At 43.0% G+C, this 72,089-nt stretch overlaps 1 long non-coding RNA gene across 1 annotated transcript; it reads left to right on the top strand.

Moving 5' to 3' along the window:
• Window positions 1-52,704: 52,704 nt before the first annotated feature.
• LOC118250946 (uncharacterized) lies at window positions 52,705-71,210 on the top strand. Its single transcript, XR_007707808.1, has 5 exons — window positions 52,705-53,379; window positions 58,201-58,281; window positions 59,197-59,426; window positions 70,421-70,534; window positions 71,084-71,210. It is a non-coding gene; the product is annotated as an uncharacterized LOC118250946 (long non-coding RNA).
• The last annotated feature ends 879 nt before the right edge of the window (window positions 71,211-72,089 follow it).

Raw genomic sequence — 72,089 nt, 5'->3', positions numbered from 1 at the left:
ACAGAATCACTTCAGTTTTTAAAAAATACAATTGCTTGTGTTGAGGCAAGGTGTTATTAACACAAACATGTAATAAACATTATTGTGATGGAGTCCTGAATTACTGGTGAATGATCTTGGTGGGATTGCAAATACATTTTGGGAGCAGATTATAAAAGAAAATCAGGTATTTAAAGAGGTATACTGTTCAGGAAAGATCAATAAAACTGAAGGTATTGGTAGTTCTATGTTCATGGTATGACAGGTGAAGCAAAAAAGTGTAACACTGGCCAAGTAGACTCACTTTGCATTAAATATTTATGAAAAGGATGGTTTAAAAAAAAATAAAAATCTACTGGTGTTGTGTTAGACTAGGCTAAGATTTAGAAATTGGTAGATTTCTATAATTAAATTTGAGCAGGAAGTATAGGTAGGGGAAAAACAGCAGCTAGAATTAGTTAGATCTAGGTGTTCTTGTGTCCTCTAAGTGGCAGATTTCTTTCCTCACTAGGCATTGGCCTACTAAGAGTCAGCAGTATTGCAGACTTATTCATGCTCAGCAGCAAGTATGTTGCCAAAGAACTGGTTATCAAAACTAAACCGAACTGTTGGGATTGATTGAATGCCAATAGTGTTCCTTTAGATAAAAGGGCAATTAAAGAAAGCTGATTTGTTTCATTTCAGGAAAGCAAACTTTGTGAGATGATGGGTAGTAACAAGTCAAGTAAGGGGGAGTACTGAGCTCAAGGACTTGGCTGTAGAGGAGTACTGAAACTTGACATCAGAAGTGCAGAACCTCTCTTGACTTTGAAGAAAAAAGCTTTATAGGGAAGTGTTGCAGAGACAGTTGGAACATGAAATGTCATGTCTGGCAGAGTGGATTTTACGGTGCTTTGAGAGAATTTATTGGTTTAGATGGATAAGATAGGGATGAATACAAAAGCTAGATAAAGAAGAGATAACAGGAAGTTTTGTTGACAGGGGGATTACAGGGCTGGAGACATGTTTTGAAACATAGCCTTGAGGAAAAAAATCATATTGAATAGTTCAATTCATGATCTTGCATAAAAACTAGCAGCGTCTTTAAGGACAGATTAACATGGGCAGTCAGAGGATAATGGGGTAACGTCTCCTTCCCTTTGGCTTTTCCAGTGCTTGGTTGTATGGTGTGGTTACAGTTGTCCTGGCCGGAATGCGTCTGTGGCTAGGCTTCAGTGCCAATGAAACTTGCTCCTGACATGATGTTATGAGGCATCAGCAACACGAAAAAGATGGTGATATTCTTCAGTGAGGACTGGGCTAGAGAATATGGGATGAAATGCAGCAATGCCAAGAGTTAAGTGAAGAACTGAGTGGATAATTTCAAGAATTGCTGTTATAAATTGAAAGCATATCAACTTGGAACCAGCAAAGAATGCTGGGCATGTTAGGTGATCAGAGGTTTGCAAGGAATCATAGGTGTGAAGTAACCATGAAAAAAGTATCTGTGGTCCTGATATCTTAGATACCTGAGATGAAATACTGGCAGAAGGGCAGAAATTATTAACACCACTATTATTTGATGTTAATTTGCAGTGCATACAGTTCCTGTAACCCACTTTCACCATAGGTGATCTCAAAGCTGGAATGAGCACTTAGGATGGGGCACTTGGATGACCAGGAGAATTTTGAGAACTAACCATGGGAGACTTCAGGAGTTTAAATCATCTAATATGATGTTATGAGAATGACACATTTGTTGCCTGTGAATACATCAAGGGAATAAACTCCAGCAGGGAAAACAGCCTGTAGTGTAAAGGGCAAACCTGTCATGAAGAGAAATGGATATAAGCTCAAAGATGAAAATTTGAGCCAGAAGATGATTCTTAACTATGAAAGTGGTGTCATCCCAAAAAGAGTGATGGGGATGAAGGTTACAGGTACATTTAGCATGATTCTTGAGAAATCCTGTGACAGAGCAGAAGTCCCTTTCAGTTCTCTGGTCTGGTGCCCTGTTACCAGTGTGTGCTTACAGAGTTTGCAGTTTGTGAGGAATCATACCAGTGATACCATATGAAATAAGTGACATATCAGTGGGATGTGAGAGGTGAAGCGTCAGACTTGGAATCTATCCTCAGTACCAAAAGTAAGAAAGACTTCTCTGGAAAATCCAATTAGAGTCCTGAAGAAGCTCAGTTATCTGTAATTTATTTTTATGCATCTTCCAAAAGACTAATAATAGTCGCTTTGGGGACTTCAGGGAGCTTTCATTCCTTAAACTATTGTCCCTGTCAAAAGAATATTTTGGACTGGTACTGGATTTTTCCAGACTGTTGAAGACTCAAGAAAAAAATTATTAGGTGCCAGCAGTTTAAGTTGGATTGTGTTTAGATTTTTTTTGCATGTAACAAAGTCTATTATTAAGGATACTGTGAATGACTGCTCTTACACTTTAAAACAGTTTTTCATTTCTGGATAAATGCAGCTCTGAGCGTCTTTGAAATCTTGTCTGCTGAAATGATGTTAGACAAATCAGTTCCTGTGTGTGGTAGATTTGACCCTCTATCCTTAACTCAGCTGTTATCCTTTTTACTCTGAGTACAATGCTGGCTTAAAAAAAAAAAGATACATGGTTATTAATATCAATATGGCAATGCTCTTTAACCTCTTATCACTTAAAACACAGAAAATTCTTTTAACAGAGATTTTGCACAAAACTTGAAATGTGCTCCTTAAACTATTCAAGGCAAGAGCTATTAGCAGAGGGTAAAGCTTGAGCTCTTGAACTCTGGAAAGCAGAGTGTCCAGTGAACTGCCTACCTCACTAGGCTGCCTGTAAGCTACAGTCACAATTGCTGTCCCAGTCCTGCCACTATGTGTCTGTGTTGGTTTGGAGGCTACTGAGGTGATGGAGTCCTGGGTCTCAGACACAAATAAGAAAAGGCACAGATAAAGAAAAACAAAGAAATGTAAGAGACAAGAAAGATGTAAAAATGCTATAATGAACTCGTGTGTCTTGAGAAAACCTCTAATCTAATGAGAATGGATTTTGTTTGAGAGATTGTACTAGTACAATTAATTATTCATGGCAACGACATCATTAAGATTTCATTTTATTTAAAGGCCTCTAAGTGACTTGGAAAATTGGGTTAAGCTGAAGAGGAGTTTCAGGAGAGAGAGCAAAGCTTTTCATTTTATTGGCTTTGTCTAACATTTTCTAGAGAGCTATTAGAAATACAAACAAATTATACTCGAGCTCTAAAATTCCTGCGTTAAATATGGGCATAAATTTGAACCACGTAAATGCAAGATTTGGGCCAAATTGGAAACTAGATGGCTTTTTGTGGAACCAGCTAGACACCCTTTAAGTGGCCTTCTGGTCACTAGGTGGGGAATTGCTGTATTTCAGCACTGCACATTAACATCAACCAGTGAGCAGTGGCTCTTTCTGTTTCTAAACTTTGATTCCTGATGTTTCCTATAGTGGAATATGGGACTGTAGAGCCTGTCTTCTTGTCCTGCAGTAGCTTAAGTTTGGGCACAAACAGAACCATGGGGCCGTTCCCCTAAAACCAGAACGGCTTTAGGTTAGGTACGTCCAGAACCAAGTTCATTGCATCTTTGCCTTAGTAGAAAGGAAGGGCAGAACTGTTTCTAGAAACCAGTAATGGATAGACCTCTCCTTCATGTACAGTAGCCCAAGCTGTTTGTATTTGACTAAACCACCATGTGTACTGCTCCTACTGACAGACAAAAGCTCTTTCCTAGATGTCTTCTCCCTTCCCTGGAGAGAACAAGCACTCTGCCAGCCCCAGCAGGAGGGCTTGCATGCCCACAGGGAGTAGTGTCCTGTCACCTGATAACACAAAGCACCCGGGATGGGGATGTGGCAAGGATTATCCTTCTCCGCTACCCTGCTAAATTTATACCTGATTCACAGACTGGACAGCTGACTAACATTTCAGTGCTGCTGGGTTTTATTTTTTTTGAACACATGGACACTAGCCTGGGAACTATCCAGGCCTCTGAGTGTTTAAAAAATCTGGTTTTCTTTTTCTTTTCATAATGTTTATTTGTTCCTTTCCTTGTAATTCTCCCTGTTAACTCATGGACATCATTCAGGGACAGATTTAAATCGAAGCAGACAGACTCCAGTTCTGCTCTGTCCTCTGAACAGTGGAGATTTGTTTAAAAGTGCTGTCAGGAGAGCACTTGGTATGACTGGAATGCACATGGCTTTATTTTTCATTTCATATCATGTGCGAAGTAACCCAGCTATAACTTGAGATGGCTCTTCACATGGCCGTGGTGGTACCCTCTCTGCTGTGTTTGGCTGAGGGTTGTGTAAATTATTTACAACAGCTTACTGGAGACATTCACAAACAATGGACTGGCCACTGAGAGGAACATGGGGGACGAAGCTCATATGAACCTAGACTTGAGGCCTTGAGAAATTACATTGGGCAATGGCTCTTAGACACGTTCTTTCATTTTTAACTACTGGTCTGGATCCAGTTTCAGGCCTTGCCTTGCCTGAAACTGAGAAACAATCACTCTTGCTTTGATGTCTGGAAGGGTTCATTTTGCAATGTTTATATCTAGCTGACACTAGGAGGGAAAAATCCTACTGAAATTTTCTAATTAAGAAGTTTCAGTAAGACAATTGCCGTTTGCCTTGTCTTACATGAAAATCTACAGCAGCCTGCAAGCTGCAAAGCTCATTCTCACCTGGATGATAAGCAGGGCCACTGCAAGGTTTTGCTGACATGATTGGTATCACCTGGGTCAGTCCTCAGTTAGAAGAAAAAACAGCAGTTGTTGCTGATTTGCTGAAGCTGGGACTTGCAAGTGGCATCTCACAGGTGATATCTTGGGCATCTTGCTGTAGCTGCAGCCCAGCCATGCTTTTAATGGTGTACATCACACAAGTGCAGGGGATGGATGTTCCTCTTCCTTCTGGTGGTGTACTTGAGACTGCTTATTTTTCTCTAGCTGCAGCCAGGGAGGTTTGGAAATGTCTTCCCACAGTGTCCCATGTTAATCAGTCTGAATAGGTGATTCTCTGGGGCTCTGAAGTCTCTCCTGGGGCCCTGCTCCTGGTCCATGCCAGAACGAAAACTTTGGTACTTTAAATATGTGGGCTTACAACCTCCCCTAGCTTCTAATAGATGGAATGTGGCTGCAGTCTTAGTGTTTATTTAGGTTTCAAGAAGAAAGAACCACAGAAAGAAAGAAAGAAAAAATCTATCCAAATAATAAAACATTTTCTCCTGATGACTTTTTGATGACATTATTTTGGTGGCTAGACACTTGACTTTACAATATGTAAATACTCATTTGTTTTCCCGTATGAGGAGAAAATTCAAGTCAAATAAATTTGAGTCCTAGTACTTCCATTTCTCACCTTTTCAAAATTCCCTATTATTTTTGCAACTAAGTAATGTTTGACTAACCATTCTTTTTTTTTTTTTCTTCACATGAATGACCTTGGGTAAACACAATAATTCAAGAAATATAGGTGAAAAGTAACTTCTCTGTACAGTGATCCTAGCACAGAACAATTCTTTTATCATTCGTGGTCTCTCATGGCAAATGTAAAGCTTAATCCTGTACATGAAAGTTGACTGGATGATCCTTAACTCATGAAAATGGTTTTCCTTTGGTCCTGGCTTACACAGAACTGAATTACTCTTCCTGGGAATGTAATGGCACTATTTTAGCTGTTGAAGTGCTGTGTTGTTTTTCTAATCATCCATTATAAAAACTCAGTCATCCAGACCCTTTCTAAGCAACACTTCTGAGGATTTCCTTCAGCTCCCACCCAATTTTTATCCAAGTGAATTTCAAAACCGTTCTTCATTTTGTTAGAGCAGTGTTTTAGTAGCCAGACAGCAGCCTGGCTGAAACAGGGCTGTACAAGTATGTAAACACAGGTCCAAATTCTGCCACTAGGTATGCAAAGGTTTGTGTTTGTGGGCTCAGTTCGCTCAACGCCCTGCTTCAGAGATACTCGCGCACTTTGATCCTGTTGACTTCAGTGAGAACGAGTATCTCCTTTGTTTAAGATGAACAGTTTTCCTCAGTTGGGGTGGATTTTGATATGTCCCCACCTTGGAGTATTTATTTAACAAGTCAACCCATCCTTTTGGGAAAGAGGAGAGACTTTTTTTTCACTGTTCTTTGTAAGGAGGAGCAATAGTTCCTCCCTCAGGGTAACACAGAGGAATGTGGTGTAGTCCTAGGACAGGAATTACTGCTTGCTTTGGTTCCTTTAAGGGTCCCAGACCAAAAATCCTGCAGTACAGGCTAGTAAACCAGGGAAAATCCTAAAGAAGGATGACACCATATGTTTTCTCTCATAAGAAGAAACATATTAGTCAGAAGTGCTAATGGCATCTCCTAAGCTCTGTTATCTCAGGATGAGATGACTTGAAAAAAGCATCAGCTGGGAGAAAGCTGATTCCCAGCTACAGCTGATATGAATTAGCACAGCCCTGGCAGGAGCCTATAGGAAGGCTAGGAGCCAGGGGGCTGTAGGTTTTGTGCAGCTGGCAGGAGAGGATTTAATGCTGCTGGGTTTGCAATGGGTGGTGGGAGTTGAGGTTGGTTGGGCTGGCTTGGCTTGAGTTAGTGCTGTGAGGGGCTGGGAAGCTTCTAGGCCTTGAGGGCTGTGCTGATAAGTACAGCTTTCAGGAGTGTTGGAGCTCCCTGGACTAACAGCAAAATGCTGTAGGTGGATGTGAGCAGAAAGGGTAGCTCTAGAAAGTTTGTAAAAGGAAATAAATAACAGGTGAGGAGAGTTAGATGCTATCTTCTGATGGATGCCATTCCTTTGATTAGGGCAGACTGGCGTGACTATGTGGGAAGCCACCTGGGGCTATGAGGTAAGTAGAAAACTGACTGGCTTTGGTGGAGTCTGGTAAGAGAGGGGTATGAATGCTTTCCTGAAAAGGAGGGGGGTAAAAATATTGTGCAACTAACAATTTTGAGACAGAGCAGGGAAATACAAAGCACAACGAAGTAAATCAGCAATATGAAGCCTGAAGTCACTTGCTAAGACTTTTCAAAGGCACTTGGATGCCTAGTTCCCATCCCACCATGATGCCTTCAGTAGCTAGGAAACGCTTCAGTAATTCAGACCTGAACAGAGCTGAAGTGGAAAGGGACAGCTGACAAAGCTGTGCTGGAGGCGATTCAGTTTGGTTCAGCAGAGCTGGCTGCTAAAAAAAAAACACGCCTCTAGCGAGCTCTGTCTTGGCTGTCTCCTCCCTGGGGAGTTGTGTTGCTTGTGCTGGACTTGTTGCGTGGTTCCTCCCTTGCTTCTTCCCCTTAGTGTTTGCAGGCTTGGGCTTTCCCCTAGAACTGGCTGGTGTTAGTTTGACATCACACCCCGGCAGTGATAAGCATGTGCCTGCTTTCTTTTTGAGCTGGAGGTTGTTTAAATACATTGGTGAGACACCGTGTACTGGGAAGTAGGAATAATAAACTTTTGAGGACTCTAGGCTCCTGGCTGGTGCCGGGAGAATGAGTGATGAAGGCTTTTGCCTGCAAATCCTAGTGTGAGCAGGGCCTCTCCTTTTGGTCCAGTGAACCTCTGTATGTGGGTGCTGGATAAGGTGGCAGCCATGTACTTATGTGAAATGACTTGTCCTGTTTCTCCTATCACGTCCCAGAACACTGGGAACAAAAATCTTTCCTATTTGAAGGTGAGGGGGGGGAAAAGTTGTGTAGATTTAATGAAAGTATGAGTTTTGTTATTTTTTGTCCAGCCCTTACTTTGTTTGCTTAGCTCAGTTAACACAAGGGGAAACTAAGAGGTGTTCAGTTTGGTGCCTGCTTCTCAAAAACTATAAATGTGAATTCCTCTTATTGGGAATAAGTGTTCCTTATTGATCTTTTAATGCTTTGCTAACAGATAGGTACCTAAGTTGTATGGTACTTCCTAACGTTGGATGTTATTCTCCTGATTTAGCGCATACAGCTGTCTGGATTGCTGTACAGTTTATTTTTTTAGCAGCTAAATGTTTAGTGCTGAGGAGTAATCCTCCCTCTTGGAGCCAGCTCCTCTCCCAGTTGGATCTCTAAGTTGGGCCTCAAAGCTTTATAGGAACTGGAAGTTGAGACCCATTTATAATGTTCTTTTAACTGCTGCTGCATTTCAAGCGTGCTATTGCTGTGCTTGAACTGTAAACTGCCTACCCAGGTACCTGCAGGAATTAGGTCTGAGCTCAGCAAAGACTGAGTGCTAAAATCATGTTACTGAGCTGAATTCTGAATTAGAGTACCGCTGCAATTATGGTAGTGACCATAGTATAGGCATAACACAATTAGACATTCCCGAATATCCCATTAGGCACCTAATACTCTTCAAGTTCTGGATTTAAGTTGTCTGGGTGCTCTTTGTGTTACAGCTGTGGCAGTTTAAATTCCCCAAAAAGTTTTAAAAGGTTGTAAGTCTTTAAATTCATTGTGTGTTCTGCTTCTAAATTGAAAAGCCTGTGTATCACAGAAAGGTTAAGGTGGGAAGGAGCCTCTGAAGGTCGTGTGGTCCAACTCTCTTTTTCTGGGGGTCCCATAACAGGACCCAGCACTCCAGGTGTGGCCTCCCGAGCCCTGAGTAGAGGCGAAGGATCACTTCTCTTGACCTGCTGCTAATGCTTTGTCTAATGCAGCCAACACTGGTGTTAGCTGTCTTAGCAGCGAGGGCACATTGCTGAGTCGTGTTCAACTTGGTGTCTTCTAGGGCTGCTAGGTCCTCTTCTGCAAAGCGGCTTTCCTGCTAGGTGGCACCCAAAGGTAGGAAGGTTGGGTACTTTGAGGGTGTCTTCTACGTTCTGGTGTTTTTTTCCCTGGTAACTGGGGCACGTGCAAAAATATTCTGTATGTGAAGGAAGAACACTAAATGCTCATCTTGCTGCTATGACTTTTGTCACGTTGGTCAGATGGGGTCGTGCAGCCATGGGTAGCCACAAGGTTATGTGAATGTGCCTCTGCGCTGCAATGACATGGAGGCGCCACATATTGCATGTGGGCGATCTAATCTGAGCACTGAATGCTATCTTTGTTTTGTAGTAAGGGCATTAAACCAGACCTCTTTGAATATGTCCCATATCTTGACAAAATCTGGTGCCTATTCTGTAATTCAGCACAGATTTGTGCGTGTCTGTTACACAGCAGAACTGCTATCCAGAGGATAGCTGCTTAGATAGATTTGAGTTGTGTACCAAGGCAAAAGTAAACAAATGCATATACACTTCATCAGATCTGAATTGCTCTGTTAAAATATGGGCCTCTTCTTTTTTTTTTTTTAATGCCACTAAATTGCTACTCTTCTTTAACTTTGTTAACAAAAGCAATTATAATATACTGAGGGAAATTGTGTTATTCATCTAGTTAAATACATCGTTCTGGTTAAATTCCTCTACACAGTTTTTACCCTAAACAGCTAAATGTTTAGTCCTTAAAAATAATCTTCCCTCTTGGAGCCAAATGCTTTCCTTTCAACACTGTTTCCTTCATACCAGGGCGAGGGTGGGATTCCCAGCCTTGGGCTGATCTGCAGCTCTAGACTGAAACTAAATACAATGCCCTGGGACCAAGTCCCATCATCTGCAAAAGTTGGGCAAGAGGAAATGTTTCTTGTGTTAGCTCAGCTTGTGGCCACACTGGGAGAATTTGTTTTCACACCAAACAGTTGGCTGACCCTGCTGTTTAGGGAGAGGAGAATGAAGGACTGGTCTCAGAGAAAAGCCCTTACCTTAGCAACAGCCCTTTCCAGAGAGACGCTGTTATTTTTTTGTTAGTTGTGTGCATGCAGCACAACTCACTTCTGAACTGCATGCATAAAAACTTCACCAATAGTGCGCTTCTGTGTAACAACACTGGAGTTCAGGAGTCTTACTTGTGTTTGCTTCTTGTTGTCTTTAAGCCATCAGACAAGTGGGGCAGGGCTTGTGCTACATGACTCTCGCCTGACGTTTATTCCCAGGGCTTTAATTTTGATGGATCAGTGACAGGGGTGGCTCATGTTATGGAGCCTGAGGCTATTTGCATAGTGTTGCTCAGCATGCACTTCTGTTTCAGGTTGACCTCCAAGTTCAAAGAACAGCATATTTAAAATGTTGGTTTGACAACACCAAGAACCCTCTCGGTATATATAATTTTTAACCTATTTCCCCAGTGTGGCTCAGTGGTATCTTGCCAGGGACATCTTTGGTTTGTTTTTTGACCTCCCATTGTGCAGGGAACTGAGAGCCCTCTTGGGGTCCTGGAGCTCAGCCTGGCACAAGTCTAAATGCTGAGCCTGTCTCCATGTGTGGTAAATAGGACGGTCACCCTGGGCTTGTAAATCACCACTGGTCAGGAACAGAAGGTGAATGCTCCTGTCATCGTTGTGGCAAAGATTGTGAGTGGAGTTTTCACATCCCTCTCTTGAGTGATGAGAGAGGACATCACAGAGATGTTTGGTTTACTTTTTTTTTGTGTGCTTGTTGGTAGACTGTATGCCTATGAATTTGCTGAGCATGTTCTTCAGCATTTATGTCCCAAACAATATTGCATCTACGCCAGCTACAAAGCAGTAGTTTGTGCAACTTTATACCCTTCATTCAGAACAGCAACAATTCCTGATTACTTATGTTCCAGGCAAAACATTGGGGTGGGAAAAGTAGCATCTGCAGGTGAATGGGTTACTTGCTAATATATGGCTCTTTGTGTGAGGATAGGGAAAAAGAAATAGGATGATTGGGGAAAAAGTGACAATACTTACAATACTTTCATTACAATGCATAACACCTCCCTCAAACTTCTGCATTTTTTTTTAACCTTTCGTATGGTAAAAAGATTAGCATTGCATCGAGAACATTGCATTAGAAGACAAGATGTATAGTGAGTAGAGATTTTTTTCAGATTATCTCAGAATTATCCCACCTTGTTAGAGATGAAAGAGGAGCTGCTGGGTCTAATTTTAGCAAATAACTTCCAGTAGCTACTTTTCACTTCTTAATAGCTATTTTAGAATATCTTGTTGATGACTGTTGGACAGCATAACCGTTTCCAAACTCTAGACAACATCCTTAAAGAAAATAATCCTGTCTTGTGAAACCCACTCTGAGTTGATCATGGTTCTTGAGGTCTGGCATACTGAACCACAGCTCAATGTCAAGGTACTGGCCTTCAGCATAGTGACTTAAAAGAAAAACCTACGTAATCAAGAGTAGCCAGGAGCCGTACATATGATAGCTGGCAAATAGTTACTGCTGTGCTGCTTCTTGCAGGCAGGTAAAATGCCTCTGAATGGCAAAACATCTCTCTTGAGATGCTTTGAGTTGAATGCAGGTTCTGCAGACTTGCCTAACTGTTTTTCCCTTTTTAGGGTTGTATTATTTTTTGCTAGTTGGTATGTGTTCAATTGCTTTTATTTCTCTTCTGAAGTCCCCTCAAGAAGACCGCAAAATACTGTGTTGAAAGAAAAGGGAGGTTAAGTTGGTTGTTAACATTAACTGCCTGCTGTTTGATAAAATTGAGCTTATTGCCTAATATGCATGTATGAAGATTTTAGAGGAGAAAAGGGTTTGTGAAGGCTGAGGGGAATAAAATGAAGGCCTCCCTGGAAATAAGACTTAGCTTTGTTCTGGCTGAGGAGAAAAAAATGTGGAAAATTTTCTGGTTCTCAATCATTGTCTTAGTTTATCTTGTCCACCAGTGTATGTTGTTTTCTATAATGTATATATATATATTTTTTCATTGCAAAGGTGTCACCCGAAGCAAGCATTTTCTGAGTAAATCCATGTTTTGCTAGTGGTCAACAGAATACAGCAGAACCTGGTGTGGCATGTGGCCAGTTCTTTGGTAGCATTGGTGGCTGAACACCTCCTGTCAGGCTTGGGTCTTGCTGCAGCACAGCAGAGTAGCTCCCTGAGAGAGCAGCGTGCTTTTGTAAAAACAATAGTCCTTTTAGAGATGTGTAGAAAGAGTCTATATTTAAGCCAGCATCTAACACTGGAATAGCTTTAGGCTTTCTGGGCACCTATTTACCTACTGTGTCCTGCAGGCTCAATAGCTTCGAAATCTAGCCTAGAGTATCCCGAACTCTGCCCTGGCTAAGAGAAGCCAAAGACAGCACTACAGTGTTCATTTTCTGTGTATTTCTAAACTTAACCAAATAAACTTCAAGCTAGATAGATCATCGGTTCACTGGCTTACAGCAAAATGTAATAAACTGAATAACTGTAGGCTTTAATATAATCTCACACAATTGTATTACCGCCCAATTACTTTTTTGACCTCTTTAAAGCTATGCTTTCCTTAAAAAAAATAAAATAAAAAAGCACACGGTCTGCAGTTCTGGCCATCCTCTCAGCATCTTCTGTGTTGAGCAAATCAATAGATAAACTAGAGTATCACTTCTCTTCCATCTCCTGTTTGTGGGAGCACGGCAATATGCAAGGCGCTGTGTGTGTTGGAGCTCCTCTAATTGATGGCTACTCATGCTCCCTCAGTTTCTCAGATCCTAGAGTACTCAGGACAACTATCTATTTTCTTGAAATCGTTAAACAAATAAGGCAATTATCCTACTGTCAGTGGCTGAGCTTCTTGAAGTCAGTAGGCTTTGCCTCCTGATAATAAAAGCTACTTATCTAACTGTATCACCTCCTTTAATAGTAAATCCAGTCAACGGTGCTGCAGGTACCTTCACTGGCTTTAAACAAGTGTAGTGGGATGTTCTTTGGCTATGATTTAGGAAATGACTTCAGCATTCTCCTAGTTGTTTTCCTTCATAAAAATGTTTTGGGTGAATCAATACTTGGAAGGGAGAGACTTTGAGGCAGCAACTGATGCTGGAGAACCTGGAAAGGACATTGAAGAGTTTTAGTCTCCAACTGGTATGAAATATGTTGTAGCATCTTAGATGGTCCTGCATCCTCTGCAGGCTAACAATCTTTAAAGTCCTTCTATTATGCTTATAGGATATGGTCTCATTTTGTGTCACTGAGCAAGGGGCTATGAAGAGGAAATGCAGGTAGCTTATATGGCATCCTGCTTTAACATCCCAAGAGTAAAAAGCTCATACAAGAACTTAAAGGTGTGTGGGATCAGGCTTGCTGAGATGAATACCTACTAATCATGCTGGTTATTGTACTATGAAAGCAGAAAAGGGGTGAGGGGAAACAGCAGCTTGCTGAATCACACGTGGGAAAAAACAAACAAACAAAAAACCAATAACAAAAACAAACAGAAAACAACTGTATAAAGATGGGTAGAAACCACAATGCAAAGTCTAGAAGTCTGAGAACTGCCATGCAGTGTGAGAGCTGTTGTATCTCAAATACTGTTTTTTGATGAAAACTTGTCTCCAAAAGTCAAGTTCCAGAATGTTCTAGACAGTTTTAAAATTGTAATGGAGTGAGAACTTTTTAAACTAAGAGGAATATTTAAATATTCCTATGCTGTCTTGCACAGGATAATGCTTTTTTTTTTTGGGGGGGGTGGGGGGAGAGGGCGCAGGAGGATAGGGGGCAAGGAGGGAGGTCAGTGGGTATATAACAGTGCTCTTTCATTTGCAAACTGAGGGAACAACTACTATGCCAGGTTTTAGTGGGGTTTCTCTACCTGTATGTGGAAGGAGAGATTAGACAGGAGAACCAGACATGGATGTGGTCCTTCTAGACTAATGTTGTTGTAATTGAGATGCTGAAGATGAGAGCAAAGCATGAGGCTGTGAATATCCTTTCTGGTTTTAGCACTTTCCCTAATGAATAATAATAGAAGGGGCAAAATTTGGGGTGTAAAAGTACTTTGCATCTTTTAAAATGGCGTGCCCCAAAACTTGCTCATTTTTCCCAGCTATGAGAGTTAGTCTCTTACAATATAGTGGAGAAAGAAAGAGATTTAAAAAGAAATCAGTAGGGATGATTGCAGTGAAAGAGCAATATTGAATGTAGTTTGGAACTGGGAGGAACCTTTGTTTTGCAGATCATTTTCTGGCTTTCAGCCTGCTCCAGGAAACCACTTCTATCAAGGGAATGGAAGATTAAAGCCAGAAATTTAATTGCTTAAGAAAAAAGATTTACTGCCCATGAGGTTCACTGGAATCCAAAATATGGTCTGTTCTGTAGTGTACGCTACATCTCAACCATGCTGAAAACTATTGCAGAGAAAAAGGAATCTTTGCATCTCCAAGAGCAGACTTCTAGTTGCACCACAAGAAAGTGATTTCTCAATACCACTGGAATGTGGTTTCTAGTACAGAATTTATGCTTACAATATTCTCCTGTCATCTGTTGAATTTAAAGAATGAAATTAAAGGAGGAAATATTTTGTTATTATAGATCAAATAAATTGAGTACCAGTTAGATGAATAGCTTGTTGACTTATCCATAAGACACTTTATTTTTCTTCGTGTCTCATTCATATAAAGTAGTATAAATGTTGCTCTTCTGGCTATTAGCATGTGATGCAACACATAGTATGTCTCTGTAGGGCAGTGCCAAAAAGATAGCTGCTCTAGAGAAAAACAGCACAGCCAAGAGGCTTTAGAAATGCCAATTCAGTATTTTCTAAGCTGTGCTCTTATTACTGTGACTGTTAGGGGAAAAAAGAAAGGGGGGGAGGAGGAGGGGAAACTGATGTGGATTTAGCCTTTGCAGGAAAAAAGCCTATCCCAATATGCAGGAACTACATGTGTTAGGACTTTGTACTATGAGTGAAGAAGTTACCTTGCTATGCAACATCAGCCTAGCACAGTGAGAACTTTGCTGACCCAAAGGGCAGTATCAAAGGCAATGGAGTAAAACTCCTGACTTGTTCTGTGGTTTACTAACTGGTTTTTGCATCACCAAAACAACTAGAGCCTCTGGCAGAAACCATGATTGCTTGAGGTTTTTGGTAGAATAGAGGGCACAGATGGAAGCTGGGAAGGAAAACTGGGGCATAGAGCAACAATGTGGGTGCTTGTGTTGCTCAGTAGCCTGAAAGTCAACTTAGCTCTAAAAAGTGAGGGTCTGTACTCCCAGTCCAAAACTGTACGACCTCAGCTATATTGCATCTGCCTGAAGGAAAAGGGGAAGGGTCTGTGCTTGGAGATGTTTCTGCTCCCATGCCCATGGTTTGATCCTGTTGGGGAGGGGAAGGAGGGGGACAAGCAGTGCTGAGGAGAACCCCCATATACCTTTAGTCAATGGAGAATGTCATCCTAAGGACGGTGTACTGCATTTTGAAGTGTAGTCCACTTCTGTTGCCGTATTGCAATCACAAATATCCGTTTGGTCACAGCCTTTACTGGAAGCGGGAAACTTGTGAAAAACCTGAAGTTGGTGCCAAGCCAAGGCATCTGTTTTGCCTCCACATGTCAAACACCCATAATACCTTTAAAGCTATCTGTAGACATGTAAAATACAAAAATATACTAAGTGATATACATGGGAAAGCGATTGCCGAGAAATAATGACAGTAATTATTTTCACTGGCTCTTTCTTTTTTTTGGCATCCCCACATCTGTGAGCCCGGAGACAAGTCAGACCTAGAGAATGTGTTGGAATTTGAATTTCAAATTAACCACCTTCTCAGCAGCCCTCTAGCAATGGGTTGGCTCCAATAGCTGATATAAATTGTGGTTTTGCTATGGACCACATGAGTCAGGAGCTGCAGCAGAAGTTACCTTTCTGAAATTAACTTTAGAGTAAGACTTCCCTGGATGGGAAGATGGAGGACTATGATCCAATTTTAAAATCTAGCATAAGAGAAAAATATCCTTCAGGTACGCTTACCTGCTGAATCTGTTTCAGTATTCATTAGCACAAGCGATTGCTTCCTCCCTTCTTGCAGCTCAGCCAGATAAGCTCATCTGCTTTCTAACTAAGTCTGGTGGCTGAAAAAAAATCTACTCATCTCACCAGTTTAGTGTTTCAGAAAGGCTTAAATCTGAAAAGAGCAAAAACATCTGTGTTGCATTCCATGGGTATCCTCACATATCCTGAACAGAGAAGTAGTATGTTGGATAAGCTGGCATGTGAAGGCTTAAAGACTTCTGATTAGTGCTTTGAAAGATATAACATGGCATTTTGTGGCAATTTTCACAGAAAATATTTACTTCTGGGCTGCATTTTCCTTCCTTTCTTTCTTGGAAGCTTTCTTTTTTTTTTTTTAATTGTTGTGATGTAACTAGAGACTGGTCTATTTTTTTTTTTTTTAATATGCATAGACTTTATGCCTACAAGTAGACCTTGGGCATTTAAGTTAAAGAATCATATTCTTGAGATGATATTTTTCTGCAGCTTGTTAGTTCTTTCACCAAGAGTAAGGTGGTATCTGAAGCATCCTTCTAAAGTTGTAATGAGGACCAGTATAACTGCAAGGTATTGTCTTCTGTGCCTTCTAAATCACTTTGCTTTTTATGTAGCAGAGGAGTAGCGAGGTCCTTTGCTCTGTATGTTGTGTGAAGATGCTTGTGTGATTTTGTCAGGATCCATGGTAAAATATCATACCGCCCTCACAAGCACTTGGTAAAAACAGTAGCAAAGAGCACCTCAAAGCGCCTCCATGTGCAAGGTGCTTACAAAGCTATCTGGGGTATGGTAGCAAGGTCTCAGTGTTGGAGCATGCTGCTCCTAGCTTCTCTGCAGTCTGTTCATGCTGGGAGATGTGTAGGTTTTTTTATGTATTCAAGAAAATCAGTTTCCTGGCCCCTCCTCCCAACCTAAAACCATTTATTCCCCAGCACTTTGGTAAGTGTAACCTTGCCCTTTGCATTGTCAAGTGAAAACATTGCTGTGTGAGTTCTCAACTCTTGAGAGCAGTTGGCATCCTCCAACAAAGTCCCATTGGATTTGTAGGCACTGTAAGGGTAGTACTTCAGTGGGTGACATTGGTGGTAAGGGGATGTTTGGATCGGATGATCTTGGAGGCCTTTTCCAACCTTAATGATTCTATGATACTCTCGGCGTTGTAATAGTACACCTTTCCTGGCATAAAGAACAAGGTAATCAAATTAACAAGAGGAAAACATCAGCACAGAGTACAGTCATGAGGCAGAATGAAGATCAAGTCAAGTCTACCAATGCTTACTCTGGTGGCATGGTCACTATGACTGATGAGATTTGCAAGGATACCTACCAGTAGGTATCAAAAATAAGACTTTAAAAAAAGGCCTTTAAATGTGTCATGTGAAGGTCTGTTGAAAAGTCTCCTGATTTTCCACAGGATTAAAATAACATGTAGCTGACACCTTTACATAAGACCTAATAGACTGTGTGTCTGCTAAGTCCCACCTTTGCTGACATATCTTTAAAGAAGTCACCAAGGTTTCCCACTGTCTGATCTACCACCGAAATGAAAACTTACTACCTTGCTGGTAGCACCCACAGGGGTGCAAACCTGGCCAAAAGCAACCCTGGGAGAAAAATAATGAAAAATTAGCAGGGTTTTCCTTTTGACATACTATATCAAAGTAGTTTTTACACTGGAGGAAGTAAACACTACTGAAATGTCATCCTTTACAGGGAATGGAAATGCTGACTGATCTGTGGCAATGTTTCGGGAGACAGTGATACCACATAGGCCCTAAAACAGGCTTCAGCCAGATGCTCATGCTTCCCTTTGGAGAGACCACTGCTTTCTTAAACCTTCACAGACAGAAGGTTTTAAGACTTTCCCAAAGACCTTCCCTAGCTTGGGCTCTTACCAGAGAGGTTCCTTAAGGCTGGAGGACGCAAAGGGGACTATTGTAGCTCTTGGTTGTCTTTAAATCATGGCTTGCAGTCATCAGCAGTCCCCTGTGGAAAACTTTAGGAGCAGTGCTGACCATTGCTGTGAAAAATGCCTGTGATGACTGTCCAGCTGTCATTATGCAGCACCTGCAAGATGCATGGATAGGAGAGACTGGGGAGTGGCTTGGACAGTCTGAGGCACGAAGAAGAGATTTTCTAAGAGCAGATAAATCTGAAGGGCTTGACTTCCCAGCCCCATATGTTTTTACTTATACCTGTGCAGTATGTATTTTGTTTTAAATAAAGTGTGTAATACCCTACTTTGTAAAGATTGGGTTGGTTAAACAGTGGTCAAAACAAAAAGGGAACAGGCCTTGCATAAGAACTAGAGCAAAGCTAAGGAAATTGCTTTTAGGTTGCTCACTTATGGAATCTAACTGTAGCACTGTGATGTTCAATATATTGAATATCTTATTTGCTAACAGTGCTCACTTACTATCTGGTATTGCTTCTAGCTTGTGTAGTTGATCAGATGCACTTGTGGCTTCTGCCCTTTTAGTGAGGAACAAGGGTGGGAGGACAGCTAAAACAAGAAGCCTTCCTGCTCTTTGAGTATGTGTTGCCTGGCATCCTCTGATCAGCCCCAAATGGACATCAGAGGTGGACAGGTGGAAAGTCGTCACATGTTTGAACAGAGTAGGGGAAACTGGAGCAGCCTCTGCTTTGCAGAAAGAACATTTTTGTTCATGAAAACCATCCCTGGCTTAAGTGTGAACTAAAAGCAGCTGCCCTCTGGACTGTGATGTGTTAATCTCTTGCAGTCTGAGGCTTTGCTTGTAGACTAGCTGATGTTACCAGCTAAGGCCCCATTGAGCTCAAGTGGAGCAAGATAGCACCGAAGAGACAGATGGATCATGAGAAACCTTTCCTATGCAAAACTCTAGATATCAGTGCCTTGCAGATGCTGTGAAAGAATTATGCACAGGGCTGTAGATGAAAAAGCAAAAAGATCATGATGTAAATACTGCTGGACTGAAAAGCCTTACCTATAACAAAAAAAAACCAACAAAAACAGTCAATGTTGCCAACCTGAGCTAGACAGCTCTTGAGTAGAGGAGAGCTGTGAAATAAACACCTGGCTAGAAGAAAAAGCCTCCAACAAGATGACTGTTGGCTGAGCTCCAGCATGGAAATAAAGGCTATAAATCAGGAAACTTCCTTGCTAATATCAGTGCCGGGTTAGGGCCTCAGCGGTGTTTGTCTTCCTGGATCATGCAAGGATAGTTGATCTCAGGGTAGGTGGTCTGAAACTCTCATTGTTCCTCTGACTCCAGTTGCCTTCAACCTCCTGACAAGCGAGTTGGGGATTTATGTTGGGAGAGTGGCTCAAAATCTCTGCTAAACCAGTGGGAAAGCTTTCCTGGGGACATAATCTTCCAAGCAACAAAGCGTGGATACTTGGTGGTGAGGAGTGCTGACTGCAGCTTGGGATGCGTCTGTCCATGTTTCCCAGCCCTGTGGCACAAGCCTATGTCCACCATGTTACAGGACCTTGTTTGTCCTTCCTTGTCTCTGTAGGAACATCCATCAGAGCTGCTCTCTTGTGGCACCACTCAAAGGCCTCTTGGGCACTGAAGAAAAAGGGAAGTACTGCACGAGTGATGCCTCCATTTCCCATCCCCTCTTAAGGGTTTCAGCTGGAATCTGCTGTGTTCCTGCTCTCATCTTACACTGATGCACTGAAGAGAAAGGGTGAAATCTAGATGTCCTGCTGTGGCTGCTTTCTCAGCAGGACCTGTTCTTTGGACTAGTTTATTTTAAATGGCAAAGATGTGTAGTTAAAGCACAGATAGGCAAAGGGTGAGTAGACAGCTTGCACAAAGGACTGGGGCTTTATAGGTCAACACCCTGGCTTGGAGCCTTTGCTTAGCTTTTGAAAAGTAAAATCTTTACAGTATATCCACATATGCTTTGTAAACACAAGTATGCATTCACAAAAATATGAAGGCATGCACCATCGTCAAAACCAACATTGTACAAATTTACATCATACCAGTACTTAAATATTTGTTTTTCACCTATGCTGTTTGCAGGTTGAATAGGCTTTTGCAAGACTGACTACATTTTCCGTTTTGGATGATTGGTGTGTTCTTTCTTATGAAGGAAATAATTAATCTCCAATCAAGCAGTGGTGTCCATGTGCTTCAGAGCCTGGTACCTGAAACTAGGGAGAAACAAAGTGCGAATCATCAGCTCGCATCCACTGATTGAAGACAATCAAATATCAGGGAAAAAGCTAAGCAAGCTATTCCGTTTCTACTGAATCTTATGAAATTTTTACTAGATTCCATAGGACCATGACCACAAAACTAATTTTTACAGTGGAAGACTTCTACCTTTAATGTTTCATTTAATATTTTTAAAATATCCTTATTTCCTAGGCTTTCCATGTTCACTTCTTTTCTTCTAACAAGTATTTTGAAAGATATGCATGGCCATGCTAAGATTTCCTGCCCTACAGGAGGAAAGACAGTGAAGTTTGCAACTTCAGTTTTTACAGTAATTCTGACTGTTAACAAAAGTAGTTAAAATGGCTGCATGGAAATATTAAATTTTCAAGTATGGTGAAGGCAGATGGGGATTTATTCTTCTTTCTCCTATGTGGAAATTGGGCACAAAGTTTATAGAGGTAACTGCAGTTCTGGGAAAATGATAGTTTTCTTTAATGGCACAGTTCCCACCCGCAGGCAAACAAAAGAGAAACCATAATGATTTATCTGCAAACAGGATGCAAGCAATCTGCATTGTTTCCATGAGTTAGTCAGCTAAAATACTCCTAGCAAATCCTATCCCTTTATCACCCTAATCCTCTGAGTCTGGAAGGAAAATGCAGAAGCACGCTCCAAATGGAGAAGCACCCTCAGCCCCTCTCCTTGTTAATAATAAGCTTTTCAACATTGCATCGTCTCAGGGCATTATTTGACTTAACATTTGAGTTCTCATTAGTATATGCAGAACAGACAATTCAATTTACCAGCTCTAGGGTCTTGGCTGACAATTATGCCTTGACACAAAACATTGTTTGGCTTTGTGCATGTGTGTGCGGAGTCTTCCTACCACTGTACTTTCTCTCAGGGTGTCACTTGGTTCTTTGTTCTGGAAATAGTGATTTTTTGAATCAGGCAAGTTATACCACCATGGCAGTGTGTTGTCTCAAGTCACAGGCTGTACATCTGAAACACAAGCTTTTTTTTTTTTTTTTTTTTTTTGCTAGAGACCAGCAGTGTAAACTGTATTCTTGCTCACTCATTTGCTTTACTAGTTGCATGTATCTGGTGCTCTTCTCACCGAAAAAAGGCACAAGAACCAAAATTATGGGATACTGTTTATCAGCAAGTAACTTATTATTTTTGCACCCTAGGACACAAAACTCTTGTGTGTCTTCAGCAAAATGCAGCACTGCAGCTCAATGCTTAGTATATTATCACATCTCAGGTCTGCTGGACAGGCATGGGGAAGCTTTTGAGAGGAACAAGCACCAAGGCAGAGGCTCCTTCATGCTAAACTTTGGCCTGGGATCCTGCAGGAGGATAAGCAAAAAGAAGCAAGACTGGTGCACTGTGTGGGGGTTTTGCAGAGAGAGTTATCAGTCAACAGCTGTAAGCCCAGACTCCTTGCAGCTGATAACAGATCTGCTCATTCAGCCTAACCACTCATGCATGGAAAATCAAAGAAGATTAGGATCTGTTTAGAGACAGACAGGAGAAAAAAAAAAAAAAAAGCCTCAGTAAACTCCAGACTACCAGAAAACTCAAGACAGCCTGTGTAGTATAGGAAAATTCATGGTCTGCTATTGTTCTGTGACATAAAGTCCACTCACCTCTTGCAGCATGAAACTAGAAATATCTGTATTTGGGTGTCACGATTTGAATTCTAAGTCAGTAGCGGTTAATAGAAATGTTGATGTTTCTTTACCTGTAATTATTTGGGACCACAGATTCCCTTCAAACTGGGGAAGGATGCAATTCCAACATACCTTTCCTTGGTTAACAGTGCTTTCAGTCACAATATTGCAAATACAAGGAAGCTCCCTAGTCTATAAAACTACAAGCAGCAATACAACCGTGTACATAAGACTTCATAGAATGTATATTTTTAAAAACGGATTTATGCATTTATTGTTTAAATTATTAAATAAGCATGATTCGACCTGGCTTTCTTTTGGCTACCAAGTTCATCTATGCTTAGAGGTATATTGATGCAAAATCTGGCTGCAGCTGCTGAGCGGCGAGGGTGCTTCACAGGAGCTAAAAGTCTAGCTCTTTCTGCGAGAAAGACTTGCTGCTATGTCATACCCACATCCCAAATATGAGCCTTACAAATCCTCCTCCACCCAATTAACTCCCTGTTTAGAGAAGTCCCTCAACAGCATCCTTATGCTGGAGTTTAGTATCTCTTGGCCTGGGAGTTTATAAAGTCCGGAGAGCACTTTCTGGCTGAAGGGCACTAACAGTGCAAATGCAGCGTGAGTCATTATCGTTATGACCCTTTCATGTTCTTACTGAAATCACTGATGCACCTTCTGCGTCCAGCTGACCCAGCAGTATTTCTTGCATTATAGGATTCTGATTCCACTTCCATTGTTAATGTTCATTACTTTCTTGGAGAGCTGCAATTTCATTATTAATACATCAGTGTAACAGAGCACAGACTACATAAATGCATTTCTGAGCATTAGTTAAATATCAGTTTTAAGAACAAAATAGGCTTCCTCTGCCAACGGTATGCTCCTTGTACAAATGCTTTATGGCTACAATTGCAAAAGTACATGGGAAAGGCTTTTATTGTCTTCAGAAAATACAGCAATGTAAATATTTGCTTACTCTCTCCTATTGCTTAGGAAGATCAGCATTGCAAGTTTGGAAAGTGGTCATGATGGCTGCTTGAATCTGTCCAATAATAATACTAGTAAATTTGAAAAATGCTTGATGTAGCCTTTCCATGAGAATAAAAGGGTGAGATCCTAATTTCTGATACCTTTCAGTCACGTGACCTTTGGCTACAGTGTGGTCATCTCAGACTCCAGTGGTCTGAGTGGCGCTGTCTCAGGAGCTGACGTTGGAGCAAGGAGAGCTCACCGACTCTCCTGTCACTGACGTCCACAGCCAAGCGGTGGGTAGGATGAGAGCAAGGTGATGGCCCACTACAGGTCAAGTGGCCCCAATTTTGGCATCAAAACTGGGCCAATAGCTGATGTGGTCCCCAGTGCATGCTACACTAGGGCTCTGCTGCCATATGTGGGTTCCTGGTGTCCTCTTGTTCGATTATCCAAATGGAGTGAAACAGTCTCTAGCTGGGGTTACAGCATCTTGCCTCCTGAAACACAGTGGAAGGACTGGGCTGCTTCAGAGAAAAGCTCTGGTGCTTTAGTGCTCTCACTTCACCCTGTGCTTTCATTGTTTTGCCTTATGATTAAACTCTGGGGTTATTGGGAGATTCTCTGAGCAGGAGCCCCCTCAGTCCAGCCAGGGAAGCTTTAATGCCTGTACTGCTGTGCTCATTGGTTTTAGCACGTTGTTTCAGGACCTCTTTAAAATGCAAGCTAGTTATGCTATCTCCTTCGTAGATATTTGTGACACTGATACTTTGGATTGAATTATTTTATACACTGTAAACCTTAGGCTGGTGGAACTGAAGTGCTGAGGTCCTTTTTTAATCAGAGGCACCAGATTAACTCGCTTTTAGTCTTTCAGAAACTCACTTACTCTTAATGAGTTTACCATGATATAGGTCCACAAATTTCCTGTCTAGCTTCTTTTGGCACTCTCAGATAAAAATGCCATCTGGGAAGGAGATTTATTGGTTTTGAGATGATGTCCCTTCCTTATCACCTTGTTTTGCTGCCCCTGAGCTCATCCCAAGATAGTGGTACTTACCTAGACAGCATCAGTTTCTGTCAGACACAAATTGTGGAAAAATTAGTTTAAAATACCTTGACCTTTCTACCCCAGTAAGATAAGATTTTTTTTCCTATAGTAAAACCTCTCGCTAATGTAAAACACTCACATACATACATATATATATATAGTAGATAAAATACATACGAATACAAATAAAACCTCTTTCTTGTAACATTCTGTTGTGCCTCTACTGTAAATTGTATCTCAGTTTTCTTGTGGAAGGATTTATATTTTATATCTGCGTTTGCTTCTGCAGAAATTAATTTGGAGCTTTGAACAGCATCTGTTGTGCACTAGGGTGCCAATGCCAGCCGGGGGGAATCCGTGGAATGATGGTCTTTTATTTTAAGACCGTTCAGCTCAGCACACTTTTAACTATTAAGCTCTCTGTGTATGGCTGCCCCAGACAGGGAGATGGGTGCTGATGCTGGGCAAAGCACCATGGGTACTTCCCAGCATATCAGGAGGCATGGGGTGAAACATTGACTAAGAACCTGAAAATAGAAGGATCCAGACATCACTGCCCAGTGGGGAGCAGCGTTCAACTTGAAGGGCTAACACTGCGTTTGCAGAAGTATCCCTGATCCTATTGATCAAAACTGGGGCAGGAGAGCTGGTTTATTTCCGTCTCATTTATCTCATCCCATTGAGGAGGGTGTTGGTACCTGCATGGCTGCCTGACCTCTGGTGCTCCTAAGGGGCAGCACCTGGTCTTTCCCCTGGAAGCTGAGCGCTAGCTGCGGGGAAGGAGGCAGGCCAAGTGGGTTTTGTTGTAGGCTGGAGAAATGGGATTGCTCTGTCAAGATGGTATTACGGTGTGGTTTGGGGCCTCTGCTTTGCTTCTGGCAACCAACATACCTGAGCACCAGCTGGATCTGTGCCTGCCTTTCCCACTTCCCTCTGTGTGTCTTATGGTTGCGGTCTCCTGGCATTTCACACCTTCTGCAGACCAGCAAGGAGCTCAGGTCTAAATGTGGGTGGAGAGACAGGACTGAAGGTTTATGGATGAGAGGAGCCCAGGCTCCTGGGAGGCCACTGGGCTGTTCTGCTGTGCTGTGCTGCCAACCCACCTGGACACGCTCAGGGTCTTGTGAAGGGAAACCATGAGAGCTCCTTGGTGGGACTGGAAGAGAAACAAACTTTGGTGAGGCTCAGGTGGAGGTGAGTTCAGTCAGTTCACTTTGTAAGCACTGAAGATCCTTGTCTGAGGAAGTCATGGAGCTGGGAGGGAGTTGAGGAGAGGACTGTGCAAGCCTGCTTGCCTTGGAGGACCTCCAGGCATCTCAGCCTGAGCCAAAGGTATTTCATTGTCCTAGGCTATCTTAGAGGTCGCGGTTAGCTCTGTGCACTTGAGCTCTAGGAATAGCTCTTGAAATTTATTCAAGACCTTTACAAATCAAAATAATACTGTATGCTTTTTTTTTTTTTTCTTTATACAAACTTTCTACAGGAATGAGTCCAGCCAGTAATTGTATAGGAAAGTCAAAATAGCTTTCTTGCTCTCTCTCTCTCTCTCTGAGCTCTAGGAAGGTTATCCCTTCGTACTCAAACTTCTGTATTGAGGGGTGAGTTTTTCCTGGTTTAAATTACCTGAACTGTATTCCTGCTTGGATTGTGGCTGTGGCTGCAGAGGTGTCATTCCTTCAGTGAGCAAAGAAACCCTGCAAAATATAAATGGGTCCACATTTTCTGAAACGTGTGGAGAAATGGTTCTTCTGGAGTTGTTTCTTTAAAAAACACGTGGCAAGCCTTGCCTTTTTGTTTTCTCCCTCTCCTCTGCTGCAGGCCACTTCTTTTTCTGGGGGGATATTTCTGGATACACCCCACCGGAGCTGATGAGGTACGCAGGGCTGGGACAGGAGGGTTCCTTGCCTCACCTGTGTGATACAGGTGGGCCTGGTCCCTTGTTTTCAGGAGATGACATTACAATGAATTTTCTTTCCTCTGAGACCTCATAGCTAGAGGCAAGGAAGTTGACAAACAAAGCTCATTTTTACTTTACCTCTCTGTAAAGTTTGTGCTTAATGATCTCGTCTTTTCCTGCCCGCTGTGTTTTTACCACCAATGTCCTAATTCAAGCACTGACCCTGTTTTCACTTAGTGTCTCAGCTCTGGCGACCTGTCAGTGCTTGATACTGTCCCCGTCCGCTCCTTAGCCTCCCTTTAAGAGTATTAGACTCTATTGGTGCCTCTAGACATTGGCTAGAGAGAGAGAGTGATTTTTACAGGACTCTTTGACGAGTATTTTGTATTTGTTACCCTGCTAATGGAAGATGTGAGAGCCACATTGCCCCTGCCCCAGCCTCCACAAGGGGAATTATCATCATGTCAAATTACAGCTGCTGACTCCTGCCAGACGATCCCCTCTGCCTTATCTTATCTATCTACATTTTTTAATGCCATGCTCATCCTCATGGCATCTAAGTGCCTTAAAAGTTTTCCATTGCTCCCAAGGAAAGATACATTTATGGGTGTGTTAGTGGAAAACTTTCCCTGGTTCTGGTTATTCAGTCAATCTGAGCCAACATGGGTGATAAAGGTTAAAGTGAAATAGCACTGAAAATGTGCAACAACCTTTTACTTGACAAACATGATCCTTGTTGATAGTTTATCCAAAATGTGTGGCTTGGCTTTCTCTTCTGGTTATGTTTAGGGATTAGCTGGGTCCTTGCAGCTTCTGGCACCCGCAATGGAGCAAGTTAGCAAGGACTGACATAAAACCACATTCTGCCTCAGTTCGTGCTCTTGCAGTATTAATCTGTTGTCTTCAGCTTTGAAGCATTTGGGTCTGCTCTGAAGCATTTGAGGCTTTTTGGTTGCCAATGGATGGCACGTGCATCGGAAACACAAGTTTGGCTTCTGCGTTCAAGCTTCACTTTGCAGTACGCGTCGTAAGAAATCTGGACGCAAAGGCTGATGCATGTTAAGTAAGGCAACTTAAACTGGGAATTGCTGAGATGGCAAGAATCCCTCAAGGGATTTCTTCTTCATTAATCACGTTTCTGAGCAAGACCATCATTTATGTGTCATAAATGTTCTGGAATGTCACTTGTACCTGACTGCTGCCTATTTTTCAACCTGTACCAAAAAGCACGAGAATTTAATATAAGAATAGATAGGTATTTGTGCATATAGGCATGCATTTCTATTTGTGTGAGTGCTGCCAGCGCACTTCACAAAGCAGGTCTGTGTTGCTAGATGTTGTACTGTCCTCAGCTGACCCCCAGTCCTCAGTCTGGGTACAGCCACCCCATTGATGATGGATACCAGAGGATCATTTCCCAAGTGCTGTTGCCGTGCTTGTGACATCTCTCAGCATTCAGATCCCTTGTGCAGCTTCTGGGAGATCAGGTCTTGCCCGTGAGCTGGCTGTAGCTGCTTCTCTGCCTTTCCTAGAGGTTTATCCTGCTGAGTTGTACTGTGCATACTTGCTGCTCAGCCCAGCAGTAGGTAGCAGGCTGTGAGCGCTTTGATCCTCTCCACAAGTTGCAGCTGATCCACTGAGATCCCAACATGATCTGACAGCTCTGCATGTTTTCACCCTTGACCTAGAGCTGTGTTTGCAAAGCTAGCAGGCCAAAAGCAAGCTTTCGTTATTTGCAGACCTCTATGCCTAAGCCCATTTTCACGTGACTGTGACACTGTTGTTATAGCTTCTCTATTAGCTAGGAAGGGTGACACTTGCAGCCTTCGTTTCGGTGATAATTTGGATGGGGGACAGGTCAGAAGAGGAAGATATTTCAGAAATGTTTTGCTCTTCAGTTCTCCTGGTGTAGAGATTTCAAAGCAAACAGTAGTACTAAAAGTAGACTCCCAAGTCAAAAGGAATCACCGTCTGGCAGTTCGTTCTTCCATCTTGCTAAACCTCAGGGCGGGGGATCATAGGTGTCTTGGTGCCAATGAAAACATTATTCAAACTCACTTAACATCTCAATTAGCCCTATTTCAGATTGTAGCACTAAAATACTGACATAACAGCAATTTGCAAACTATTCCAGCATTTCATCTGCAAATCTGCACTGTCAAAAGGCAATTTGTTCTGCTGGCATACTCAAAAAAATAAAAATAAAAATCACAGGAGGGAGGGAGCTTAATTTGGCTCACAGACTAGACTTCAACCCACTCAAATGTAGTCAGTGTAAAGCAAATAAACTGCAGCCGTGTGTATTTGGTGGTAGGAGCTAGCATGTTACCTCTGATCTTTAAGAAAGTATGAACTTTCTGGATCTGACACAGTGAGGTTCTCACTTATACGCCTAATAAAAAACATGTAAGCCATCCTGATGAAGTCAGTAAGATTACCCGTATGCCTGAATTTAAGCATGTGCTTGAGTGGCCTGAACTGTTAATGAGGGAGGCTCCTACTTAGAGTTGCTTGGACTTCCACTGAGCTGTGCTACAGCAGCAGCAGAAGCTGAGAGGAGAAGAGAGATTTTTAATCCAGGTGCTCCTGCAACAGCTGATTTGCTTGCTAAAGGCACAGTTGCTAAAGAATGCATGTTTGGTTTTGCTGCGTGCTGAAAGATTGCTTCCTCCGAGCTCATGCTCTATTTTCCTGTCTTGTAATTAGCTCTTCCACATGGTTACCCCGATGTGCACAGCGTGCAGTCATATGATGAGTTCATGCCACAGGGCATCCTCACTGGGCAGAATCACAAGGCAGGATCTGTTGGACCGTAACGTGGGTTGACAGCAGCAGGGGGGCTCACCTTGGAGAAACAGCTCCTGAGCCACACTGTCGTGCCGGGGGTTTCTGCAGCAACTGGGGCCTCTAATTTTGGGGGAGACTGAGATGGATCCTGTGCTCAGGAGTTGAGTCTGAGCAACCTGACTCCCTTGTGGCGGTTTGTTCTCTGCAGAAATGCAGAGGTGATGCTGGTTCCTCTTGGGCAGCTCCAGCCCTGGGCAGGGACCACCACCTCCAGGTGTCCCACCAGCTGCTCAGCCCCTCCACTTGCATGGCCAACCTGTGGCTCCAAAGGGCCTGGGTAGCACTCACTTTTGTGTGCCTCTCAATTGTGCCTTAAGGGCCAGGTTTTCCTACAGTACCAACTGGCATCTCTGTTGGTTTGCATGGATGGTGTTGGAGCAGGAGAAATAATGAGGGATAGTCCATGAATTTGTCAGATCTGACTTGGACCGGGTTACACAGGTTTCCCTGCGCTGACGGACACTGGATGAAACAGTCTGACTTTGATTCCAGCTTTCCCTAAACAAGACTTTTCCTTTGAGTAACTGATTTTCCCAATTAATATCTTAATCTGAGGTATAATTTTGGTGAAATCTATTCCTTCAGATCCCAAGGATTACTTTTGCACTATTTGCTATTTTGTAAGATTTTACTTTCAAGCTTCCCCCCTGCCCCCCCCCCCCCTTTTTTTTTTTCCAAAGCAGCATTTGGTGTCTTGTTGCTTTTATGTCAAAACAACTGGGAACGAGGTGACTTGAACTCTTTTCCAGAGCCATGGTAACAGCACAGCTGATAAAATAGAAACAAGCTTAATTCCAAACTTGCAAATGATGTCAGATCAGCCTCTTGATGAAGAAAAGGATGAGATGAGAGAGGAGAGAGAGTCTACTTGGAGGCACCCACCTGGATATGGTAAAGCATCTCATACAATGATATAAAAATATTTAAAATGTTTCCAATGTATTATACAGAATAGTGCTTGATGACTAAATATTTGTAGAAGGATGAAAGTTATCTACAAGGATTTTTGCATGGCAGGACATTTGCACTGCAACAAGTCTGCTCTTCTGGCTGTTCAAAGGAACCTGGAGTCTTTCTATGTCACGATTATTCACGAGTTGTTGGCGATCTAAACTGATGCATCCATTGATGGCAAACAGCTTTTTTTAGCCATGTTGATTGCTGAGGAGGTGGACTGTGAAACACAGCCCATGTCTTTGTCCTTTTCTTCCTGCATTGTGCCCCCTCCGGGGCTGGCCATGGGCCCCCAGCTGGTACAAGCACTGTGCCATGGGGTGAGGATGGATGCTGGGGCTGGGGCTTGCAGCTCCCCCCACCTTGCTCAGCTGGAGAACTGCCTCCACAAGCTTTGTGGCTGGTGAGGAACGATCTGAGCAGGCATCCTGTAGGGGTGCTGGTGGGGGAATGTCAGTTTAGGTTAGACCTGGTCCTGCTTATTTCCCTGATCCCTGAATGGGGTGATGTTCACCTCTTCCTGAGGATTGCCTGTGTCCGTGGGTATCTGTTGGTTAGTGGGAATTAGTCCTGGAGGCACACCGTGTTACAGGATGGGGGCAGCTCTTGGCTAGCAAGCAGCAGCAATCTTCCCCTTCCTCTACTTTTGCCCTTTCACAAGAGCTAAAACCAGGGTGCGAGGACTGCTCCTTCCCTGCCTGCCCTTTCAGTCCTTGTCACTTAGCTCTGTGCATGCCTTGGGTGAGTGTGGCACTTGTGATGACACCCCCACAGGTGACCGTGGAGAAAGGAGCCCCCCAGCTGCTGCTCTTGCACTGTCTGCACGGGGTATTTCTTTGCAGAGAGCTTGCATTAACGCTCTGTGCTGCCTTAGACTAAGCAGTCTAATAGACTCTTTCACCACCTCTGTAGCACTGCCTGCTGGGGTAATCATTCACCGGTCATGGCTCTCTGCAAAGAGCAGCACTGAACTCGCCTTTCAATTACTGGTTTATAAGTCTAAGATGTCTGGGGAGCAGAGTGGTGATAGCCATATGCCAATATGGCTGTGGGCTGCTTGTGAAGCTCCTCGTGGGACACAGAAAGCAAAGCCAGGGGTCCAAGCAGTTCTGTAAGCCTGGTGACTGACAGCATCTGACATGGGCTTAAAATAACCCACCTCAGAAAAGAAAACACAGCCGCCTCCATGTGAAGGATTCCTGGTAAGTGGCAGCTGAGCTTGGAGGTCAGAGTTTGCATCCCCTCTTTGGCTGGGTTAGGAGTCAAGGTCAAGGTATTAACCCACCAGGAAACCCTGCTTTTGGTGGTGCTGGTCCAGCATCTGGGCTTGCGGACATGTCCATATGCTACTTAGGAACAGGTGACTTCAGGGTTCTGTGAAGCCACCATAAAACAACCCATTTTTTTTGCTGAAATCCAGAACCGGCGTGAGAACCAGCCCTCACCTGGGGCTGGTGAAAGCAGGTGATGACACGACTGCATCTGGCCAGACAGGCTCTCACGCTGCAGCTCTCATGCAGCACTTAATCTGGGCTAGTCCCTACAGTGGTTCTTGGAGGAAAGCTGGGGCACAGAGACTGAGATAACAAGAACCCATCATCACAAAAGCACATCTGCTGGGTTTGGAGTGTGTGCGCAAAGTGTGACTACTATTACAGGCTCTTAAAGAAAGCTCAAACCCTTCTACAGTGCTGGAAAACCAAGCTTCCGTGAAGTTTTCAGTTTTCAGTTACACCAAGAAAAAAAAAGTCATGGTGTATTTCTCTGTGTCTTCAGAAATTTGAGGAGCAGTCTCCCGAAACGTGATTCACTCCTACCAAAATGCTCATGCAAAACAATTTAGCTGCATATGACTGGATTGTCACACAAAAATTGCTTCTATATGTTTTCCATTCGCTAAGTAACTTTTCATAACTATGCTTTACTTTTTTTTTTCTCTTTGCTTCTAATCTATGGTTGATCTCTCTCTCCTTGGAGATATTCAAAAGCCAACTGGACATGGTCCTGTGCTACCAGTTCTATGTGACCCTGCTTGAGCAGGGGGGTTGGACCAGAGGGTCTCCAGAGGTCTCTTCCAACATCAACTATTCTGTGATCTCTTATCTTCAGTGTTTTCTAAATGATTGCTTGTTAGGTTAGCCAGTGGAAGGTCATGTTGGAAATTACCTTCTGAGCTGGTAAATTCCAAAGCATAATGTCGCTGTTACTGGCCAAGATGCAGAATCATTCCTCCTGTCAGCAGGAAGGCATCCAAGAGATAAGAAAGTTAAATCTGTGTGCATTTTTAACATCTCCGAAATCTTGCTTATGCTATTATGCCTCATTCATTGTCATTGCCAACCTGTCAAAAGGATAAATCGACAGATGGTAAAATCCCACCGGTAGCTTGCTTATTGCAAATTTCTCTCTTGTGCAGCATAAGCATTAGAAGTAATTATCACATGGGACAATTTGGCATCAGAATCTTTATTTTGTATAATGGGAGTCAGGGCTGGTCCATGGGTGTAACAAGCCAGTTGGTAACACGTGTATGCTTTATCTGTCAACAAATGGATTGCTAAGTTTGGGATAGTTGGAAAAACAAATGAACAAGCAACAAAAAAAAAAGATGGGTTTGAGTTGCAGTATCAGTTGGAGGATTTAAATGGCTTTTGACCTTTTGATATTCCAAAAATATGAATTTGATGATGCCAAGAGTTTGGTTTGGGTAAGAATTGGCTCAGTATGGTAGAGGTGCAGTGCCAAACAGGGTGGAGGTGGAAGAGTGAGCAGTGGCAGGAGGAAGGGAAGGTGAGGAATGACTGACAGGTGACAGAGGGCAGCGGAGGCTCTGTCGATGGCAGGAGTCTGCTGTCAACCAGCTGACTTGGAGGGACTGGGGGATGACAAAAAGGAGGTGAAAGAAAAGCCTATGGAAAGGACAGAGATTTAATTAGTGTTGTCTGAGAGAAAGGAAGAAAATGAGAGCATTGGGACAGATAAAGACAAGCAGAAAGCAGTATCTAAAGGTCTTCAGGGTATGCAGAATCCAGGCTTTCTCAGTGCTTTTGGACCCCAGTTCTGCCATGGACGATGCTGGGGGTACCTGGTAGCCCCTGGGATACCCCAGGTGGCACAGAACAGGGCTTGTTCCTGACTAATTGTCTGATGTGGGCTGAGGCAGGCTGCTTGGCCAACATCACCAGGCTGCCCTCAGTGCTGTCTGATGGTGGGAAGCCGTGTGGTGGATGGTGCCTCAAGAAAAGGAGATTAGCTTGGAGACAGGAGCCACAGTACTGGTGTAATTCAGAGTACCCCAGATCCTCCTTACCAAGAATAAAGGACCTTAATGCTAACTCCTGCTTGTTCTTCCTCAAGCCATTTGCCCATCACTTATCCTTCCTTTGCTGGGGAAGCTGTTCAGCACTGCCTTACTCATTCAGATCATCCGAAGGACCAGGCTTGTGCACAAACTGCTTCCTTTCCTGGTGGTCTGTGGACACCAGTGCAAGAGGCGTGTGTCCACTGCAGCTCAAGCCATGTACATGTCCCAGCGAGGTGGATGGGCTCCTCTCCTTTACCATCCTCCCCTGTCCCACACAGAGCTACACTGGAAGTCACAGGGTCAGCTAATCTGAAGTGCTGACCTATTGTAATATATTCTGACACTTTGTCTTGTGGTTTCTAGTTACATAAAATCCATCATTTTTGCGGTAGAAACAACTGTGGGACAGTTGCTTTGAGTTTCTTCATCTAACTTCCTCTCTTCACCTGGAGACTGAACCGAAACACGTGATCAGAATTTACTTCTGACTATAAATTAATAAAATAATACAACAAACCATTTTAGTTAACTCTCAGCTGTAGGTTGTATAAGTGTTCTTTGGTTCTTGTTACAGATGTAGCAGCAGCTGCATGGTTCTCAGCAGTGACACCTGATGCAATTTCTGGTTGTGCAAATCTAGGTATAAACTAAGCAACATGAATGGCAGTGAGATAATTTCCCACTTAGACTAAAGCATTGCTGCATTTGGAGGTTTTTGTGGCATAAGTCTCAGAAAATACAAGTCTGATCTTCAGATCTCTTTATGTATGTGTTTTAGATATTTCCATGAAGAAAAAGACCATGAATATTACAGAAATAAAACACCACTTATTAATTCATGCTTGTTCTTGAAAAGCTACTGAAAATACAATATTGTTAAGCATCCCATTCTTGTTTAGTTTCAGAAGAACTTGGCTTTGTGAATAGGTTTGGAGATGTCAGGAAGATGATGTGCCTGCATGGCATTTCCTACATCAGAATACAGAACGGATATCCATCCAGAATTAATGTTTTGTTTGGCAAATCTTGAAAAAACAAATTTCCTTGCTGCACAACAAGGCTGCAGTAATGGGTCTGTAATGGAAAATGTCTGTTAATATTTTCATTAAATCTGCTAATGTGCACACACCTATGTATTTATGTCATCTTACTAATATGTCTACAAGAGGGTGCACAAAAACATATGTAGAAGTGGCTTTAATGCAGAAACATACTTCCCATGACTTCAATAAGAGCGATGAAACCGAGCGTGCTGAGCGAACTCTTTGGGAACTGCAGCAGCAGCGATACTTTCTGCTCTGCCAGCAGAGATGGAAACCAGCAGGAACTAATGCAGCTCGCTGGTTTGAACTGTGAATGTCACCAAGATACCTTGGCTCCATTTGTTCAGTGGTGCTGCCTAACAGCATGGTGCACGTTAAGTAACACATCTTCTTTGTAGGGCTCTGGCAGGGGCTTGGTGCTTTGTGTGCTGCACATCTGACTCCTGTTTCCATTATTTTATGTGGAACAGGGCTGGAGTCCCAGATTGCTCCTGGCATGACAGGGAAGTCAAACACTTGCAGAGGAAGAGGTTTGGGCTGTACTCGGGGGGTATAGGGTATAATCTGCGATTTTATCCCTCTTGTTTGTGTTTTACTCTGTGGTTTGGATGGCCGATACTGGGGAGGTACCTTCAAGAATTACAGTCTGACCATCCAAATTGCTTTTTCACCTTGCGCCGTTCAGGAGACTGAATCACAATTCCGGTGCCCAGCCTCCACCCTCTCTTTCTCCTCCCCATGCAGGCACTCCTATTTATGCAAGAAGCAGCCAGTGCAGCAGCACTGTGCACTCACCTCCCTCCTCTTTGGTGGAACTGCGTCTGGGGATGAATTTGGCTCATTGCACTTGCTTCCAAGGACCCAAAGGGTAGCTCCTATTGCATCTCGCAGCTACTGCTTTTGGCCAATGCTAATAGCAACTCCTGCATGGTCAGCAAATTCTTCGGGAGGATAGAAGCCGCCCTTAGTCCACATGCATATTACAAAAGATATTTTCAGCCGTGTGCAGCTGTAATCAACAGAGCTCAGCTTGGCAATTTTAATCCCCTGCCATCTAGTCTGGGGCTGCTTGTTATGCAGCCAGCATTCACTCAACATAATGGTTGCTACCTGCCAATGTGCTTTGAGGGATATTGTTAGCATTAAATTTGCCATTTACATTTTCATGTTTGACATAATTGAGGAATGAATGCTCTTATGAAAATTAAACTTGTGGTCCTCCTGGACTACTGTAACCCTGTTAAAATGTAATGCGATTCTTGATGCGTCTTCTTTAGGTTTTTATTAAATAGAATATCCGAATGACTAATTCCCCTGGCCTAAATGTAGGCTGGGAAGGAGCATTATTGATAGGGTTGAGCACAAATGGCCCTCTATACTCAGCCTCTAATGGCCTAATAATGCATTATACTTGAATCAGAAATACTTTGAGTTGTAGTGCTTATTGCCATTATTGAAAACACCTGGATGCTCCATTCATCAAGGTTACATCAAAATGGGCCCATTTGTTTATTAGTCTGTCAGTAAACATCTTTATTTAGTTTCATGTTCCTCTGCTCTCAGTAACATTGGGGAGGATGAGGCCATGTAGTGTATCTTTCTGTGGTTTCCCGTTATTAGTTTTCCCTGGAAAAGAAAGATAATGAAAAGTTTGGATGGCTTCATAAAGAAAACATTTTTCTTTGACTTTTTTTTTCTTTCCCTTTTAGAAGGGGAGGTTAAGGTAAAGCTATTGGGTGTATAGTCAGGATGCTCTGTATAACTGGATTGCACAAACAGGCAGATTTGCCAGATTGAGATTTTAAAGCAGTAATTACAAAAAAGATTTGTAATGGCAGGTAGGCTTGAAGTATTTTGCTCCCTCTGCTACAGCTCTTCTCTGGCGGGTGGGGTTTGCTATGAGCGGGAACAAAGATGTTAAGGGACAGGTGGGACAGGACATCACTGGCATTCATGGCCAGGCACCTTGCAGCAAAGGCACCTGTGCCCACATTCAGGCAGATGTCTTTTAGGAGTGAACACATGGAGCATTGCTTAGCTCTGTCGACAGACCTCCTACTCCCTAACAAGTGTGTTGCTTTTGCCCGTTTTCCTTCCCCCCACTGGCAAAAGGATAAATTAATGTATGTATGCCCAGCGCTTTCAGGCTTACTAGGGCTGAGGGAAGGCGGTTCCAATTTCTGGCTAAAGAGGAAAGAGTTGTTGAAATATTTTGGCTATGCAAAGTCCCATCTCTTAGGCTAGCTGGAATATTTTTTCTTCGTCAGCAAATGTAAACTTTGACTATTTATTCAGGTTTTCTTTTGAAAGGGGAAACTTCAAATATGACAGTTTTTATTGTCATTTTGAAACAGTGGAAAAATCAACATTTGAAAGTCAAATGTTTCTTTTTTAATTGAAAAATATTGCAACGCTTTGTTTTGACATTTCCTAATCAAAATTCTTCAGAATCTGTAATTCTGTGGAGATGATAACTGGAAATCTGCTACAGAGCAGACACTTTGGAAGTGAATTGAGCTCCAGCTGAACCAGGGCTTTCCTTATTTCAGGCTGGACACCAAGGTGTTTTTCACTAGGATATAGTGTTACCCAATACCTGATGCCAGCCATGAAGAGTTTGTATCTTGGTTTTAAAGACAGGCACCCCTATGTACTTTATTGGTGCTTAAGTCAATGTGTAGTTTTCCTGTTCTGAAGAAGGGAATGGAGAACTGGCAGTACTGGAGGGAGGAATTGAGGATTTTTTCCTATCATGCTTTGAGGAAGGAAGAAAGAAATACTGCAAGGGTTTCTCAAAAAATATTTCAGTTCTCAGGCACAGATGGAATTTACTAGTGGTGTCTCAGCTCTGTTATTTCAAGGTTATTTAATAGTGTGCTTAAAAGCAAATTTCCAGTTGTCACACAGTGGTAGAAACGGTTATGAGCCAACCCATACTGCCTCAACTTCAGTCACCACTGCCTAAATAGTATGTCGCTTATGGCAGACCTGGAGAAATCTAGTAATTTCCCCAGACCTATGGTTGCACTATGACTGACTGGTGCAACATTGCTGTAACATCTGTGATCATCTCACCACAGGGGTAATTCTGGGGCAGGGGAATGGAGAAGGTGTCTCTTCTTATAGTGTATATGAGTCAGTAGGTGACATGAAACATAAGAAGGTAGAGATCCTGTGAGTTTATCTGGGTTTGTTTTCCAAGTAACTTGAAGAACATGGATGACCTAAATGGGGGTCACACAGGGATTGGCTAGAACATAACTGAGTTTGAATTTCTGAATTTGTCTGTGCCATCCTAGATGACCCACAAGAAGAATAGCAAATATTTCAGTGGTCTGCTTTCACAGGACTTGCTACTGACACAGCTAGGTGTGAGAACAACAGTTCTAAATCATATGCCTGATGCTGGTAGTAATTAATGACTGTAGTGGTGGTCTGGAGTATTTATAATGCCCAGGGAAGGTCAGTTATTTCTGATGCTTCAAAAGTCTCTCCAAAACTGCAGAATCATAGAATGGTTTGGGTTAGAAGAGACCTTAAATATCACACAGTTCCAACTCATCCTCCCATGGACAGGGATTGTGTTGCTCACACCAGACCAGGTTGCTCAAAGCCCCATCCAACCTGGCCTTGAACACTTCCAGGGATGGGGCATCCACAGCTTCCCCGGGCAGCCTGTTGCAGTTCCTCACCACCTTCATAGTAAAGAATTTCTTCCTAATGTCTAATCTAAATCTCCCTCTTTTACCTTAAAGCCATTACTCCTTGTCCTATCACTACACTCCGTGATAAAGAGACCCTCTCTAGCTTTCCTGTAGGCTCTCTTTAGGTGCTGGAAGACCACTATAAGGTCTCCCCAGACCCTTCTCTTTAGGTTGAAGAACCCCAACTCTCTTAGCCTGTCTTCACAGGAGAAGTGCTCCAGCCCTTTGATTATCTTTGTGACCCTCCTCTGGGCAAGTTTCAACAGGTCCATGTCCTTCTTGTGCAGGGGAACCTCAGTACTGAACACAGCACTCCAGGTGGGGTCTCACGAGAGCGGAGTAGAGGGAGACAATCACCTCCCTTGACCTGCTGGTCATGCTTTGTTTGATGCAACGCAGGATGCGGTTGGCTTTCTGGGCTGCAAGCACACCTTGCTGACTCATATTGAGCTTCTCATCAACCAGTGCCTCCAGGTCCTTCTCCTCAGGCTGCTCTCAATCCATTTTTTACCCAGCCTGTGTTTGGCTTGGTATTGCCTCAACCCAGGTGCAGGACCTTGCACTTACTCTTGTTGAACTTCATGAGGTTCACACAGGCCCACCCCTCAAGCCTATTCAGGTCCCTCTGGATGGCATTCCTTCCCTTCAGTGTGTTGACCGCACCACACAGCTTGGTGTTGTTGATAACTTCCCCTAAGGAACACCGCTCTTCACTGGTCTCCACCTGGATGTTGAGCTGTTGATCACAACTCTTTGAGTGCAACCACCCAGACAATTCCTCACCCACTGAGTGGTCCTTCTGTCACATCCATGTATCTCCAATTTAGAGACAAGGATGTCATGGTGGACAGTGTCAAATGCTTTGCACAAATCCAGGTAGATGATGTCAGTTGCTCTTTCCCTATCCACAAGTGCTGTAACCCTGTTGTAGGAGGCCATCACATTTGTCATACGCAATTTGCCCTTAGTAAAACCATGTTGGCTGTCACCAATCACCTTGTTTTCCACGTGCCATAGCATAGTTTCCAGGAGGATCTGCTCCATGATATTGCTGGGCACAGAGGTGAGACTGACTGGCTTGTAGTTCCCCAGGTCTTCCCTTTTTCCCTTTTTAGAAATTATATTTCTATAGGTTATATTTCCACTTTTCCAGTCACTGGGAGCTTCACCAGAGTGCCACAACTTCTCAAATATGATTAATAGCGACTTAAAAACTTCGTCTTCCAGTTCCCTCAGGACCCATGGATGCATCTCATCAGGTTCCATGGACTTGTGCACCTTCAGGTTCCTTAGAAGGTCTTGAACCTAATCTTCTCCTACAGTGGCTGGTTCATCATTCTCCCAGTCACTGCTTTTGCCTTCCGCAACTTGTGCGGTGTGTCTAGAACACTTCCTGGTAAACACTGAAGCAAAAAAGCTGTTGAGTACCTCAACTTTCTCCGTATCTGTGTACTCAGATTTCCTGTTTCCTTCTAGAGAAGGTTCACAATTTCCTTAGTCTTCTTTTTAACCCTGACATAGAACCTTTTATTTTTGTCCTTGATGTCTCTGGACAGATTTAATTCTATCAGGGCTTTAGCCTTCCTAAGTTTAGTCCAGGATAGTGAATTTGCTGGGTGCCCTCCTTGTTACCCTAAGGGTCTTGAATGCCATAACTTTGTGGTCACTGCAGCTAAAGCTGCTCTTGAACTTCACATTCCCCTCCAGCCCTTCCGTGTTGGTGAGAATGAGGTCCAGCATAGCACATCTCCTTGTTGGATCCTCTATCAATTGGAGAAGGAATTTATCATCAACACTTTCCAGGAACCTCCTGGATTGTCTCTGCCCTGCTGTGCTGTCCTTACAACAGATATCAGGGTGGTTAAAGTCCCCCATGAGGACCAGGACTTGTGAATATGAGACTGCTCCTTTCCGTCTAAAGAGGTCTTCATATACTTGGTCTTCCTGATCATATAACCTGTAGCAGACCCCAATTGTAATGTCACCTGTCCCTGCCCTCCCTTTAATCCTGACCTATAAGATTCTGGACTGGATAGGGTTTGGAAACAAACCTGCTTTCCAAACAGAGTTCAAACAGGTTCTGTTGGGGCTGCAGAGGGAAAGGTTTGTTCCTCCACCCATGACCTCTACTCCACAATTGCCAACGTAAAAGAGACAAGTCTGAGGAATCTCCACTCTGCCCAGTCGGACAACAAACACCTTGCAACAAGTTTCTTCAGTGGCTGGTATAAAATCCAACATCTTCATGAACAGGTAGCAGAGGCTAAGAGCATTGCATACCCAGTGCAATTAGTATGGGAAATATACACTTTTGTGGCCTTTGGAGGAGATCATGCACCATGTTACATGGGAGAGGCACATTGCAGCCTCTACATCCTGCCAGCCTCCCTGGGGAAAGTGATTTTTTTTCCCCTCACCTGAAATTTGGAGGTTGAATTAATCTGAAAACATATTAGAAGGGTAGCAGGGTTACTTACTGCTATGAGGATCTCATCTTTGGCGCCTGACTCATATTTTTCAGGAAAAGGGGAAAAACAAAGAAATGGAGCAAACTGGAAAACAAATTGCATATCAGTGAATGATTTTTTTTCTCTTCCTAGTCTATAAAGGCAAGCATCAAAAACCCTGAAGCATCAAATCTTTTTCTCAAAAGACAAAAATTGCTTTGATCAGTCTTATGCTGTCCCAGATGTAACAATAGTATCCAGATCTGTCCCTTTGGGGTATTTTTCACCAGTGCCATGTTTACTTTAAAATAGGATCCAAAGATCAACTCAGATGACTTTTAGTCTAAAATGCTACCAACTGGTGGAAATGTTTCCACTGCCAGGTGATTCATCCTGACAGAAACCTGGTTCTCCTGTGTTTTAGACTTTCGTGTCTCTGGATGATAATCCTGAAGAGAGCAACCCTTTAAAACAGCCTCAGCTTCAGCCTGATATGTAGAGGCTTGTAGTGTATTCACTAGTAAGAGACTGGGGACCAGCCTGGCAGCGGTCTGTGATTTACATGGAAATATTCCATGTTATGGTCCTCTGGTGACTTGAGTTGTGGCTGTCTGAAGGAGGGCATTGTCAGTTAGCATAATTACAAAGAGATTTTGTGAAAATTGCCAAATATTTTTCCCTTCCTGTTAAGATTAATGGTATTTCTCTTCATGGGGAAAGTATTCCTGTATTTGTAGCTGCAAATAAGAGAGATACTGAGCAGGGAAAGACCAACACACATAGGATTTGGAGTTGCACATGAGCTTGAACACACTTCAGGGGATAAAAGAAAGATGGGGTTTGCATGCTCAGTGAAGCAGAGGTATAGAGCTGTGTAACCCAGATTCGATCTTATGAATATGGAACAATTTCACGCTGAAGTAGGGCATGCTTGTGACCTGGATGGTGTTGTCTGCAATATTTTTAGATGAATGTGCAGTATACAGGAAGGAACCTCGCCCACCATGTGTCCTACCAGAATGCTGTACATGCTTTTGGGTAAATTCAAAAGCAGCACCCGGTAGGTTCTTGGATTGTTAGCTAGCAGAAGGTCAAAATGAATAGGAATTACATCTTACACCTTCTTGAACTTGCTGCACAGAGCTTCTGGAGGGAGACCTAATTCCTCTCCCCAGACTCCTCCTGCTTCGTGTCCATCCAACTCAAATTCCTTCAGTTTCTGGCTAGATGCATTTCCTGGAGGTTCGCAGTCTTTTCTTGCTGTATGCTTTATTTTTCCCTAAGCATAGAGGGATGCAGCACAGAGCAGGCTGAACAGCAAGAAAGCTTATATATTATGAAATAATTTGGACAATCTACAACTGGTTTTAGTACATTTGGGCTATTGTTTTATTTTGCAATATGTATGGTTTTGTTCAGAGCATGGGAAGAGAATTAGAAATTGAAACACCATAATCCTTAGAATTTATTGAAAGGAAAGAAAACCTTGCTCTGAACTCTAGCAGAAAAATTATATTAGTATTGGCTTCCTCAATGCTCACATCCATTGAGTCCTTCAATTATTAAGAGAAGCAGTGAACACTTGCAAACTAATCCATCTCTAAATCAATCTTCTTGTACAGCTGTTCAGGATCAGTGAATATAAGTTCATGATGTTGGAATAGAGAGTGATACGGCAAGATATGAGGCAAGCAGTGCCACAGAGCAGTAAACACATCTCAAACACCTGCTATCAATTACTGCTATTTGTAGTGATCAGTTCAATGGAAAGGTTTTGGAGACGGGAGCAAAGGAGATTAGAGATCTTCAACCACAAATGGGAGAACATAGTTTGTGGGTAAATTAGCATTCATATTTAGAGGGAGATTGGATGTTAATATAAGACCAGCCCAAAGATCTCAGGCGTAGAGCTGACCTTGCAACTCTATTGTATGAGCAGGGGAGCTAGCATTTTTGTGTCCTACCCCAGGTTTGACTTAGGCAGGCTCTGCTTAGACACTTAGGTATGAAAAAGAACTCCAGTACCTCCACATGCAGACTCCTGACTGCTTTTCCTCCAATTTGAAGATACTGAAAACCTGTAAGAGCCACAGGTATTAATCCAGAAGTTTGCAGATATGTGAAAACAGTTTCTGGACATGTGCAAGTGCACATCAGTCTTGTAGCTAGGAACAACCCCAGCCTTAACAGAACATGAAAATTATTTTTCCCCCATACATACACCTAATTGGGGATGGCTACTTATAGTTTAATGTCTTTCAAAAGAATCTGGTCTTATTCAAGCTAGCAGTGAAGCATTCAGCTGAGTAGCAGGAGGTCAGAGATTCCTGATTCAGGGCTGCTTTCCACTTGGGCTTCCCAGCCTGGCACTGCTCCCTGAGAGTCAGTGCCTGTGTGGATGGGTGTGATGCTTTTTTTAGCTTTGCTGGCTGGTCTGGCTGGTGATAAAGCTCCAGCCTGCTGGCATCCCCCCCCAGGCAGCAGGACCCTGAGCCTTGCCAGCTTTTTCTGCCCAATTCAGATCCATGCGTAAGGAGAAGGTTATAACCTGCAGCTCGTAAGGTTTCTAGGGTTTGTTGTCCCCTGCTTTTGGAGTGCAGAAGAGCACCCCCACTGAACTAGAGGGAAAGCAAGGCCGTGACCTGGTGGTCAGAGACTTAATCCTGCCTTGTGCTGACTGCTGAGGACTCCTGTTAAACAAGTGCTGGATGAAAACCAGACACCTCGCTACCACCTCCCTGATGGTTGTGCTCTGAGAGGAGGCCATGGCATGGGCTGCTCCTGCCCACACCTTCATCTGGGCTGCCAGTGGGCAGAGGGAAAAACTTGCAAGGCATCCGTCCTTGCACACTGTTGCTCAGAGTTGGAGCGGGGGAAGCCAAGCTCCACTTCCCCTGGGGGTTTCAGGCAGAAGAGTGAGTTACAGTACGTCATGAGTTGTGCTGATGTGCTAAGCCCAAGGGAAGTGCAGCACAAGCAGTCTGGCTTAAGTCTCACTGATGGAGGTTAAAGCTAATGGATGTCTGACCTGTTGCTTGGGATGAGCTCTGCAACCACCTTTGATCCGTGACCTCAGCTCAAGTGGTGTGAGATAATCTGGGAAAGAGCCAGGATAGACTCTCCGGGAGGGTGAAGGTGCATTTCAGATGTGCTGTTTCGGCACCCGGGTTCTACTATGTCCTTCCATAGACCATCATAGTGTAACATGCCTGTTTTGATATCCCCCGTGCTCTTAAAACCACTTGCGACTGCCCCGTCAGCAGCCGACGCAGGGCCAGCACAACGCCTGATGCTCCAAGTGCTTCGGAGCTGCGGATGGGAGCCTCTGCAGGAGGGGCGAGCCGAACTGCAGGAGTGCCCTGGCAACAGCTGCAACTCACCAGGGAGCCAAAGGCATCGCTTTGTAGCAGCAGGATGGTGGCATCTCCCTGCCGGTTGCTGACATTTTGCTGCCGACAGCACTAGGTGGTGCTAACACACAGGCGGAGGTCCCGTCGCTGCCCGGGGACCTCTCCGAGCAAACCTGGGAGCCCACCTGGGCCGGTGTTGGGGTGAAGGTGCAGGGGAAGGGGGCATCTGCCAGGTTTTCCCAGGGAAAACAGCTCTTGTGTTACGCGATGGGATCAAATTCGAGTAAATGAGAGTTTTAAAAATTGCTTTCCCTTCACTTATCTCAGGACTAGAAGGCATCTGGTTTGGCACAGGCAATTGTAGTGAATACAATTAAAATTGATTGAGTGCAAATGTTTTAATTGTATAATGTTTTTCATTGATGATCTCAATAAACTAATTAAATTAGGGATAATGGGAATGTGTTTGAGGACATTTAGGACCTGTTCAGCTATAATGGGTTCAAAACATCTGAACAGAACCAAATTGCATGGGTTCATTGGCAATACTTCCCCAGCAGTAAAGCCTTAAAGGTTCTTTGCTTGCAGTCTCCATGTTTCTTTCCCTTAGTTGCTAGAGCATAGGAAAGCCAGGCTGCCAGCAGAGGATTTGGGACAGCACTGCCATGCAGGAGCTCAGAGGCTTCTCCATTCATCTTGCTGTTGCAGTGCTGGGGATGTGGCAGGAGGACCTGAGAGGAGTGGGACTGAGACTGATGCAGCAGTCTGAGGTCTGTGTGTTTGGGAAGCTCCTGGCCAGAAAAATGGCTTGAGTACCCTGACCCCAAGACAAAGGTGAAGAGGAAGTTGGGTGTAGCACCTCCCTTGCCTCCTCTCTGAATGTAGGTCAAGCATGGGGCATACCTGCAATGGGAAAGGAGCTGCAGGTGCATCCTACCCCAGTCCTGCGCTCAGGTATGAACAAATAAATGCAAGGGTGTTACACCCAGAGGTGTCCTCGTGGCACCGTAATGGAGCTCCCTGATTCATGTGCCAAGAGGGAGACCCACATGTGTCTGTAATTCAAGGGCAATGGTGACAGGCCATCTTCCAGTTCTTTAAAAATTTCACTGAGGTTCAGCTGTGTTCTTCTCCATATGATTTTATTCCCTCTTCCCCTTCTCGCTTGCAATCTGTGGCCCCACCAAGTCATGGGGACTTTCTTGCCGACCTCCACTTCCTCCTGCCCTGGGCCATCCACAGCACAGGGAGACAGGTGGGGGGGGGGGGGCCTGTCTGGTAACCAGGGGACCCATTTCCATCCCCTCATCTGGACATGATTTTTAGTATGGAAAGACTGACGCTTCTTCCAAATGCTATCTCAGATTCCAACTATTACAACTTGCTTTTTTAAGAAAAAAAAAAGTTGGCTGATATTTCTGTGCATATAGTAATTGGTGATATTTTTCTACACATGAGGATGAAATTAAAATAAAATATTATAAAATATTATAGCTTCCTAATAATTTCCTGGAGAGGTTCTTTCCATAGTTCAAGGTGATAAATCTACCCTGGGTGCCATTCGCTGTAAGAAGGACTGAGGCCAGGCAGGGAAAAGCAAGGCATTAGAATATTGAGTCCTGTTGCTAAGGATTTTCTATAATCTTATTGGAAATCGTATACTGGATCCTTGTAGTAAAATTGTGCAGAACATTGCTCTCAGAGGACAAATCATTTTGCAGCCCTCATTTTCCTTTGGTAGCCCCCTTCCAGCCCAACTCAAACTGTAGCTCTGGGATTTCTCTCTCTTAGCCTTGACGTTAACCTTAGCCATAAACTGACTCCTTGGCTAGTGTCCCCACCCCACCCACAGGTTCATCATACCTTGTGGCAACTTGCAGCCTCAACATTTAGTTCTCTTTGGAGAATCCTTCCAAGTCTTCCTGGAGTAATGTTCATGGGCTTTCTCTTTTAGTCTTTCAAACGCTCACCCAAAAGTTTGGTTTCATTTTGGACAGCCCAGTCTCTCCCTCTCTGCGGGGTCCTCAAGGGACAGTTGTTTTGGCCACCCTTGGCTTCCTCTGGTAGCACCTTCCAGCTCAGGTCCTGCAGACCTGGACTTTCTGTGAGCCCCAACCCTAATTCTAGGTTGTTTCACAAGCTAGGACCCTACTCCACTGAGTCAGAGGAGAATGCCAGTGTGAGCCCTTCATTTTAGTTTGGAGATTCATCTACAGACACTCCAATACTGTTGCTGATGGCTTTCTCATTAGGAACCCTAACCCTAAATTGTCCCATAGGCCAGGGACTTCACTAACCTCAGCTCTTCCTTTCTTTTGTGCATCCCTTGCACTCCCTCCCATCTTTTCCCCCAGACCATGGATGTGGGTTTTGTAATTCCCTTCATATTCACCCAACCCGAAGTTGGTTTATTTAGTGAGATTTCAGGAAAGCCCATTCAAATATACTGGTGCCTTTTTTTTTTTTTTTCCAGGAAAGTGTAATGAAAAACCAAAAAAGCAATCGGTAGTACCCAGTTTGGGGACACCTTGCTAAACCAGCATGGACTCGCTAATCTGTGTCTTGGTGAAGACCCTAACTTTTCTAAAGCAGATTGTTTGTTTGGATACTTCACATTTAATCTAACAACTAAGATGAAAATTGATTAGAGTCAGAATGAATTGAACTAGTCAGCAAGTAAATATGGCACGAATAAGTCAAGTTGTCCTCCATGAGGAGCAATGTGTCCAGTAGAGTCTTGGGTGGTCTCAGGCATTCAGGAGATGCATGTGACCCAGTGTTGGTCAGCAGCAGGTGGCTTCCAGCAGTGGCAATTCAGCAGCATGACTTCTGGTTTCGACTCCTCCAGGTCAGCCATAAATCTTAGTGACCTGTGAGGAGAAAACTAGAGAGAAGTGCACCACATTAGCAGCTGAGGACAGAAAATCAATATAAAGTCCTACTATACTGGCAATCGAGTAACTGGCTAGAAATGTAATATTTTTCCTTGCTGGTCTCTGGAAATGTTGAGGTTACAATAAAGTCTGAGAGCAGACCATGAAAACAATGGGGGAGATGAGCTTCAGCCTGAAGCCTCAGCAGACAAAGTGGTACTGTGATTTGGATTTTGGATTTATCTACTCTGATTTGAATGTATCTAGTTTTATAGTCTGCTGTCAACATGACTTACATGTCTGGCCAATAAATTGCATGGTTTTCTGTATTAATTAAGACTGTATTCACTGGAGATGAACACAGAAAACTGAATTGCCTCAGCAAACTCCTCAAACTTTTCCATTTTCATCAAAGAACAGTGTAATTAGTTCTTTGTAATGTATGGTTTACGAGTTGCGTGTGTTTCTATATCCATAATTTATACTTGTCCTGGAAGTGCTTTTATTTTTCTCTTGTACCTGTGCAAAATCCTTAAGTCTTTGAACAAAAACAGGGCTCTTGATAGATCTATATGAAAGCTTTGTAGGGTACAGAATTGATATTTACTGACCACATTGAAAAAAATTTCAGGAGGAATGGACCCTGATTTGGAAGAGAGACCAGTCCAAACAGATCAAGGACTAGTACTTGCATACGTAGGCATTATTTCCTTCCACTCATGGGAATTATTTCAGCTTAGTCCTAGAGTCAATATTGAGGGCTCCCATGTAAACTGATTCTACATAAACAGGAGACAAATCCTCCCCTTTAACTTGAAGTGTGGGTTTTTGATTCGAGGCAGCTGGGGAACAGAGAAAAAAATAAAAGAAAGCTTGTTCTGTAAACCTGCTATCAAAGTAATATGAATCAACCCTAAAACAAAATGAGAATTTTCTGTCCTGTCTGGCAGGTATTACTCAAGTGTGAAATAACCAAGTGCTCGATTACTGCAGCTTGCCCAGACTGTGCGGAACAGGGCAGTGGGGTAGTGCATCTCTGTCCCAAAGCCTGAGCTGTGGTGTTAGCAAGTAAACTGCTACAACCAGACCCACATATTTTGTTGAAGCCACGCTGATTTATCCCAGCTGAGTTTCTGTCCTTTTAAGTGTGTTTAGCTATAAGCATTTTTCCTATGCTTCTTGACTCCACAGATGCCCACCCAGCACAGTAATAGGCGCGGTGAGGAAAGTGCCTTGTGGCCAAGTTTTATGCATGTGGCTTCTTACTGTCCTACTTTGCATTAACATACTTGGAAGAGGGGAATCCACTTGTGAGGACTCATGGAGAAATTCTCTCTTGTGTCTGTTAGGACTCATTTTCTTTTGCCTCACTGATTGCCAATGATCTGTTGCAATCCTGCTCAGCTTGCATCAAATTTACATATGCTGCAATTCCTCTCTTCCTCACCTTTCTTTCTTGGTGCTGAGGGGGTTGTTTGGGAGGTGGAGTCTCACAAACTCCATACACAAAGGTGGTCAGCATGTGTAGAGTCAGCCATGAGCTCAGGGTGTGATAAAGAGGCATCTCCTCAGGGTTTTGCAGTGCAATTAGCATAGGAATGGTTTGGCTTGGAACGGCCCCATAAGGCTCACCTAGTTCCAACCCCCTGTCATGGACAGGGAGAGGGACTGTTTGTCAGGGAGTGTAGTGATAGGGGAGTAATGGCTTTAAACTAAAAGAGGGGAATTTTAGATTAGAGATTAGGAGGAAATTCTTCACTGTGAGGGTGGCGAGGCACTGGCACAGGTTGCCCAGAGAAGCTGTGGATGCCCCATCCCTGGAGGTGTTCAAGGCCAGGCTGGATGGGGCTTTGGGCAACCTGATCTAGTGGAAGGTGTCCCTGCCCATGGCAGGGGGTTGGAATTAGATGATCATTAAGGTCCCTTCTAATACCAACCATTTTATGATTCTGTAAAGCCATCATGAGCTCGTGTTTTCCCCGTGCTTTTACACAAAGCAAAGCACGAACGGGGAGAACACTATGTAGGCTTGCTGAGCTCAGGGGGAGGAAGGATGGTGGTTTAGAGTGGGAGAGGGACTGCCCTGCAGACCTCTTTCCCACAGATTTCCCCATCTATCCTTACTCCTCATATTGGAAGAGCCTGGGAGAACATTTTATATGAGGTAAATATCCATTTTTGCCCTGTCCATGGGCTCCACTATGTTTTCTTGGAGATGAGCTGTTAATAGGCATGGGAGTTCATCCAAGCGCTTTTATCTGGTTCAGATAATCCCTTAGATTACTTCTTCCCTCTCTTCCTTTTACTGGAAAGTAAATATCTTTGAGAGAAAACCCTTGTCCTTCATTTATTGCAAATATACACGTATGTTCTCATAAAAACAACATGCCTACCATGAGACTAACTTCCAGTTTTACGTCTTTCTGCTTTGTTTTCTAATTTAGCAGATTAACTAGATACTTGTTTAGAAAATGGTTGTATCACCCCATTACCTGAAGGAGTTGCTTGCTCTTTTTACAGAAAATCAGAGGCAAGTATCAAGCCTATCTACTGTGAGTTTGTCCCTGAAGGAATATTTTACAGTGAGCTAAAAATTACACAGCATCCTATAAAAAATAGAAAGAAACTTATCTTAGATTTATGATTATCCCTTTAGGAAAAAAAGTAACAGTCCAGGGAACTTGTATGTTTTAACCAAATTCAGGATATTGAGTGAAACAAGCTGTTAGTATTTAATATTGTTATCTCAGCATCTTTCACACATTTGTGCCTTTGGAACTCAATTGACATTTTTTTCAGTGGAGACTTCTGGGAATCAAGTGTTATCGTGGTGGTTAAAATAGCTGCTGCCCACTTCTATCAGAGAATGGGCACAAAAGAGGCATAAATGCATGTGCAGAAATCTAAGTGATGATCCTGTTTGTGAAACTTTAACTACCAAATGTCTTTATTTTAGCCATGATTTTTCTGTGGGCTTTCTGCACAATCTGATTTTGTTCTACATTTCAACAAAATGTTTGTTCTAGACTGTTTTGACACACCTTGAAAAGGAAGACAGGAGAAGATCTAACCCATTAGGTATGCAGCTGGTTGGAAACCGTACCGTTTTCAGTGAGTAACTGCTGAGCTTGAAATTGGTATCAAAGGGCTCTATTCTGTTTTGGGTGGTACTTGGTATTTTCACTAGTGATTTGTGTGTGACAGAGTAGAAAGAGCACTCATTAATGGGGGGCTGGGAATGGCTGTAGACATGCTGTCAGAAGGATTTGACAGAAACGAAAATCTGACCTGCCTGAAGATGAAGCTCTAGAGATGTCACCTTTCTTTCCAGGTCCAGCCTCCCTTTTTGAGATGCTTGTTTGATTGCTACCATCTGCACCTCCCTTGCTTTGCACGACTTGTGCTTCTGCTTGGGGTTGGCCCCTGGAGATCAATGCTCCACCTCGCCAGCTCAGTCTCTTTCTTGGGCATCCCAGTGGCTCTGTTCCCCCAGGTGGACTGATTTTAACCAAGTGGGGTGGAAGCAGGAATGCATAAATGCCATCTTGACAGAAGAGATCTTCTTCCTTCTGCCTGCTGAGGCAATTAGTGACCAGGGACAGAGGGTGGGTGGATGGCAAGACAAGAAGACAGGGTTAAAACAGCTCTTTCGCTTGCATGAGGCCATGTGTAAATATGAGTCAGTACAAAACGTTTCCATAGCCCTAAGATATACATCACCAAAGATAGATGGGGTGGATTTCTTTGAAGGGCTTTCTGCAAGGAGTTCAGCGGAAGCCTGGACAACTGCTTTGGACAAGACACAACTCCTAGATAGTTGAAATTAACAGCAGCATATCTCACCCTGTATGTATACACAAAAAGAACAGCCCTTGTCTGGGAGAGCTTACAGTCCACATCTAATTGATTGCAATGTGTTTTTCATTAAAACTCATTGTTAAAACAGAAAAAAAGGAGCAGTTTAGCAGCAGAAAAAATCCTTTCAAAAAGAATTCAAAATGTCTTTCCCTAGTTTTTGTCTTCAGACATAATTGGCCAGGGAGAGTGGTGAACCCAAGTTGTCCTGTGCTAGCAAGGCTCCAGACAACCCATACACAGGACCCTCCTTCCTAACCCTCCCAAGCTCCCACCAAAGCCAATAGCCATTTCATGAGGGTCATTGTTTGGTATCTGTTTGTGCGATATCTGAACCAGATGGAAGCCATAAAGTACAAGGCACACCCATTGTTCTTTTTGACACAGAACTTGAGACTATCTAGGCCAGGGGAAATCTTTTCTACCCGCAAAAGTCCTAGTTTCCTATATTATGACCTATATCAACAATATCAAAGCTCAAAGCTATACTGTTACACTGATGACTTTTCATTCCATTGACTGTACAGCTAAGTCAGTACATATAAAATTGCAGGATGCATTTAATGTAATTCAATTAGATTTAATTGAATTAAAACTATTATTAAATTCAACCAAAGGTAAGTCTATGGAATTTTTTTCTAATAACTCAAAAAGCTCAAGTCTGGATGAATTTAAAATAATAATCCTACAAGAGAATATGATAGAATAAGTAAGAACATACAAACCTTTAGAAGTCTGGCTGGATATGAAGCTGAACTTTATATATCATATAAATCAGTCATTACAGAAATGGAAATCAATTTGGGAAGGTTCTCTCAACTTAATTTTTGCTCTGCTTTTAAGTATTTAAAGAAAGATTGATTTCGTGCCATTTTAATTGGCTTAATTTAGCTAAGTATGGGGGCCCCTGTGTTAACGTAACAAAACATCCTTTATCATCTCTCCATGGGGAAACTCTTAGAGCTTTTTTCCTAAGTTGTAGCAGCCGCTGACACTGAAAACCTTATATCTTTTATTTCCTAACACGGCATTTTAAGCAGCGGTTGTACCACAGCTTTTTAAGTTTTCAAGATACCCTGACTAAAACAGTCAGCATTTCCAGCTAACAGTTCTTTACCTTCCTTCCCCTGTTCTTCAATTTATTCTCTGCTGAAGACATGTATTGTAACACTCAAACAATACAAAAATGAATTAATGAGACTACAGTCCTGAGATTTTTCTGGGGAGGCAGAAGGACAATTAGAAATTATTCCATTTGCCATTGCTGAGACTGCAAATATTCAGCCACTGGTTGATAGCCACCGGTGGGGAATTAAATACCTCCACCCCCGCTCAAAAAAAAAAAAAAGTCAGACATTGCCTTTAAATTTAAAGGAGTACTTCTCTTGCACTGCAGGTAGGATGAGTTGTTTTGTTTTTTAGCCAGCTGTATTAGGTACAGCTTGCTCACCAGCTACTGTGTCCCCAGTAAGGCATGGGCATGCCCATGTAACCAGGGGGGCAGAGGCTTTATGGTAGGAACCCAGATGCAAAGCGGTGGGATGGGACCGCAGCCTGTAATGGAGCATGTCTCCTGGCTACGTGTATGAGGAGTGTACCAATGACTGGGTCTTCCAGCAATTATTTGTAGCTAATGTGGATATGCAGTCATGGGCAAACTAAAGGTTAGTTGTGACTTTGGTTGAAAGATAATGGAAAAAGTTTGTCAAAACTAACAGAAAAGAGCCTGCGAGAGACTGAACCAGATTCACAGGACTTCAGTTATACCGTATGTGCTTGTGTAACCCCCAGCATTGTGTGGGTAACACAGTGTTTGGCTGGTCCTTCCCTTGTGCTGGTGGGTGGCACAGAATCATGCATTGCTTCCTCCAATCCTTTTCCTTGCCAAGCCAAAACAGTTTTCCCTGTAGATGGCTCTGTTTTCCTACACAATTTCGGGAATGCTGTTGCTTTAGAAACACCGTATAAACAAGACGTTCAGAAAGTGATCGTTGGAATTAGATGCTTTTTAACACACCAGCTCTGAAGATAGCCGCACTGCAACTTGTTGACTACTTTCTACAAAATCTGTTTTTTCAGTGCTTAGTTTTGGACAAAAAATTCAGAGAAAAAGATCAGCCTGAGTGGGTAAGAAAAGCCGACTGAGATGCCCTGCTGCAGCTGCCCTGCTGCAGCAAAGACATCAAGGTACTGACCAGAAAGATGAGGGTCTCCTGTAGCTTCTGCCTCATCTCTCCCAACTGCTCTGTGTTTCTGTGCTGCCTATGGCATCTCCAGTGGTACAAAGGCAACCGGAACGAACCCAGAGTTTCAGCTTTTTTTTTTTTTTTTTTTTTTTTTGTGTGTGTGTGTCTGTGAAAAGGATGTGTTTCTGTTTAAGAAAAAGAAGAGAGGGAGAATTTTCTGGCTTCCAGCTTTCAGCTGAAACTTTTTAATTTATGTATATCAGGTTCAAAACACTTTGAAACCTTTTCCCATTTTTAAGTGTTTCTTGCAACTCCCTCTCTGCTCTGTTGAATAAGATTTTTAACACACCTTGCAGCAGGGTCCCACCCAAAGTTACTCTACCTTGAGTTGTTTTTGGGCATTTTTCCTTGTCCTTAGAACTGTACATCAGTTGTGACTGCAGTTGTTCAAAGCCAGGATGCAACTACTCACTCATAGCACCTGCAGTCCAAAAGCTGTTAGCGTGGGCTGAACTGGCATCAGAACGGCTCACCTTTAGCAAAACTGAAATATTCAGTGGGATGCTGCATCCTTCTCTGGATCTAGCAGCTTGGGTGCCCTGGCAGGGCATGGCTCAAAGGTGGGTCCCCATTGTTGAGCTTTAAGGAAGAAGATTGAGAACGATCTCCTATGTGAGTCCATCAGATGAAGGGATTACTACATTTGAACTGTGTTCAGGAATAAAATCTGAACCCCTGAATAAATGTAATGATGCAATGAATCCTTTCTCGGGTGCAGAACAGTGACTGTGTAAATGCAAATAAAGAGTTTGAGGTGATTCCTCTTGAGCCAAGGTTGAGTTACATTAGGAGAACATCTTCATTTTGTGCTGTTGTGTGCTGGTGTTAGAAAGTATCATATGCTAAGGCGAGCAATCCACCTAAGTTTATCTAGTCTCCTCGCTTGCTAGAAAAAACATAACACCTTTGAACCCAAAAATATCTGGGAGAGACGACTAAGCTCTGACATCTCTTAAAGTCATGAACCATGCGCTGTATTTTGGCACTGACGCCACACCAAACTCAACCTATCCGTTCGGTGCTTGCATGTATTTCTGTCTGTGCAGCAAATGTGACAAATCAGAAATACTGAAGCTCGATATTATCTCTTCTAGTTTCCATTCAGAGCAGGAGAACCAGCTGGGAGAGCTGGTTGAGCGATGCGTGCTGACTGCCAGGGCTCCCCTCAGTGAGCTGCTGACTGAGACCCACCTCCATGAGAAGGAAATGAAATCACCAGCCCACAGTCATTAAGAGGAAACTTAGCAGAAAGTGCGACGGGAAGGTCTGGTAAGGTCACCTGAAGCATCGACGTTGAAGAGACCCAGAGGTGCAAGTGGGATGGGTTTGACTGAAGGTTGAAACTATTTGTGAATGTAAACCCTGCCCCGAGCTGGGGTACACCTGGATGTGTTGACCCAAATGCATAACATATTTGAGGTTTATCTTGGTCGCTCTTGTTTGCAAAAACTGCTGCCAACAAAATTCATTCATGGAGGCACTGTTTTCCTCATAAATCTGCACCAGTTTAGAAAGGATAGATAACAAAAGGAACCTAGCTGTCTAAGCAGTACCAGACTTTCTAAAAATTAAATTATTGTAAATTATATGTAAGTTTAAAACTAATTCATAGAGAGACTTGACTACCCAAGAACTTTTCAGAGAAGGCAAAGCAAACAACTAGAGGCTGAAGAGTATCCCATAAGAGGATAGATTAAAAAAGATTGCAGCTATTTAGTTTAGTAAAGAAACTAATAAGATACTGCATGACAAAGGTATATAAAATAACGTATGGCACAAAGAAGGTCAGCAGGTGCTTGTACTTATCCTGTCTTGTGAAAGAGGCATGTGAGGATACCTAATTCAATTAAAAGGCAATAAATATAAAACTGGTAAAGAAAATGCCCTTTTATGTCACATATAGTTAATCTGTGGAACTCACTGCCACAATAAATTATGGAGGTAAAGGCTTACAGTTAAATTAAAAAAAAAAAAAAGAAAAAAAAATTAAAAAAAGAAATCAGAATTGTTAAAAACATTCAAGTTGTGTATTCAGAATTAAGTTAGGATCTTATGCAGAAGGGTATGTAAGTGCCATGCTGAACTCTTTATGTTGAAACCTTGCTGGATAATACATACCCCATCTTTACAGCAGGGACCAGACTTGCTCTTGCATTTTTCAGTTAATCAATTGGAATTTTTCCCTAAGCAGAATATCTGAAGCAGTAAAATGTCCTCTTTTGGGCCAACCAGGAAGCTGTGTGGTGAGGAGTGCTCTTCGGGGGTGGGAACAGGGTACCCTCAGTCAGAGGAGGGATTTGGGGTTTTGTCATAATGTCTTTACCAGGCTCTTGAGTTACCAAATTGTATGTCAAGCTCTAGGCTGCCATAGGTCCTCTTTATATCTTGGAGAGCTTCATACTGCTGGAGTATACAGGTGTGACCTGAGAATCTCTACAGTGTCACTCCTCTTCTCCTCTTCTTGAAGCTTTGGGGATTGAGCACCTAATTTTTGAAGCTCATCCGAGTTTATGCATGAGGTGGACATCAAGCCATGGTTGTGATGCTTCCATACAGATGCATAAGACCAGGGACCTTGAAAATCAACCACAGGTGCCCAGGGAAGGCAGGTAGGGACTGAGTGGAAGAGGGTGTTGATCTGTGTTCTTTGTATTGTATTTTTGATATTTGTGATTTTTTTTTTGTGTGTCTTGGTTCTTTTCTGAACCTAGTTGTATATGTCTAACTTCTTAAAATAAGATTTGTGCACGTTAGCAGGCATTTTAGAAAATGTTATCCTAAATAAGACTTTCATATCCATACTGTTCTAATGGAATAATGAGACTGCTGAGGAATAGCAGGAAGCATGGGAATACAGGAGACAACTTCCTCAGGACTGCACTTCTTTTTGGTGTCTGCTTTATGCAACAGAGATTGACTACCATGGAGCCAAGCAACTTCAGATCTAAATAGGAAATATGTTTCCTGATTCAGTCTCCTCTGACTCACTCAATGGTAGAAGCACAACACAGGAAGGGAGATGTTCACACAAATTAGGTGTTGTGGGGAGGACTGGGAGAGGTGAGATCAGTTTCTGGCTTTTGCAACCACACAGATATTCTAATCCCTCTTGTTTTTCATTTCTGCATGTTTAAAACACGGATACTCCTTTTGTTAAACAACATTCTGTCATGCTCATTTAGCATACTAATATGAGGAAATGAGAACTTACCATGTGAATGTAGTGCTGTAGCCCCAAGTAGAAATAGAAATAAGTTTAACAAGGAAGTGTCTGGGATTTTCTATAGGCGCTGGAGGGACTTAGGCACTTAGCTCATTCTTACTCTTCGAAATTCCAGATAAAATGTTATTGGCACGTGAGTGATTAGCTAGATATTTTTAGTGACTCTATCGTATATTATATTTAGTAATTCTGGACTCAGCATAGGGAAGGTCTTTGCAGATCATGAGGTCCAGACTCATGATATTTCAGGCAGTCACATCATATATTCCTCTTCATTTATCAGGCTCAGTTTTAAAACTAGTTAGGATTTTTGCTCCCTGCCCCATCAGAGGAGTTGTGTCTGTTCCAGAATCTGGCTCTTCTGGTGGCTGGAAACTCTCCTGAAGCATGATGTAGAGGACAAATAGTGGTGTCAATTAGTGACCAACTGGAATACTTATGAATTGTTACTTATGTGACAGCCTGTAAAAAGGGAAAATATAAAGGAAATGTTGCTTAGGATCATATCAGGTGATTCATTTCCAGCAGAGGAGAGAAAACCATGGGCCCTGTGCAAAGCATCAGTGCAACCTCATAAGAAATATGGCCCTAGACACCCCTGTGCACAGAAGGACCAGACAGAGAGTATGCCCAGAGCAATGAAACCCCCTTTGAGAAGACTGCAAAAGCAATATTTACTTGGTCTAGCAAAAAGGCAGTTGCAAAGATGCTTTAATTGCTATCAGTATACATGAGGGGAACAATAGGCAAGGAGGAAAATTTGTTGTGAAGCCTAAATTAAAGCATTGGCATGAGAACAATTGACCATAAAAGAGTTTGGCTAGAAACTGGAAGAAAGTGTTGAAAGTGAGGAGCTGTGGCTTGGCTTTCCAATATGAGCAGGGACATCAGCAAACCTACCTGCTCTTAAGATTGTCCTTAAACTCCAAAAGACCAAATTTGCAACTTTTGATGATAACAGCCTCAGTGATCCGGAAGATCTCTACTGATCTAATTCCTAAAGTAAATGTACATAAATTCCACTGCAACTTCATACAAAGCTGGGTTTTGTATACTATACTGACACACTTCGGCATCCTCTCTTCTAGCCTGTAGCATTCTGCTGTAGTTACAGAGAGGAACAAGCACCTCCTTTATTCATCTTTGTCATTCTGTCCAGATTACAAGCAGCACCATTTACCAGACAGGCTTTCAATATCCAAAGTGTCTGTTCTGTGAATTGGGCTAGTTTTAATGGTTATTTCATGGCCATGTGAATAGCCAGAACAATTTTCTTTTGCCCATACTTGAAGCACAGTTTTTTGTTGTTTTGGTTTGTATCCACCCTCATTTCAATCCTCCGAATTTAAGTAAGTTGAGATCAAATTAAATTAAAAATATAATTAAGGCATGTGAGTTGATACATTGTGTGCTGAGGCTGGCTCTAACACAAGGGACAATAACAGCCTAATTCTAGCTTATCTTCAGTACTCTGCCTTGTAATGGAAATGACAGACCTCTGGCAGTGCTGATGGGTGCTCTAATAATATATATTTCACCAATTATCTCTTTAAGATAAGAAACTTTCACAATTAGGGGGGACTTGTCATATCTCTGAAATACTTGGGGGTTTAGGGGGGCAAAGCAATATGTTTAGGATTTGAACGCAGCCAGTGAAAAAAGAAATAATTCATTTCAATAGTCCTAAAAACCTGTCCCTCTCATAGATGGGTGGTGGCTTTCATGATCCACAGCATGCAGGTGACATGAACAAGCCAGCTGCTACTGCTCATAGAAAGCAACTCTGGGAGAGGTGGGGAAGGATATGCTTTGTTAAGGACCATACCCCAGCTTGCCTAGAAGGTTTTCCTGGTAGGTCACAATGCTGAGTTTTGAGCCTCTGTGACCAATGCTGGGGATATGTGCCTGCACCAGGAAAACAAACCCGAGGGACCGCATCCTGAAACAGAAGCCTCGTTACTAAGAGGAAGGAGGCAGAACTTCAACTTCTCCTTCACAAAGACTTGGGTTCTGCAAGGACATCCTATGGAAGTAGATGTTTTCCTACAAATAAGAGCTATTCCTGTATTTTTTCTGTGGAAAATACATGGCTGGCCCACATGGTATTAAGTCTGCCAAGGTCTGTCTCTATTTGGTGTGGGATGAGTCGTGGTGTAGTTTGGTAACTGATGTCAGTGCTGCTCTGACAATACACATGGGAAATGCATGAAGATTGGAAGTGGCTGATGCTGCACTGCATGGTCATGGGCTGTCCATAAGCACCCATGTGGTTCTGACCTTCGTGTCCTTTTGAGGTTGATAGGATTTGGGATTTAGGTCTGCAGCTTGGGCATAAAGACAGGGGAGAAGGCAAAGGCAAGTCAAACAGAAGAATTTAGGATCTTTTATTTCTCGTGTGTTTCCCAGCACACATGAGAGAGGATGGATGCTCGTGCATTGTGACTAAGTACAAGGTAAGGACCATACCTCTAGGAAATCCCATCCCCAAATCTTGCTCTGTGCTTGCATGCCTGATAGAAACTTGAGGCAAAGCTCTTAGTGGAACACTATGCAGTTTAAGGTCACTGAGTATCATCAGAATTTCTTGTGATACGTTTGTAAAATGTTTCAAGAAGGCTGTAGGCAGGTAGAAGGCATGTAAAGCCAGAAATGGTTATACCTGAGGTTCCCGATCTTCTGAGGGGAGAATGAAATGCTGCTGTTCCTTACAGAGCTTCCCCGGAACCTAATTAGAGAGCATGAGGAGTGTATCAAGAGAATGAGAGAGGAAAGAAGTGTTCAGTCCTTGGGCTAGGAAGGGAGCAGATTGTCCAAAATGATATATTAAGCTGTGTTTAACAGTAAGAGCGGGAACCCTGTATCCACAGATGTCCGGGAAAGGAGTGGAAGCTGTGAGCTCCCTCCTGAGGGAGCTGAGATGCTGGAATTACTAAGGAGAGTCCTTCCTGGTAAGTAAAACCATAATAATCCAAACAGTGTTGTTTGGCCATCTTTGTAACTTTGTTTTATTTTGGGGAATCTATTTTAAGCTCCTGAGTAAATCTTGTCTAGTGATGAAGCTGGCTGAGTGCCCTGATGCACACCCAAGCACTGCACTCCTTACAATCAGGGTCTTGGATTTCCTTCTTTCCATTCCCCCATCCCTGCAACAGGTTTAGAACATTTGCTGCCTCTCCATTGAGCTGCACGAGCCTGTGCAGGCCGTACTGACAGAGGGATGTGTGTGGAAGACACATTTTTGGTGACTGACAGGAAAGGTCTCCACAGGAGAGTACTGCAACAAGGGCACGGCAAACCTACAGCTGCCTGCAAGTGAGAGCACATACCTGCTCCTGACGTGGGTTACAGAAACCTTCCCTGATTTCCCAACCCATGTAGAGCTTTTTCAGCCCGTAAGCATTCCCACTGACAGCCCTAAAGGCACTGCAGACCGACAGAGAGAAATTACAGTTCTTTTGTCTTGGGATTTTTCTCTCTCCTTTTTCTTGCTGACTTGTTCTGATCAGGAAGACTTTTTTCCCCACCGTTCTGAAAGGTGATCTTTCTTCGTAAAGGATCATGAGAGCAATGGGTCAAATCCTTGCCTTGTTTTTGTTTTCCCCTTTGTATGTTGGATGCGTTTGCTGGCTTCTGTTCAGGAGTTGTGATTGGCATCAAAGCTGGCAGTGACAATTGTCTCTACTGATCTCTAGACTTCATTAAATTAGATAGTTAACATTCAGAAAAAGGCTTTGCTAGTTTCTGCCAAAGTGAATTTCCTTGATTTCCTCTCCAGCCTTTTCCCCCCCTGCCTGGCCCTGTTGCGGTTTTCTGAGCTGACACAAAACAGTAATGGCTTTTTTTTTTTTTTTTTTTTTTTTGAGTTTCCTGCAGGTCACCTTCCAGCTCTGGGCTGGTGCAAAAGAGTGAGGAGAGGCAGCAGGCAGGTGGGACTGCAGAGACAAATCTGATGCCAACAAGTGCAGTGGTGCTCCAAGATGACCCATCGCCATGCTGAGGGGTCAGGATGTGCTGTGCTCTGTTTTACAGCTTGACTCCTACACCTGGAGAAAGAGAGGTGGTTTACATCCTCCATTTTCCAGAGATTCTGCAGGTAGATACGTAGCAGCTGATACCTACCATTGGTAGGGAGTGAGAAGTGAATCAGCTTTGCTCTGTACAGATAGGAACTTGCTGCTTTTGTGATAAAACTCTTCTTAAAAATCCAAGTTGATATATTTTTTTTTCCTTAGCATCCCATTAAATTTCCACCGATGTCCAGACAGCCACAATGCAACATTGAGCTCCTGTCAGGCAGCAGGTTTCCTTTGATGCAGAGATGGGCAATATTCATTCTGTGAAATATTTGGGGCTGGTGATGATATGGAGTGTCACCTCAAAGTTGTCACCTCAAAGCACATTTATGGACCTGACCCACAGGGAAAGGAATTTAATGTTTTAAGATTTTGTGTGTGTTTGAGAAATCATTGAGAAGTAACTGTGTAACTTCTGTTATGAAAGCAAAGGGGTTATGGTGCTTTTTCTGAAGCATGCGGAAAAGCCATCAAAATAAAACCACCCCTGACGTTGCACTTGAAACTTCCCCATGCACAGGAGAATATAAGCTAGACCTCTGTCCTGGGTCTCATCTTAGCATTGCAAATCTGGGTAACAAGTAATAAAAACACTTCTTGAAATATGTGCATAGATTGTGGCTTGCAATATGGTAACTAAAAAGATACTATTTTTGCTGTATACCATTTTGAATGGGTTTGGATATTGATAAGTAAAAGGTAGAAATGCTTATAATGGGGAAATAGGAGATGTGGATCTTCCAAGCAGGTCTCCACATCCTCCAACACCTGCTTCAATTTGCAAGGCTGCAGTCATTTGTGCTTATAATGGAAAGGTTTTAAAGATTATTGATCAGTGTTTCATGCTAATTAGTGTCTTTTTAAAAAAAGGTGGCCTTTTACAGAACAGAAACCCTCCCACCCAGCAAAGTGAGGTATTGTTTGAGATACTGCTCATCCCTTATCCCCTCTGCAGATGCTGCATGAGCTCTGCATTGTTTCTGCTCCACCTCTGTTTACTAACTATAAGTGCACAGCGAAGGTGTATGCATACATTGACTGGGTAACATAAAAGCAACCTCCAAATTGTAGCTGGCCTGCCTGTGTTGCCAAAGCGTAGTTTGATCTTTACATACGATTTGGCGTCTTGGCTATGGTTGTGTTTTTTCTAGCATTGTGCTGGTATCCTGGAACACATTAGACAAGGATTACATCTAGCACAGATGTGCCAGAGGGCCAAAATGTGTGTGAAACTGAGCTGGCAACTGAGCACTGAATTAGGTTTTACGATTATTTTTAGCCTAATTTCCTATGGAAATAAAGCATAAGTCATCCCACTTCCTTTGGGTGTACATATGTGTCTGCCTTCCTGCTCCTCAGCTGCTTTCTGAACCCACCAGCCCAGTCTGACAGTGAAGTGGCATTATCTCCAGCTTAATTAATGAATGTAATTAACAGGCACGGTCAGAGAAAGGAGGGGTTGTACTGGTGCCTTCCCTTTGAGGAGAGGCTGCGAGGGATGTGACTGCCCTGGGGCACAGAGCCCTTGACAACCCTGCTTCCTCACTCCTGCCAAGCCCTTTTGATATTACTGCATTTGCACAGCAAGGACAATGTTGTTTAGTTTCTGAAGTGTGTTGACATCCATATGTCTGACATTTTTATCCTGGGGCAGGGGAAAGGCACAGCGGGCCCGACTCGACTTCAGGGAGGAATGGTTTGGGTTAGACTGGTGTTGAATGTGCTGACAGCTGCCATTCCAGCAAGGCTGTGGTAACCTTCTTCCTTCAAAAATGTCAGATGTTGTGATTAGGCAGGAAAGCAAGGATGAGTGATGCTGTGGAGCAGCACAGTGACATGTCCGCTCCACCTGCTGAATGACCTGTGCCATGTTACCCAATGCAGGGTACAGTTTTTAGTTATGAAGACTTATTCTGGTAGCTTTGATTTTGTTTGATATGAAACATGTCTTGTGTCTCTCCAATATTACGCTGATCTTTTTTTTTTTTTTTTCCTCTCAAAGAATTTGAAGGTGTCTCTTTACCTAAAAAGAAAAAAACAAAAATCTTCCCATGAGAGTATCTGAGGATCAATTTTTCAGCATGGGATTATACAGTTTGGCTGTATAGGCTTAAGGTTTTTAATTTGCTTACACATAGATAGACTTACTTGTGCTCTATACATCACCAGATCAATGTAAATCTATTTACTAGAAACTTGGGTCAATATTAAAAGAATTCCATTAACCAGCAATAAGGACCCTGGATTAATATGATTACTATAGGCTTCCAAGCGCACAGAAAGGATCAAGAAATTTTATTTCATCATAATCTTAAACAATACCATTGTGGAAATCCCTCCCTATCTCCTGGAATGCAAGAAGGGAAAAGGATAGAAGAGGCTGTGAAGACAGATTTATTTATTCCACTAATATTGTCTCTTTAGGTTAGCACCTCTGATACACACTAATAGTGGATGCTTCTGCAGCTTCTGGTAGAAAAAAATGTGGGCAGAAAGGTTTTGGGCAATTACTCCAGGGAAGGAAGAGAGAAGAAATCAATGGATTCTGAAGGACACAAAGCAAATGTGACATTTCCAGAAGATAAAGTATTTTTTTTTCTTTTAAACTGTGGTAACTATGGAAAATAAGAAATGTTTATATTATTGCCTACAAGAAGTCCTGTATTGTGGTGCTACTGGATTAACCTTTGAAAGATAATTTTCATATGACTGCAGGTCACAAATATGAAATCTGCACTGCAGAATATAATCCTGAGACCCATAGTTTGGTAGTAGAAATTCAAGGAGATTTTGCCCTGGAGAATCTTCCACTGGTTTATTTGGCCTGATTGGTTTCTTCACTTGTAAAAGGCAAAGAGTCCACCGGCTGAATCTAATCTAATCTAATCTAATCTAATCTAATCCTTAGATTAGATATAAGGAAGAAATTCTTCACTCAGAGCGTGGTGAGGCACTGGCAAAGGCCGTCCAGAGGAGCTGTGGATGCCCCATCCCTGGAGGTGTTCGAGGCTAGGCTGGATGGGTCTTTGAGCAACCTGGTCTGGTGGGAGATGTCCCTGCCCATGGCAGGGGGGTTGGAATTAGGTGATCTTTAAGGTCTATGATTCTGATGTGACCCTTTAATGAATAGATTAAGCCTTTAAGTTTGCAAACAAATTGCAAACAGGGTGCATTAATGGACTAAAATGGAGACTTGGATCCCTAATGTGCTTAGGCCATCTTGGACTTTCTCAATGATGGAAACAGAAAATGAGAATTGGTGAAAATAGATTCTGTGAGGAAATAGATACAGCCCCCTCAGCTGCCTGCACTGCACTGGTCACAAAATGGTGGCCTGTCCATAGTTTGTGTTAGAAACTTAAGGTAGAGGCCACATAGAAAAAAACTAATACAAGCCAAAGAATCAGGTGTGGAAAGATGTTTTCAGATGCTTTTCACAAGCCTTTGCTGTTGTAGCCCCATTGCAATGAACTAAAACCAGATTTTGAAATGGGGCTTGGGAGAGGATTGGAGATGGTGGGGCAAATTTGGAAAATGTAAATTCATGAGGCTGAATTGCAGAAGTAGTCCCCTGTTGTCTCAAAGGTGCTGAGCTAACTGGGTGAAGGGAATTTGGAAGGGCTTTGGAGCCTCAGAAATGGTATTTGAGACAGAGCACCTGTGAGTTGGGGGGAGAATCAGGAGGGGAAACGGTAATTTGCACCTGGGCCCTCTTCTGACAGGCTAGAGAGGGCTTCAAATCCTTCCATGCCAAGGGGCAAAAGGCCAGTTTCCACGTTCTCCCCAGTTTTCCAGGGATCTCTACTTCCTTCTGGATACTTATTCTTTTACAGCTAACCAAGTTTCTTTCTCAACTTTGAGTTTAAAGGAGGGTATGTAGGAGTCCTAAATGCTGCCACCCAGGACACCGCATTGATTCAAGAAGTGTATGAAACATACAACTGCCTCCCTGGGCTTGTGTGCAAGAATGCCAGGGGTAGTTTTAAATGCCAAGATTTTATGTGTTACCAGCAAAGCCAGCACTGTTCCCCATCAGGTGCAAATATATGGCTCAGCAGCGGCTGAACTCTCTCACCAGCTTGGCTTATTTGTCTGAGGGAACTGCGTTGGGCTATACCAGCCAAAAACTCATTTTTCCTAATATAAGGTTGGGCTTCCAGTAGGGCAGTTTACTGGTAGTTTTGCAGTTTTTGCTTTTCCAGCAAGCCCTTTCTAGTATAGGCAAGGCTGAGATAGATGGACTTCCCCAGGCTAATTTAAGCATTTTACTCTTCTTGCACTTTAATTTTCAGTCTATATTTTGCTACTTGGTCTGTATTTCTTTAAAGAGAAACCTACTACTTTAGCCTTGTCCCCAACCGCTGTTCACTCAGAGCATCTTGGATTTGACCATAGGAGATAAAATAACTTCCTTTGACTCAACCCTTTCTTTTTTGAAAGCGAGAATTTCTACCTTTCTCCTTCCACTGTGATACGTGATCCCATTATTTTCATTACCCAGTACTCTGAAAAGGAAGGTCCACTGAATGAGAACATGCAGTAAACATGTCGTCATCTTCTTTGTTTTTCAAACCAGTGGCTGAGATGTGCTGTTCCAGAGAAAGTTGAAAGAGCTAGATTTTATGTGGATTTAGGGAACAGGCTGTCTGAGAATAATGCTTCAAACAAAAAGTAATTTTTATTAGGGGTTTAAAGGCTTATGCGTGTATGTATTCTGTGAGTAACATCTCATTCCTTTGACTACTAAATTATAATGTGGGGTAGTATGATGATAGGACTCTCTTCGGGTTTCATGGTAGGCTATCTGTCAGGCTGTGAGAAAAAAAAAAACATATTCTGGAGGTTTTTCACACCCCCTTAGCCCCACTGGTGCTGGGAATCGGGGTCTCCTCATGTGAAGTGCTAATGCAAAATGCATTGGCACTTGTCAGCAAGAGAGTTGGGCCCACTGGTATGGGTCACTCAGTCTTTTTCAGCCTGTGGGACGCAGATCAAGCTTCTCATTACACAGAGAGATGGGCAATTATCTACATGCTTGCGTTCATGATGCTTCACAATATCAGTATTGTTTTAAGCTATTTCTCTTTTGCTTCCCCCATCTTTCACTTGTTAGCATGATTATCTTTCCAGTCTCGCATCAGAAATTGATCTCTATAAATAATAACTAGAACTAATCTCTGCTGTACAATGGAGTTAAAATCCTAGTATTGAAAACTGATGTCTATCAATAACGTTAAGTACAAAGATTTTAACAGCATTTGCACAGCAGGAGCTGTTACCTTAACGTGTTCAGGCCCTAGTGTAGTTTGCTTGCAGTGACAATTAAGACTTTCCTTGCCCTATAACACATTGTGAATAGCTACGAGGATGATCTAGCTGTTCCTTTTTCCCTTAGTGATATGTCTTAACTTGACTTTTAACTGGAAGGGTCTTACTTTTATAAATTTTAAAATCAAACCACTTTATTCAGGTTCCTCAACAAGGGTCTAGATAGATAGCTCAGTGGGTAGCCTCACATACCTCTCCCTATTCTCCTCATCCTGCAGTCACCTATAAACCATAGCCTCCCAGAATTTGTGGGCCGTATCTATCTGAGGAGGAGGGAAAACTCAAATATGCAAGTGATGGTCTGCGATATGGGTCCTATCGCTTCTAGGAGATAGGACACGCTCTCACTTCATCAGCAAGTCCACCAACATCCACAAGGATGGTGTGTTATCAAGGAAGGGCATGGTTGAATTTAGGCTAGTATGACTGAAAACACATATTGGAAACATCAAGGAATTATGTATAAAATCGTAAGTTTTTTGAAGGGTATGGCTAAAGCTAGATTTTTAAATTTTATTTTATTTTATTTTATTTTATTTTTGTCCGTAGCTAGACACCTAAATAGAAGTAACCTGGATGAATAACATCATATACAAATTGGGAATATGCCACCTCAGCCAACCTGTTCTTGACTGCTTGTACTACTGTAGCATCCTCATAGCCCAGTCAAGACTGGTGTGATGGGACTGGGAAGGTATAATCATAGGGCCTACAATCTAAATTCAATAAGGCTAGCATTGGTTCAAAACGCCTAAGAGAGCAGCTGTCTGCTGAATAAAGCTGTTTTAACACAGTCTAATTCTGCATTGTTCTTCAAGCAGCAACCTAAAAAAGACAGAGACTTAAAGACATTTTTGAAACTTTGCAGCCTGGTGGAGACTCTGCCATTTTGCTCTGTAAAATAAATCACAGTATTTGAAGACTTTTCTCTCAAAGCTGTAGCACAGCCTGCTTTATCTAATGTAACCTCTAATGGAGCTCCCACTGGTTCCTTAAGGACAGTGTTTCTCACGTCAAACTATATGTCATTGTTTGGGAATGTGTCCTGATAAACAGTGCAAATGTTACTATGCTTAATTTCATTCCTTTATTTGTAATTTTGTCCCTTTGGACCACCTACACCCTTTCCATAGAGCACCAAAAGGCTGTGGGAGATGAAGACTGTTTCACAAACACATTATTCCAGATGTACTCTCTGCCTGGTGCATGGTGAGAGCACTCCAGTACAGCTCTTTGGATGTTTACCTCCCAGTTTAGATTTTCAAGGGGCTCTGGAAGAGTAATTGCCACTTTGACATCACCTATCTGGGAATGCTGATTACTTAAACAATGTCATTGTTGACTTCACTCTTTTTAGCAGTTTTCTATCTCAAAAAGCTTTACTTTTTCTTTGTATATGTCCCAGAGAGAGGGTGTGCTTCTTTATAAATATGTATTTTCTCATTTATTAAAACCTCATGATCTCTTGTGGAAGAGACATGTCTAGTAGGAAAATGAGAATATACTGTTTTCTAAAAAACAGGGTGACAATGTGTGGGAGTGACTCCTTATGGTGGTAGGCATTCTGGACTGATTTAAAAGCATTTTCTCACCTTAGGTAAAACTTTTTTTTATCGTCCTAAATAGAGTTTATATGTACTTTTTTTTTTTTTTTTTATGAAAAGAAATGTTGTTCAGATCCCAAAGAAATGTATTGCCAAAATGGTGAAGTGTAGTAAAGTATAGCAAATGAAAAGCTGTGGTTTGAGAAGAAGATAGAGGACGGTCAGTGCCTGCCCCAGGTTTGTGTGGGGACACCTCTGCAGTAGCTGGGCAGAAAAAGAATATTCCTGTTGTTATCAAAGCTGGTAATTCTTGCAATATTTGCTTTGGCTGTGATTTTATTTTTTTTTTTCTTTTTTCCCTCCTGAAAATAGATTACTTCTTGACTCAAGTACTTTGTTAACACTTGAATAATAAACAGTGTGTCTTTTATGTGTCAGGGTACCTGTGGGGCTTAGCCACACCGAGAAGAAAATGGCCAAGTTGTGCTCAGGCTGAATGTAAACACTGGGAAGGAAAATGTTCTTTGCTAAGTGCTTTGGGCTTCTGGCTAAGCAAAGTGCATGCCACTAACCATTTGCCACTGTTTGTAGTACTGCCTGCAGAGATGTTGAAGGCCAATAGGTTTTCATGCACAGCTATGTTAAGCCTATAGACGTTGCATAACTGAAAGCCATACTCACGTTCATGAATGCAACAGGTGAAAGCCTATTAACAAATAACAATATGTGTAGTTACAAACAGCCTGAGAAATTCAGTCATTTCTGATCACTTTTCACTACATGAGCCCTTCATTCAGGCATGAATGACTTTGTTTCCTTGCCTTCTGCTTATCTGGTGGGGAAACGCTGGTCAATCTGGGTGCCCCAAATAGCTCCACTGCTGATGCCTCAGTGCAGACCCTTCCTTCCAGTCCTTTTCCCCTGACCACCAGCAGATGTAGTGGGGCTTTTGGTCTTCTGTGGGGCTACTACTGTCCGCCAGGAAGGTCAGGCACCCCTCCACTACTCTTCTCCGTCCTTTACCAGCAGGCTTCAGTAGTGAGCCGCCTGCTAGTGGCAGGTAGAGACACACCGCAATGGGGAGTGCACCTTCCACCTCTAAAGGTACCTTTGCAGATCACATCCTTCTTGTCTGCTGTCAGTTTGTTTGTCACTCTATTAAATACATTTTAGCATATATTCTTTGTGGCAGAGTTCCGTACGCTACGATTGGTCTTTTGTGATCATCTCTTACTTTACAAATCAGCCAAGACTAATAGCCAAATGCCAGAAATAAAATAAAAAAATATTATTATCATTATTATTATTTGAGTGTAGACAGGGAAATAACAGTTTCCTTTTGTCACTGTGTGGTGACATCTGGTTTTACATTTGTTGGCTGTGCAGATGATGACATGATGTTGGTGCTTTGAAAGGCTTTTGATTTGTAATTTCAGGCAAACTTTTTGGTGTCTCCTTTTTGGAGTGTGCTACTAAAAATATCTTCATGAGATCTGATGTCTCACTAAGTGCTGGGCACTCTCCCTTTCAACATTAGGCCTCAAGGGAGATGGTCATTCCTGTGTTCCTGGGTGGTAATCATCAGAGTATGATCATCATAATGTCCTTTTTGGGTGCATGCCACTCATTACTTTTATTTTGCTGTTAATCTTTTCATGTGACTCACCGAATTAATCACAGTATTCAGTTTTCCCCCCACGTCCCAGTATTTTCCTAGCTTTTCTGCACTAAGTTTAGCACAAGCTGGAGAGACGCTATAAGGGCAAAGCTTGCTCATGAGTCTCCTGTTGTAAATCCAGGCTAATTTAATTGAAGCTAGTGTTGTTCCAGACATGCCACAAGCAGAACTGAGGCTCTGTTTTACTGATTTTTAGAGTCTGGAGTAAAAGAGCAATAGACTTTCTTTGTATGTGCAAATAAATTAATACTGATAAAGCTTGTTAAAAGAGAAGACAAACATTTATGGTGGTTGCTTGAACTTCTCTTCATGATATTGGATACTGCAAGCTTATACTGGATGGGTAAACCACTACAAAGCCACAGCAGCACTTGTGGATTTATGAAGTGAAACAAGTGAAAGCTTCTCATATAGTAAAACCACAGCACTGACAGTATTTAAGCAAACAGCTGCTTAATTTTTTGTCAACAGGCGGAGCAGGGTACAACCGATACCCAGCTGGAATAAACTGGTAGATCTCCGTTTGCTTGAGAGGAACCAGTGCCACCGCACTTGAGCTGGGGGTTCAGGTTTGGTCCCACTGAACGGAGCATGAGGGCAGATGTGCGTCCCTGGCTGTGGTGCAAACCAGGGTGCTGCTCGTGAGCACCCTCCTTCGGGAGCTTGTGTCTGGAGCCATTTCTTCAGCTCTGACCCAGAACACATCCATCCTCTGTAAGAGCTCTGTGCCCTGGGGAGGCTGCTGCTGATTTGTTTTATGGGATTCCAGCTCTCAGTAGACCCGCGCTGTCCTGTTTTTACCACTCCGTCACCAGTGCCAGCAGTTCTGTCACAGATAGGGCACCTGACAACAACGAGTGAAGCCTTTCTCTCTGCCCTGCCGGCTTTTGCGATGAGGCAGTGGCTACTGCTGGTTACCATGTGCCTACATTTGTCTCCAGCTCCTGTGCTGAGGTGGATGGAGAAAGACTGAGTTCCTCCATAAAATAACCTTTCTTTTCAGTCTAATGTTAATCAGAGGGAGTTTTTTTTTTTTTTTTCCTTCTTTTTTTCCTTCTGCCTTTTCCCAGTGCCAGCAATCTCTGTGCATAATCTCAGGCCTTCCTCTCTCTCCAAATTTATGTCACTCAGCCAACTTTCCACTCCTACTTTTCTTTTCTAAAATTTCTCATAGCTTGACTTCGCCTTGCAAGGCCTCCTTATTCAGCCTCTGTAAATGGACACAGGCACCACATCTGGATGGAAGTCACTGTACCACAACTGGATCAAAGTTCGGTGCTGGGACCACCTTTGGTGACCACCTCCGACCTCCTGCCAGTGCAACCAGGGACCTGCAGCAGAGCTTGACAGGGACTAGATGAACCTGGGATGAGTTAATGCCAGGAGCACAGTGTGAATGATTTTGATACCAGCTACAAGAAGTTTCAGAGGCATACCTCTGCTTTAGGGCTTCATCTGGTCAACCCTGGGGCAACCCATCCTGCAGTGGCTTTTGCTGGTTGTCCTCACTCAGTGGTACTGTCTCCTATGAACACTTGCTGTGCTCTGGCTAGCTCTCCATGACAAGCACAGTCATTGCAGTGGCTTCAGCACCACCCTAAATAGCTTTCTAGGCAGGAAGTTCAGGGTGCAGAGTTAAATCAGGTTGGAGGGAGACTGAGCTGGGCACAGACTGTAAAATACTCTGTATCTGCAGGTAAGCTGGAGGATGCTTTTCTACACCATTGCCAGTTCCACCACCGACCCTACTTCCTCTGGAGATAGTTAATATGAAATATGTGACAGATTTAAAAACGAGCTCTCCTGGGGGAAAAGGGGAAGCCTCTATATTTTCATACCTACCTTTCCAACATTACAGTTTTCTGAGACAGCCTGAAAAGGACCAGCTAGCAGGTATGCCCTTGTGCCTCCTGTCCATCAGTGCACCTAGCAGGAGGGCAGGAGCTGCGGGGTAGGCACAGAAGAGCCATCTCTCTTCCTCCTTCTTCTGCCCTCCTCCTCCCCTCCCTTCCTCCCTCCCTGCACTTCTCTTGATCTGCTGGTGGCTCCTAAAAGGATTAATTAGAAAGATGTGAGCAGGGGTTGGAACGTCAAAAAACAATCGTCACTTTCATATCTGACCCCTATCACCAGCTGCAGAATTAACAAATTGAATGTCGTCAGCAAACAGGAGTTGCAGATGATATGAAGTTCATTACCAGCAGCACAGGGCTTGTGTTCAAAGCCCAGTTTAAACAACTCTTGCTGATTAAATTCCTTGCAGGGGCTCCTGCCAGACATGTTTAGAAAATACGGACATCTAACAACTCTCCCTCGCTTTTTTTCCTTGTCTTCTTTTCTCCTCCCTCCTCCCCCACTTTTTTTTCTTATTCTTTTTTTTTCTTTTCTTTTTTATTTTATTTTATTTTATTTTTTTGTTTGTTTGTTTCTTAATGTGTGTCAATTATTTGTCTCCTATCTGCAGGTACTGGCAAGTATCAGCGCTCTGGCCCCGCTGTCTACAGCCTTATCCATTTGGCGCCTGCTCCAGCCCTCTCACATTACCAGCAGTGGGGTCTGTTTTCAGCTGTGAAAAGCTGTGAGCATAGCTTCTTTCTCCCCTCCTCCCACCACAGCCTCTCTCCCCCTTGTCCTTTTCTCCCTCTCACCCTTCTGCTCCTACAGCTCCCTCCAAGGGCCAGGAAGCAAGAAAAAAAAAAAAAAAAAAAAAAAAGCATGATAACCAAACACAATGACCTTCTACATGATGGCACTGGGGATTCCCAACCTGCTCCCCACTCTGGTGGTTGTGGCCATTTTTGCTGCATAGCCCACGTGTACTGGCCCTGTTCCTGGTGAGGATCTCCAGCTTGTTGTGACTCTGAGTCTACCCCATGCACAGGAGCATCCAGAAGTCCACCAAGGCAGGTTGCTGGGAGGGCTGGATGAGGAAGTAGGAGCTGTAAGCAAATGCACAGGAGAGCTGTGGGGATAAAATTCAGTTGCTAGCCCAACCTCTCTCTAGTTAAGCCACCTTGAGTTCAGAGTCTGAGCTTCACATCCAAAACACTCTTCTTCCTTTTCCTAAACAATTATTTTTTTCCTGTTGTATTTGGTCGTTCCATTTTCCTCCCTCTCATGTCTTCAGGATCTTTCTCCACCATTTCCCTGGGATGTGAGGATGGAGTGACTGGCTGTTCCTGCTCACTCCCACAGTAACTCCTGGACATGACAGGTTGGGTGGGAACCCAGCTAGAAGAAGCAAAATCTCACAGGTAGGCTGTTTCTGCAACTTTTGTGAAACCAGGCAGCTCTGGAGAGGGGAGAGGTATCTCTAGGGGTCTTCCTGGGAGAAGGAGCCCAGCCCTTGCTGGAGAGCAGAGCTATGAGGGTCCAGGTGAGGCTTTCCTGGGGTACACACCAAAGGAGGTACCTGGGTATCTGACTATGAGCCATGTATTTGCAGGTTGTGTTTGCTCTGCTGATACTCTCCTTTAAGCTGAATATCACAGATTAAAATGTTGAACCAAACCAGGAGAGCTTTCAAAGGTGCCCAGGAGACAGTGTAGAAAATAACTGTCCTTTGCAGGTCATGTTGTACTAGACCCCTGCTGGTCAACTACCTTCTCTTTGGCAATCTTACTCAGTAGGAAAATTTCAGGAATTATATAAGAAAAGTAGTCTCCGGCTCTCCCTTTGGAAGCAAAATGATGGTATCAGGGGCAGGAATGTGGCATAATCTTCAAAGAATTTTGTAACTTTTTGTTGGGCCATTGCTGTATTATTTGGTTTCTCATATAGGAAGTATTTTATTTTCCAGACATCCTTTGCACCAGCCAGAGCAGTTTAGTCTCTGAAATGTTTGCTGAAGTCTTTCTACACAGGAAAAACTTTCACAGAGATTTGCACGCACTGTTAGATGACATTTTGGATCATGGGGTTTTTCATGCAAGAAATAGCCCAGCGGCAAAGTTTTCCTTTTTTTTCTTTCTTTTTTTTTTTCTTTTCTTTTTTTGGTCCTTTACAGACCATCTCTCTCTGTCACGGAACCATTGACAGTCACAAGACGTAGAACCCCCCAACATCTCCCTTCCTCTGTATGACCATCTCTAATGAGAGAGTTACAGACAACGGCTGATCCATAGCAGCAAGTG

The sequence above is a fragment of the Cygnus atratus genome, chromosome 2 (genome assembly GCF_013377495.2).
Source record: "Cygnus atratus isolate AKBS03 ecotype Queensland, Australia chromosome 2, CAtr_DNAZoo_HiC_assembly, whole genome shotgun sequence".
In the NCBI taxonomy this organism is placed as follows: Eukaryota; Metazoa; Chordata; class Aves; order Anseriformes; family Anatidae; genus Cygnus; species Cygnus atratus.
The sequence above is the reverse complement of the archived record's forward strand: the minus strand, read 5'-3'. Positions and strand labels throughout refer to the sequence as shown.